At 43.9% G+C, this 72,089-nt stretch overlaps 1 protein-coding gene and 1 long non-coding RNA gene across 2 annotated transcripts; one reads left to right on the top strand and one right to left on the bottom strand.

The window, feature by feature from the left end:
- Nucleotides 1–17,435: 17,435 nt before the first annotated feature.
- On the top strand, nt 17,436–25,325 carry LOC123091948 (uncharacterized). Its single transcript, XR_006443904.1, has 4 exons — nt 17,436–17,579; nt 17,910–18,114; nt 19,162–19,221; nt 24,446–25,325. It is a non-coding gene; the product is annotated as an uncharacterized lncRNA (long non-coding RNA).
- Nucleotides 25,326–25,830: 505 nt separating this feature from the next.
- On the bottom strand, nt 25,831–29,201 carry LOC123091947 (zinc finger BED domain-containing protein RICESLEEPER 2). The gene is made up of 5 exons (XM_044513574.1): nt 29,041–29,201; nt 28,755–28,932; nt 26,395–28,479; nt 26,213–26,310; nt 25,831–26,124 (listed from the first exon to the last, which is right to left on the bottom strand). The coding sequence occupies exons 2-4, from the start codon at nt 28,911–28,913 to the stop codon at nt 26,251–26,253; spliced, it is 2,304 nt and encodes a 767-aa protein (XP_044369509.1). The 5' UTR covers nt 28,914–28,932; nt 29,041–29,201; the 3' UTR covers nt 25,831–26,124; nt 26,213–26,250.
- Nucleotides 29,202–72,089: the final 42,888 nt, after the last annotated feature.

Here is a 72,089-nt window from a genome sequence, read left to right on the forward strand (position 1 = left end):
CGAACATTTTTATTTAACTTTTGAAAACTTTTATTGTTGACATTAATTTGAATTTGAATTTTGAAATGGTTTCGAATCATCGCGAGGTTAACAACAGTGACCGTGGTGACATGGCATCATTAGCGTGGGATTACTGCAGCTTAATTATCCGGGCGTCACAGTTACGGTGGTGGAAATTGTGTTTTGTTGGCTCCCTGGATGTTTTCGGGGTACATAGGCTTATATAGGAGGAAGAAGTACGTCGGTGGACGCCCGAGGGGCCCACGAGACAGGGGGCACGCCCTATGGGGGGCTCCCTCCTATCTCGTGGAGGCCTCGGCTGCTTCTTGACTTGCACTCCAAGTCCTCTGGATCACATTCGTTCCAAAAATCACGCTCCCGAAGGTTTCATTCCGTTTGGACTCCGTTTGATATTCCTTTTCTTCGAAATACTGAAATAGGCAAAAAAACAACAATACGGGCTGGGCCTCCGGTTAGTAGGTTAGTCCCAAAAATGATATAAATGTGTAAAATAAAGCCCATAAACATCCAAAAGGGGTAATATAATAGCATGGAACAATCAAAAATTATAGATACGTTGGAGACGTATCACCTGGCCTCCTAGAAGAAATGGAACAGTTGGTGCCGAAGTTGATCTGCAAGTTTGAGATGATCTTTCCACCAAGCTTCTTTAATCCAATGCAACACTTGATTTTGCATCTCCCGACCGAGGCACGATTGGGGGGGGGGGCGTGCAAAATCGTTGGTGCTACTCAACGGAGAGGATGCAGAAGACGCTTCAAGCAAAATGTAAAAATAAACAAAGAATAGAAGCATCAATGGCCGAGGCATTCATCACTGAGGAGGCGTCAAACTTCGTGACAGCACACTACAAAGCCAAAAATCGTCATTTGCATAATCCAAAGCCTCGGTACAATGCTGACGACCCTAAAAAGGGTCAATCCAACCTCAGCCTATTCAAAGGGAATCTCGCACCATCCAGTGCTTGGAAACCAGTATCGTTGGATGTTGAAGATGGAGGGCCATTTTGTTGTATCTCTTTAACAACCTAACAGAAGTGCGGCCATACATCGAGTAAGATCTCAGTACATTGTTTCGCAACTTCTCATTTCTTTGAACTGCTCTTATTCCTGGATATTTGATGCAGTCGATACGTTGCCATATTCTCGTATGGAGCAGTGATCCAAAAGGATTCCATCGAAGAGTATGAGCTTCTGGCAAAGCAAGGAGGCGAATATCCCGGTTTCATCTCTTGGTTCAAAAAAATGGTAATTTCCATTAGACCTTTTCATTTCTTTGGCTAATTTGCGACTAATGCAACAATCCTTTCGTATTAAACTTGTAGGCTAATTCAGAGATTATGGATGCCGAATTGAGACAACTAGCTAACGGTTTTGACTATAAGGTCCGTTCATTTGACAATTATGACATCAACGGGTATCGCTTTCGTACCTATGGCAAAGAGCTATCTATGGCCGACCGAAAGTCTAAAAATTATTGTGTCTGCTATCGGTGAAGGAGGTATCGAGTATTATGGAAGAGTTGAAGCAATTTATGAACTTCAATTCTATGGTGAAAACCCACCAAACGTCATAGTCTTCAGATGTTATTGGTTCTAGCCCAGGGAGACTAGAAGGACTCATGAACATATAGGGCTAGTCAAAATCAAACAAAGCACCCATTTGGATGTTCCCGATGTCTATATTAAGGCTCAACAGGCCCAAGTTTTCTATCTACCATGGACTTGTCAAAGTGATCCAAATCTCAGTGGTTGGGATGTCGTTTATGAAGTGCCGCCACGTGTTAGACCACCTCCCCCCAATGAATAGGATTATGAATCTCACATTAACCAAGACATATATGACGAAGGAGAATTCTTCCAAGAAACACGTCTTGCCAAAAAACGTTTCAAGAACCGCTCTACTCCACCCTGAGAACATTGAAGTAGACAACAATAGTGAATCCGACATCACCCCTGAGCCGGGACAAGAAGAGCCGGAAGAAGAAGAAGCTACTGTTGTAGATGACCTATCAATGCTTGAACGATTACGTAAAGGTGGCCTTCCACATGATGATGCATTTATTAATGATGATGATGAGCATGTCATTACCGATAGTGATGATGATGATGCATTTATTAATGATGATGATGAGCACGTCATTACCAATAGTGATTATTATGTATTCAAATTTTTATGTTGTACTTGATTTATATAGTTATTTATATGATTGTATGATTTATATAGTTGGTATGTATAATTTTCTTACTTCGTATGATTGTTTCTTATACATAGTGCCATGGTCTTGATGTCCGTCCCCGTTGGCCCTCGCCCGCTTTATGATTCGGATGTGGTAAATTCTCTTTCATAACTATTTGTTTCATTTCACATTTATGACAATTATGGCCATCAAGTTGACATAGAGATATTTTAATCTGGGAGGTATGTGAACCGGAATTTGAAACCGACCCTCTTGTCGAGAAGTTAAATTTAGTTGAAAAATAAAATAAGTATTTGAAAGAAAAAATTAAAAGAATTGAAGAAGAGAAGATGACATTGGAGTTGTATGTTGTCGATGTCATCGATGATCACAAGATGAAGATGGATGAAATGCGCCTAAAGCTTAAGAAGATTAGAAAATATGCCATTGATAATGAGGCTTGGTATCATTATGCCGTTGGATCAATTGTTACCTTACTTCCGATCTTCATCATATTTGTTGTGATGAGGGTAATTTTTCTCTAATGTTTTTCTTTACAAATGGATATTTAGCTTATTTTCCTCCTAAATGGCATAATTACCTAAGTTAGATAAAAAATGAGCTATACTTAGCTTATTCAGTTCATTTATCACATACTTAGCATACTTAGGTCAAAAATGGCATGATAATCTTTGGTACCTCCAAAATGATATAGACTTAGCTTATTTTCCTCGAAAAGGACATAATAACCTTACTAAGCTCCAAAATGGCCTATTTACCTAACTTAGCTCTAAAATGACCTACACTTGGCATTTTTACCTAGCTTAGCAATAAAATGGCATTTTTACCCACCTTAGTTAGAAGAAGAAGAAGATAAAGAAGAGGAGAGGAGAAAAAAAAGAGAAGAAAAAAAAATCTCCTTCTTCCTCTTCTTCTTCTTCTTCTAACTAATCTTCTTCTTCTTCTTCTTCTAACTTTCATCTTTCCCAATTGTAGATTTGCTTTACATGAGGAAGCTTGGATTCATGGAGTGTACTATTCTTCTTGTGCTTCCTTGTTGTTTATGAAAACTTGTTTGTATATGTATGTCTATATGGATATGTTGTTGGAAACTTGTTTCTGGTTATGTATATATGGATACGTTGGACTTTGTTGAACTATGTTGTTGGATTTGATGAAATATGTTGTTGGACATGTTGTTGGATTTGTTGGATATGTATGCATGTATATCTATGTTTGAAACCATGTCTAATTAATTGGATTTAAATAAAAACAAGGGATGTATAGTGTAACGACCCATATTTTTCTTCACATAGTAATTCCACCCTTAACTAGATAATTAAGTAGAATCCATCAAGCAAATACATATCAGATTTATTCAACAAGCATCATAACCACTCAAGTATATATATTTATATTCATAAACCTCAGACAGTATAGCTGTAAAAGTGTATTACAAATCTTTGGAAAAAAATATAGGGAGACCATGCTATGCTAAGCTATATAGTTGGACCAACACAAAAATATCTCTGGGTCAACCAGAATAGCAAGACACATGGACCAGCACCCTCACGTGCACCACATTAATAGTCAATTGGTCAACAGTATAGTCTATGTATGGGCTTCAACCTTCAGCCAATTAGAATCTAGCACCTGTGAGAACAATGGAGAAGGGGATGGGCAGCCATACCAGCCAAGGGAGGTGGATATCAGATATTAGATGGCAAGGAGAGCAGAGTAAGCAACTGCCAAGTTTCACTCGTCTCAGCTCTACCCAAAATAGCCAGACCAAGCTCTCTTCTTCCCAGCAGCACTAGCATTCCCCTGTCCAAAACCAACAAATATCCAAGAACAATAAGTGAAGATGGTGACATGAGAAATCATCAGTGCACTGAAGGGGACAGGCTAGAGCAAGAAGCTAGCCTACTGGACTGGGGTCTGGAGCGCAGGAGCAGCAAGAGTAGGGCCAACAGAGAGAGCAGAAGAAGAAAGGTGAGTTCTTCCTCTTCTGCCAGTTCTTAGTACTCACATACACAAAGAGGCCTAACCCAGATGCACACACAATATTCCTCAATGGATTTTCACATATGCACATAAAAGATAAGCAATCACAGTAGCATCACATCTCAGTTTAGGAAAATAAAAGTATGAGGAAGAAAGGGGATACAGCCTCAAATAGCTCAAATAAAATGGATCGGGCTATTGTATAGTATCAGCACACCATAATCTTGAACAGGGAGTGATGAACTTGTTCAACACACATGTGAGCCAATTTAATTTACTAAATCTGAGAACTTGAGCATAAAAAGAAAAATAGGAGGGGGACAAGGCATCACTAACCTGCACATATGTTCGATCTGCTCCATGGCCACGCACTGGAGCTCTGACCTGCACCATCTAGCATCATGGCAGCGCCCAACGCCGACCACTTCAATCTGCAGCAGGGAAATCACATCCCCAATAGGGTTTGACCTGCAAGCCAAAAAGAACACACACACACAGGGGGATTAGAGAGTTCAGGCTGGAATTCATGGGGATATCATGGGGATTCACATCAGGGGAGAGAGATTGTGGAGGATCTAGCAGCGGCATCTTTCCCGCCGCTGGCGGCGGCGCCAATCTGGGCAAGGAGCAGAGGAGCATCAGTCCGTATTATTACTTGTGTTCTTGTTGGACTAGTAGTACTAGTGGGTGCTCTGTTCAGTTGAGGACTACTAGTACATAACTAGTACAGGGAAGAGAGAGATAGGCTTAGTTTAGAGAAAGGGAGAGGGCACGTGGAGGATAAATTAGCTTAGTAACTTACCCAGGTGCACACCTAGTACACGTACTAATGCAAGCTTAGTAAAAAAACATTAGAAAAAAGAGAGTAATATTTGACTGTAGGATGACCACACTGCACCGGCGTATTTTTTTATATCCCTAGTATTCACTCGACTTAGTCTCGAAATATATATTTGCCGAACTGCAGGAAGCGAGTACAGTCAGGAGAAGGAGGCGCTACAGAAGCAAACTGAGTCCGGGTCTGAGTACAAGAACTCAGGCAAGCTCTTCTTGATCATGCTGACTAGAACTATTTTCAAAAAAAACAATATTCTCTTTGTATCTTATCATCAACTTGCATAAAATGTTTTGGTAATAAATTGTGTGGAGTGACTATTGACAAGGAGTTGGGTTAGCTGATGGAACAGCTAATCCATTGATTTTTTTTATAATTACTTGGTGGGTAGAGGGTGTCCTGGCTGGACATACTGGAAGGTGGGGCCCTCTACATATGGCTAGTATATTAAGATTAAATAACTTTCACTCGTTTTATGCGTCGTACTACAACCGTATCAACCATGGTCTCGTCGAAGACGAGTTGAGCCCAATACCATCAAGTTATTATACTCTCCACATGGGTAAGTAGTAGTAGGATGGGCGATGAGTTCCCACGCTAATGCCGGATGGGTGCATTGGCAAGCGCTATATATTAAGCGTTGGTGGAGTGCGGGTTCCAAAACCCGACACAACGGCTAGTGACACTAGCCGGGTGGAGATATAATATACACAATGGGAAAAAGCTTTATGTTCTGAACCATGTCTCGCATCTAAGGAAATGCAGATGGCAATTATGGTTTCGAGCTCTATGGGTAAAGTGATACGAACTCTGCAGAGTTAAAGTAAAACATGAATTCATGCCAGTCTCTTGGATTGGGGACTACGGGGACCTATTGGTGGTCTATCTCGCAATACGAGTGTTTGATAGCTTTTATAAACTGAAATGAACTTCCACAACAAATGTTTATTTTGGAAGGTGTTGAGTTGAGGTAGGACTTGTTGATTTATATTGAGCTATCATGAGTGTTGCATTTTGCTATTTGAGCTTGCTGAGTACTTTGTACTCACTCTTGCTATTAATCATCTTTTTCTTAGAGCAAAGCTTGTATGAGAATCCTACTGGACCAAGTGAGGATAGCAATGGTCATGGCTACAACTACACAGGGGACCTAGATGTGGATCCATCTAGTGCTATGTACGATCTGGATGCCACATATGGGGGATGGGATGAATAAGTAACTTGTGAGCTAGCTATGTAATCTAGGAAGTATTTCAACACTATATATATCCAGTACTTCTAGTTGGAACTGAAGTGTTAGGAGATGTAATAATTTGGTGAACATGTGAGAAGCCTACCTAAGACTTTTAGCCCTGCGTGGCATGGTATTGTAATATAAATGACCATCTCTAGCTATTCCCTGTTGCAAATCTCTAACATGGATTATTATTTGACAAAACAAGATTTTGTCAAGAAATAATCCAAGGACTAGTGTCATTATCTATAATAATAATGACATGGGTCGTCACAGGTGGTATCAGAGGAATGGTTTCGAGGGCCACGCAGATAGTTAGAGACGGTAGGAATACTTTAATTGGAACCCATACTTGCTATATTGCACTACCAATAAATCCCACATCATAATTATTCTGTCCAGTAACTTTAGATGACTACCATGCTAATTAGAAGCCTGTTGCAGGATGGTTCGAATTAGAATTCCACCATCAAGGGTTCGTGGCCAGCATGTCCTACTACTTTGGCAAATGATGCAGGAGCTTGGGGCACCATGTCCTCAATTCTTTGAAGAGATGCCAGATGATGGAACACACTCCTACAGGCGTGTAGTTGTGGTGCTCAACGGTGTTCCATCAGACATGGACTTCTATGTGGAGCTCTCCACAATGCAGCGGTCATCCGATGACACTCTACCCATGCAGGAGGTTGCCAAGGAAGCTATGCTTGGACTACGAGCACGCTTTGGAGAGAAACTGCGCACCACCGGATACCGAGACTTGCCAGCACTTGATTCTGGGGTTTTTGGGCAGAACCATCAGCAAGGACCTAGAGGAGCAAGCCTGGGTGTTGGGTCTTCATCAGCTCAGCCTACACCTGTCGCTTCAACAGTTAGCACCACTTCTAGTATGACAATGATTGCTGATATGATGATGTGTCATACAATGAAGGAGGAGCTTATTAGACACCAGGAAGCAACCCAATTCTGGTATCAATGCTATCAGATGAGCGAACATGATAGGATTGTGCTTCAGGGAGCACTAAATGCTATGCCTGAAGGTCCTCTTAATCCTGTAATAGTACCAGGTGATGTTCAAGAGGAAGAAGAGGAGGATCCAGAGGAAGTAGAACTAGAGGAACAGGAAGAAGTTGAGGGAGTAGAGAACCCAAATGAGCCACTAGTTCCACCCTCACCAAACGTACCACCTGCACCACCCCAGATGCTACCTAAATGTATAGTTGAACCAGAACCAGCCCTACAGCCAGATATAGAGCAGCAGCAGCTACCCCACTTCCCTATTCCACGACCACACCAACCTGACTTTATCCACCCACACATGAGTGCCAGCTCGAGGGAGTACAGGGAGGCTGCTACGTATGAAAGGGTACTTGGGCTTGGCGCGAGTGGCAGCGGAGGAAGCAATGGAAGTGGCAGCGGTAGCAACAATGACGGTGGCAGCAGCATCATCTAATCAAGTTCCAATCTGCCAGACTCTTAGGCGTGGGACGCCTTGGCCATAGACTAGTCTTTTGGGATCGGCAGTAGTTAGTGTAGTGGCAGCCTGAATATGTGTGTTTATGTAAGATATGTGGCAAAGCAGAGTTTGTCCCCTATGTACTAGTAAGATCTGAACCCTATGTGGAGTGTGTTGTAGTTGTAATGCAGTTATGCCCTTAACTAAGACTTGTGTGATGTACTGGTTGTAATATAAGTGCTTGTTCTGTAGTATATAACTTGTGTGCATTAGGAGGCTCATAGTACCTTACTATTGTGTGCTTTAGTGAGTAATCAGAGTGGTATCATTCTGGTTAGTAAGAGGCATTTGCCACCATGATTGCACTTCATGTTTGGTTACTACAAATTTAAGGATAGCATGCTATTTATTGGTATCACTTGCACTTGTGCTTGCTGATTTGAATCAATAATCATGCAAAGAAGTAACCAACTAACTAGAATAAAAAAATGCAGGATGAATAACAATGGTTTGACTGAGCAAGACCTTGTTTTTTGTTTGGGATCAAGCGGCCATGATCAACATGGGGGTACTCCAGTTTCAGAAAATCAAAGTGCCCTACCTGGAGCGGCGCAACTTCCAAGCAATCCAGAAGTGGGCAATGCTGGAACTTCTGGACTTATGGGTGGAGAAGGCAATCTGGGAGATGTCCTTAAGTTCATGGAGAATTCTCGAAAGGAGTCCCAAGAGAACCAGAACCGCTTCCTCGAAGCAATACAGACCAGACTAGTTCCTGGAGGAGCAAACCTACCCGGTGCAGGAGTTAGTTTAGGAGAGTTTCTGAAAACTCAGACACCTACATTCTCCAAGGCGGTGGATCCACTAGAGGCAGATGACTGGCTGTTAGAAGTAGAACACAATCTGGAAACCGTGGGGTGCTCAGATGAAGAAAAGGTGAGATATGCATCGCACCAGCTAACCGGACCAGCAGCAGCTTGGTGGAGAAATTTCAGCCTTAACCGAGCAAATAATCAGCCTATCACTTGGGAGGAGTTCAAGGAGAATTTCCGTCAGACCCATATTCCAAAGGGAAAGATGGATATCAAAAAGAGGGGGTTTCGCAATCTGACTCAAGGTAGCAAGAGGATAAATGACTACCTAAACAAGTTTAATGATTTCGCAAGATATGCTCCGGATGATGTGAATACAGAAGCCAAGAAGGTGGAAAAGTTTATGGAGGGGCTACATCCATTCCTGAAAATGCACCTCTCAATTCACGGGATCACCCAGTTTCAAGACCTTGTCAACAGGGCCTTCATACTTGAGAATGAGCATGCCAACCTAAGTGAAGAAAGAAGGAAGAAAGCAAGGGTAGATCCACGCCCCATGATGCATCACCCACGTCCTATGATGCCTGGACCAGTGCGTCCTCATATGCCATCACCATGGCCTAGATTTCCTACTCAGCCAACCTTTGTTCCTAAATGTGGGAAGTGTGGAAAAGGTCATGCTACTCGAGATTGTATGACGGGTACAGGACTTTGCTTCAATTGTGGGAGACCAGGACACCACAAGCTCAATTGCACCTCTCCTCCCGCAAATCCTACAAGGCCACCTATGCAGCAGACTCAAGTGCATCGTCCACCAGCTGGGCGAGGACAAGGTGGACCTATGAACTATGCAGCAAGAGGAGTTGGGCGTGGAGGACAAGTAGGAGGACAGCCAAAGCTGAATTATGTGGCTGTAGAGCAACTAGGAGAAGCTAGAGATGTTGTCATTGGTAAACTACTCATTCCTCCTTTAGTTGGTATCGTTCTTTTTGATACCGGTGCCACACACTCATTTATTTCCCAAGATTTCGTGAATAAGAATGGATTAACATGCACACCATTGGAAAAAGCTTTAGGAGTTAACTCACCTGGAGGGAAGATTACAGTAGAGGCAATGCACAGAAATCAACCAATAATAATCCACAACACCAAATTTTCAGCAGACCTGCATGTTATAGAGATGTCAGGGTTAGAAATAATCCTTGGGATGGATTGGTTAGCTGCTAATGGAGTGAAAGTAGATTGTGAACTTAAAAGTGTATCCATAAGGAAGTCTGATGGCTCTAGGCTGATATATTTTGGAAGTAGAACCAGACCCAACAATCCCTTAGTAATGGCAGCAAGTGGACAAAAGAAAGAAATAAAGGATATACCTGTAGTTTGTGAGTTTCCTGATGTATTTCCAGATGAACTGCCGGTTATGCCGCCTGATAGGGAGTTAGAGTTCAGCATTGTTTTAATGCCTGGGGCATCACCTATCTCCAAAAGACCCTACAAAATGTCACAGCCAGAGTTAGTGGAGCTAAAGAAACAATTGGATGAGCTGAAGGAAAAAGGATTCATTAGGGAAAGCATGTCACCATGGGGAGCACCAGTATTATTTGTAGAGAAAAAGGATGGAGGGTTGAGGCTATGCACAGATTTTCGAGATCTCAACAAGGTAACTGTAAAGAATAAGTATCCGTTACCAAGAATAAATGATTTATTTGATCAACTCAAGGGTGCATGTGTCTTCTTGAAAATTGACTTGAGATCTGGATATCACCAAATGAAAGTGAAGGAAGAGGACATTGAGAAGACGACATTTGTGTCTCGGTATGGACACCATGAGTACACTGTGGTTCCATTCGGTCTAACTAATGCCCTAGCTATGTTCATGAACTTGATGAACAAAATTTTCATGCAATATCTGGACAAGTTTGTAGTGGTCTTTATTGATGACATATTAATATATTCAAGAAGCAAGGAAGAGCATGCTGAACACTTGAGGATAGCACTTCAAATCTTAAGAGAGAATCAATTGTATGCAAAATTTAGTAAGTGTGAGTTTTGGCTGGACCAAGTAGCTTTCTTGGGGCATGTAATTTCAGGAAGAGGAGTTGAGGTTGACCCATCCAAAATTGAGACAGTTGTGTCTTGGGCTCGTCCGACCAATCCAAGTGAGATAAGGAGTTTCTTGGGCTTTGCTGGATACTACCGCAGATTTATAAAAGGGTTTTCGCAGATTACAGCACCAATCACCAAATTGCTTAGGAAAGAAGCTAAATTTATTTGGACTGAAGAGTGTGAGAGAAGTTTTGAGGAACTAAGAAAAGGTTAACTACCGCACCAGTGTTGGCATTACCTGAAAGTGGACAAGATTATGTGGTGTATTGTGATGCTTCAAAATCTGGACTAGGATGTGTTCTGATGCAAAATGATAGAGTGATAGCCTATGCTTCTAGGCAATTAAAGACACATGAAGTAAATTACCCTACCCATGACTTGGAGTTGGGAGCTGTTGTGTTTGCACTGAAAATATGGAGGCACTACCTATATGGTTCTAAGTGCACACTGTACAGCGACCACAAGAGTCTCAAATACATATTTACACAAAAAGAGTTGAACATGAGGCAGAGGAGGTGGCTGGAACTAATCAAGGATTATGATCTGACAATTAACTACCACCCTGGTAAGGCAAATGTAGTGGCAGATGCACTTAGTAGAAAGAAGCAATGCAACCACATATCGATTGAAGGGTATGGCAAAGAGCTATTGCAGGATCTTGCAAAGATGGGAATAGAGATGAGAGAGGCCACATCTAGTGCTAATATAGCAATCATGACATTTCACCCCACATTGCTAGATCAGATTAAGGAAAAGCAAGCAATGGATGCCTTCATCAAGGAGGAAACGAGAAGAATTCGAGCGGGACAGCCTTCACAATTCAGGTTGGACCAGGAAGGAGTTCTTTGGAACCATAGTAGGATCTATGTGCCAAATGACCTACAGATCAAGGAAATTATTTTGCATGAAGCTCATGATACTTTGTACACTATCCATCCTGGGAGCACGAAGATGTATAAGGATGTGAAGGGAAATTTTTGGTGGCCTGGTATGAAAAGGGAAATCACAGAATATGTCAGCAAGTGTGACACTTGTCAGAGGGTAAAAGCAGAACATCAAAGGCCTGCCGGGTTATTAAAGCCACTAGAGACACCAGATTGGAAATGGGAAGATCTATGTATGGATTTTATTACTGGTTTTCCTATGACACCAAAAAAGAAGGATGCTATATGGGTTGTGGTCGACCGACTCACTAAGTCAGCACACTTCATTGCCACAAACCAGAAATATTCCTTTGATAAGTTGGCTGAACTGTACTTAGAGAGGATAGTTGCCCTCCATGGTGTGCCAAAGACCATAACATCTGACCGAGGTTCAGTATTTACATCAAGTTTTTGGAAGAGCCTACAAAAGTCTCTTGGAACTGAGCTCCACTTTAGCACGGCTTATCATCCCCAAACCTATGGCCAGACAGAGTGGGTAAATCAGATCCTTGAGGATATGTTGAGAGCATGTGTAATGAACTTTGGAGAATCATGGGATAAGCATCTACACCTAGCAGAATTTGCTTACAATAATAGTTATCAATCCAGCATACAAATGGCTCCATATGAGGCATTGTACGGGAGGAAATGCAGATCACCTATATGCTGGTATGAAGTTGGAGAGAGACCATTACTTGGTCCTGACATAGTGAGAGAGAATGATGAGAAGATCCAACTAATCAAAGAACGACTCCAGATTGCACAAAATAGGCAGAAGAGCTATGCTGACCGGAATAGGAGGGTTATGCAATTGGCAGTAGGAGACTTGGTTTATCTAAAAGTATCACCTATGAGAGGGGTTCGACGCTTTGGAATCAAAGGAAAGTTGAGTCCTAGATATGTTGGGCCATTTAAAATTTTGGAGGAGAAGGGAACATCTGCTTATAAGTTGGAGTTACCAGAACGTTTATCAAGAATTCACAATGTCTTCCACATATCTCAACTTAAGAAATGCAACAAGCCACCACCACAAGTATCAGACTTGGAGATTGAATTACAACCAGACCTGACGTATGAAGAACGACCATTGAAGATCTTAGAAGTTGAAGACCGCAAGCTCAGGACAAGGACCATTCGGTTCTGCAAAGTGCAATGGAAGAACCACTCAGTTCGTGAGGCGACGTGGGAGAAGGAGGAAGACCTACGAGTAACCTACCCCAACCTTTTTAAGTAAGTTTTCGATTTCGAGGACGAAATCTTTTTCTAAGGAGGGTAGGATGTAACGACCCGTATTTTTTTCACATAGTAATTCCACTCTTAACTAGATAATTAAGTAGAATCCATTAAGCAAATACATATCAGATTTCTTCAACAAGCATCATAACCACTCAAGTATATATATTTATATTCATAAACCTCAGACAGTATAGCTGTAAAAGTGTATTACAAATCTTTGGAAAAAAATTAGGGAGACCATGCTATGCTAAGCTATACAGTTGGACCAACACAAAATATCTCTGGGTCAACCAGAACAGCAAGACACATGGACCACCACCCTCACGTGCACCATATTAATAGTCAATTGGTCAACAGTATAGTCTATGTATGGGCTTCAACCTTCAGCCAATTAGAAGCTAGCACCTGTGAGAACAATGGAGAAGAGGATGGGCAGCCATACCAGCCAAGGGAGGTGGATATCAGATATTAGATGGCAAGGAGAGCAGAGTAAGCAACTGCCAAGTTTCACTCGTCTCAGCTCTACCCAAAATAGCCAGACCAAGCCCTCTTCTTCCCAGCAACACTAGCATTCCCCTGTCCAAAACCAACAAAGATCCAAGAACAATAAGTGAAGATGGTGACATGAGAAATCATCAGTAGACTGAAGGGGACAGGCTAGAGCAAGAAGCTAGCCTACTGGACTGGGGTCTGGAGCGTAGGAGCAGCAAGAGTAGGGCCAACAGAGAGAACAGAAGAAGAAAGGTGAGTTCTTCCTCTTCTGCCAGTTCTTAGTACTCACATACACAAAGAGGCCTAACCCAGATGCACACACAATATTCCTCAATGGATTTTCACATATGCACATAAAAGATAAGCCATCACAGTAGCATCACATCTCAGTTTAGGAAATAAAAGTATGAGGAAGAAAGGGGATACAGCCTCAAATAACTCAAATAAAAGGGATCAGGTTATTGTACAGTATCAGCACACCATAATCTTGAACAGGGAGTGATGAACTTGTTCAACACACATGTGAGCCAATTTAATTTACTAAATCTGAGAACTTGAACGTAAAAAAATAAAAATTGGGAAGGGGAACAAGGCATCACTAACCTGCACATATGTTCGATCTGCTCCATGGCCACGCACTGGAGCTCTAACCTGCACCATCCAGCATCACGGCGACGCCCAACACCGACCACTTCAATCTGGAGCAGGGAAATCACATCCCCAATAGGGTTTGACCTGCAAGCCAAAAAGAACACACACACAGAGGGGGATTAGAGAGTTGAGGCTGAAATTCATGGGGATAATATGGGGATCACATCAGGGGAGAGAGAGTGTGGAGGATCTAGCAGCGGCATCTTTCCCGTCGCTGGCGGCGGCGCCGATCTGGGCAAGGAGCAGAGGAGCATCAGTCTGTATTATTACTTGTGTTCTTGCTGGACTAGTAGTACTAGTGGGTGCTCTGTTCGGTTGAGGACTACTAGTACAGAACTAGTACAGGGAAGAGAGAGATAGGCTTAGTTTAGAGAAAGGGAGAGGGCACGTGGAGGATAAATTAGCTTAGTAACTTACCCAGGTGCACACCTAGTACACGTACTAATGCAAGCTTAGTAAAAAGACATTAGAAAAAAAGAGTAATATTTGACTGTAGGATGACCACACTGCACCGACGTATATTTTTTATTTCCTAGTATTCACTCGACTTAGTCTCGAAATATATATTTGCCGAACTGCAGGAAGCGAGTACAGTCAGGAGAAGGAGGCGCTACAGAAGCAAACTGAGTCCGGGTCTGAGTACGAGAACTCAGGCAAGCTCTCCTTGATCATGCTGAGTAGAACTATTTTGAAAAACACTATTCTCTGCTGCATCTTATCATCAACTTGCATAAAATGTTTTGGTAATAAATTGTGTGGAGTGACTGTTGACAAAAGTTGGGTTAGCTGATGGAGCAGCTAATCCATTGATTTATTTATTTTTATAATTATTTGGTGGGTAGAGGGTGCCCTGGATGGACATACTGGAAGGTGGGGCCCTCTACATATGGCTAGTATATTAAGATTAAATAACTTTCACTCGTTTTATGCGTCGTACTACAACCGTATCAACCATGGTCTCGTCTAAGACGAGTTGAGCCCAATACCATCAAGTTATTATACTCTCCACATGGGTAAGTAGTAGTAGGATGGGCGATGAGTTCCCACGCTAATGCCGGATGGGTGCATTAGCAAGCGCTATATATTAAGCGTTGGTGGAGTGCGGGTTCCGAAACCCGACACAACGGCTAGTGACCACTAGCCGGGTGGAGATATAATATACAAATGGGAAAAAGCTTAGGTTCTGAACCATGTCTCGCATCTAAGGAAATGCAGATGGCAATTATGGTTTCGAGCTCTATGGGTAAAGTGATACAAACTCTGCAGAGTTAAAGGAAAACATGAATTCATGCCAGTCTCTTGGATTGGGGACTACGGGGACCTATTGGTGGTCTATCTTGCAATACGAGTGTTTGATAGCTTTTATAAACTGAAATGAACTTCCGCAACAAATGTTTATTTTGGAAGGTGTTGAGTTGAGGTAGGACTTGTTGATTTATATTAAGCTATCATGAGTGTTGCATTTTGCTATTTGAGCTTTCTGAGTACTTTGTACTCACTCTTGCTATTAATCATCTTTTTCTTAGAGCAAAGCTTGTATGAGAATCCTACTGGACCAAGTGAGGAGAGCAATGGTCATGGCTACAACTACACAGGGGACCTAGATGTGGATCCATCTAATGCTATGTACGATCTGGATGCCACATATGGGGGCTGGGATGAATAAGTAACTTGTGAGCTAGCTATGTAATCCAATAACTATTTCAATACTATATATATCCAGTACTGCTAGTTGGAACTCAAGTGTTAGGACATGTAATAATTTGGTGAACATGTGAGAAGCCTACCTAGGACTTTTAGTCCTGCGTGGCATGGTATTGTAATATAAATGACCATCTCTAGCTATTCCTTGTTGCAAATCTCTGACATGGATTATTATTTGACAAAACAAGATTTTGTCAAGAAATGATCCAAGGACTAGCGTCATTATCTATAATAATAATGATACGGGTCGTCACATATAGCCTCTTTGTCGTCTTCTAGCGGACGACAAAGAGCTTTGCCATCCGCTTGCAGACGGCAAAAAGTACACGTGTCAGTCACTTGTGCAAACTGGAAACACTGGCTACCTATTTGGTCATTTTGCCTCTGCAAGCGGACGACAAAGTGACCAAATAGGCCTGGCAAACAGGGCCATCTATGCCGTCTGTTGGCAGACGACATAGCTGGCCGCGTGATAGCTTCCCAGTGTTGCCCTGGCTAAGCTCTTTGCCGTCTGTCAGGGGACGGCAAAGAGTTTTGCCTCTTTGCCGTCGTTAATCCCCTAACGGCTCTCACCCCAAACCACTGTCGTCCGTTGTCTTTGCCGTCTGCTGGTCTCGGATGGCAGACGGCGCAATCCTTTGTCGTCCGTTACTTGAAAGCGGACGGCAAAGAAGGCCTTTGCTGGCACATGTTCAGCCGGACAGTTTGTCGTCCGCCATGACGGATGGCAAAGAAGCTGATTCCACTGCTGACTAGCTATCTTACGTTCATGCAAAGCAATATGACAATGAATGCTCAAGTCATCAAAACGGAAGAGGTGGAAGTTGCATGACAATATATCTCGGAATGGCTATGGAAGGGCCGTAATAGGTAGGGATGGTGGCTGTCTTGAGGAAGATACAATAAGGATTATGTGTGATAGAGCATATCATATCATGGGGTTTGGATGCACCTGTGAAGTTTGCACCACATCTCGAGGTGAGAAAGGGCAATGAACGGTACCGTAGAGGCTAGCAAATTGCGAAAAGGTAAGAGTGCGTATAATCCATGGACTCACATTAGTCATAAAAAACTCATATACTTATTGCAAAAGTTTAGTATCCCTCGAAGCAAAGTACTACTACGCATGCGCCTAGGGGGATAGATTGGTAGGAAAATATAATTGCTCGTCCCCAGCCGCCACTCATAAGGAAGACAATCAATAATAGATCATGCTCCAACTTCATGGCATAACAAGAGACTATACGTGCATACTTCGGGAACCACAAACCTTAACACCAATATTCTTACTAACCACAACCATTTACTAGTACCTCCCACATATTCCATCTCTATAGCGCAAAACTATTGCAAGGAATCAAACATATCATATTCAGTGATCCACAAGTTTTATGTAGGATTTTGTGACTAACCATGCAATTGACCAATTCATGTTGACTCTCTAAATAGATATAAGTGAAGCATGAGAATTTAATTCTTTCTACAAAATACCATGCTCTAACAAATATAAGTGAAGCAAAAGAGCATCTATTATATATAAAAAGCGCTTAATGACTCATCAAAAAAAGATAAATAGGCTAAAAATTACCACAATAATTAGAAACATCCAACCGTTTATTTAGCTAACTAAAATTATATAACCATTAGATTAGACTTAAAGTGAAAAAATTACCCCCATTGCCATTATAATAAAGCAAAAAACGTTTCAGCATATTCTAAGCTAATTACAAAAAAATACCATGGGATTAATAGGTAACTAATCATTTTGTCTTCTAAAAAATCGTTTTGTCAGAATCATATTGCAAAGAGAGGCACCGCTCACGACCTGGCGCTATGGTTTCTCTGGCGGCTCAGGTTCTCACATCAATGGGGTTGCGCCCAAAGGTGCTGAGGCTGGATCCATTCTATGATGACTTATGTGCTGATAAGAGAGGTGCGTACATGTATTTCAACTTTCCTTGATCCACCGATTGTAATTATTGGTGCCATTATTTTCTAGATCCCCACGATGTTATTGACGATGTGGTAAATGGCGATGATCCAGTCCAGCCTCTGCTTAATCCTTTTATATCTACTTTTCATGTCATCCTAGATCGATCCAACTCTGTAACTGATCTTAAAAAAGGGCCGCCAACCCAATCCAGTTTCTCTCCTAATCTCTTTCTCTTTTAATCTTTTAATCGCCTCATATTTTAGGTTCTGGCCATGCATCAATCGAGCTTCTATTTTTTGGTCAATTATTGAATCATTCTCATGATGGTAGATGTAGCGGTAGATGGGGTGTATTTGCTGGACTCAAGCCGATCTCACAGCCACGAGGAGGTGCAGGTTGCTGCGGATTGGTGGTACAATGATTTGTTGGAAGGACTCAACTGTTAAATTCATCACTGAACCTCGACGATTGGAGTGGTCTTTTCGGTTGCTTGGAAGGAAGCTCAGTCATCTAACCACAAGATTTGAAATTTCAGGTGCGTGTATGTATTTAGTCAAACATGTTATTGGGCATTAATATTGTTAGCTAAACTCCCGGAACCAAAGTTGAAGATCAGATAACAGCTATGTGTGTGGGCTGCTATAATCGAAGTCTCGAATAGAGGAAGATAAAACAAGTTGCAGCATATACATGCAGTGCAATCTACAAACACACGCACATACATTAGCACTAGAGTAGCTCACGTACACTACAAGTTTGAAGTTGATTTCTTGGAGTTACAAAGAAAGAGTGCATGCACATACAACTAACTATATGGGGCTGCACAAAAACGTGCACAACTAGCTTCACTCCTAGCCTAAAAGCTATCCATAGTAACTACAGCAGATTGTTCCTCTCAACTTCTTGCCTTACTAAGGAACTTGCTGCCACTTACTTCTGTACATAAACCATGCCTACGTACTAGATATTTTTCGGCATTCAGTTCACTGGTACTGGTAAGTTGCACTTGCCAACATATAGTAGTCAAAACATTTTCTTCAGATAAGTAAAATTGATTGGCATATGAGATTTGTAGTTCATGATACTCATGATTTTTCCCTTGCACTTAGAGTTTTTTCATAAATGCAGGAGGTTGAAAGAGTAAACACACCTGTAGTATAAGAAAATTTGTGCAATAAAGATCAGTGTAATTCTCCATAAAAAAGATAGTCTTCAAATTACAAAGCTTGATATGTACATTTTGCTGGATAGGATCCTACCAGGACAACTTTCAAGCACCATCATTTGCACTATGTTTTGTTTTCAGAAATTTCTTGCTGATTCCGAATATTTTATTCAGAAAATTGGGTTGTACATGCTTTACACATTAAGGGTGAATAAATTTGTCCATAAGGTACATTACAGACTCCTGTTTTTATAAGTGGGACCCCCGACTATCATAGTTAATGTAATCATAGTTTTTGTGTTGTTTAATGATGGGTCCGTAGGAAAGATCCTTCTCTAGGCATGAAATACGTTAATGCACCACTTATTTTACGGTTTACACCTTCAAGGCTTCAACTGACCAGTTATTTCCACCTAGCCAACACTGTTACTTGGCTTAGCATGCAAGAACTGAAGATGAGATATTAATTTCTTAAAGGTAAATGCTAACATATATATAATTATTGCTTACATATTGCTATTTGATTTTATTGGGAGTTATTGGTTATGAAGCAAGCCGTTCAACTATAATAATGATCAGTTCTCATATACGTTTCCCATTTTAGTCTTTGTTTTTCCTTCAGAGTACATCTGTCCAGAAGAATGATGCTTACGAGTTTAGCTTTCAGTGTTTCCGAAATGCCGTTCTATTTCTGTAAGATATAATACCAGGAAACATGGTGAAATATCATCATCATGTCCACCAAAATTAGAAATGCCGTTCTATTTCTGTAAGATATAATACCAGGAAACATGGTGAAATATCATCATCATGTCCACCAAAATTAGTCCTTTCTCTTACTAATTTATCTGCCATGACAACCTGCGCTCAAATTGTAATCACACAGTAATAGGAGATAGTAATGCAGAAAAAGGAGTACTACGATGATTACTGTTGTTGTATTTCTGCTATATAATATACTACGCCACAGGAAGTTTTTGTAGTAAAGGGAAATAAAGATTAATTAATCAGATTCAATGGTCATGTTTTTGGCAACTTGGAATCAAACACAGGGCATAAGTCGCTATAATCTCGGTTTCGTGAGGTCCTTTTCGCCTCTCTGTTTTGAGGACCTAATCCCCCGACCTAACCCTCCTCTGGCGCTCCCGCAGGCGACAGAGGAGGCTTCTCACCGCCGCCGCCCCCCGTCCCCTCTCCTCCTCCTCTTCCCTCGCCGCCGCCCGGGCGCGCCGGCGGGCGAAGCTTGCCTGGCGTGGGCGGCGGCGGGGAGCCTTCTCCTCCTCGCCTGGTGAGGTCAACGCCGGTCGATCTGGCTCGGCCAGGGCGCGGCGCTGTGCGGGGCGTGGCGGCGGCAGGCGGCGGCGCTGAATGTCGTGGCGGTGGCGTGGAGGGCTGCGTGCGGGCAGACTCGAGCGGCTGCGCGGTGTGGTGGTCGGCGCCGGGTGGATGCTTGTCGGCCAGATCTGCCGCTGGGATCCCGGCCGGCGGCGCGGGACGGGGTCAGCGGCCCGCGAGCGGCCACCCTGCCGTGGTTGTTGTTGTTGGTGGTGGTGGTTCGTGCTGGTGGTGGCGTTGGCGGCGGTGTGGGCTTCGGCCGACCTTGCGTGCGGCGGCCGTTGGTGGCGAGGGTGGTGGCACTGGCTCGGGACTGTCCCTCGGGGTCCCAACATGAATGTGGGCTGCCACGACGTGGTGGTGGCCCATGGCGGTGGTCTGCGTCGCTTCACGGCGACGGCTGGACCTCTTCAGCGTCTGTCTGTCGGTGAGCGCCCTTGTTGACCTTTGATTCCTCTCCCCGTCGTTCGAGCGCTACCTTCATCGGAGGGTTGGCCCTCTCCCAATGGCGTCCATCGCCCGTCTCGCGTCCGGCTGCGGGTCAGAGCTCGTCCCGTGCCCGGCAGCAGGACCGGTTTCATCTCGCGCCCGGCAGCAGGACCAAGCTCGTCTCACGCCCGACAGCAAGACCTGACTTGTCTCGCGCCCGGCGGCAGGACCGAGCTCGTCTCGCGCCCGGCGGCAAGACGGGTCGATGGTAGCCAGTTTTGGCCGGCCTATTGGGTCTCGATGTTGGGGACAGCTCAGGGGTGCAAAAGGCGGTTCCTTTTCACTCGTCTCTTTGGTTGAGGTAGCGGTGGATGGCGGGTGAGGTGGCCTCAAGGTCCTCGATGCCGGGGCGGCGGCTCTGGTGGCGGTTCGCGGTGCTCCTGGGCAAAGCCCGTGGCTTGGTGCTGCCTGGTGGCCATGGCCGTGTGGGCGGCGTGGTAGCCAGGGTGTGGCGTTTGGTGGCGGTGAATATCGGCCGGGGTGAAAACCTGCTCTATCTTCGGACGGACCGGCGGCGGCGAAGCTCGTTCCCTTCTTGAAGGTGTCGCCGCGGCTCTCACTGCCCATCGTGTTGCTCCGGGGGAAACTCTGATCCTTGGGTCGGGCGGTGGCGGCGCTTCGGTGTCGTAACCTTCCTGAAGGCACCGCCTTGGAGCCCACGGTGCGTTGTATGTAGCTTCTTCTCTTCGCGGTGGCGTGTTCATGGTTGAGACCCTCGGTGGCTCTTGTAGTGCTATGGGTGATGTTGCTGTGCTCAGCGCCAATGTATTCTGCCTTGGATGTGTGCGTGTGTTCTGGTGACGTGCGTTGTACCAGGTTATTGATGATCTTTGCTTTATATATAAAGCGGAACGAAAGCCTTTTTGGGTAATTTCCAAATGATTTTGGGATGATGCAGCACATCAAGCTGTTTGAGCGTACTGTAAACATGGACATCACCGTCCAATCCTCCATCATGCAAAGTTCTCTTGGCAACTGTCGTATGCGTAATAGTTTCGTAGATAGAACATTGCACTTTCTTTTGGTGGTCGTACATCCTGCATATTGGCCATGGACTAGCTTGCGACCTGAATTCTGGCTATGTGCGTTAACTAATCATGCACATGAGCAGAACACATTTTTAGTTCTAGGCATGAATCACTAAATTATGACTTATTAAAATTTATGTGTACTGATTTACAACCAGGCAACAGCCAACCATTTAATTATCACCTGTGTTAAGTATCATGATTATTAGGAAAGACGAGGTAGATTAAAATTTGTTCTGACTTCTGTTGTACTCCAAGTAGATCATTGTACTCCTATATATATGCCCATGAGGGTCAAACAATACAACAACCATTACATCAAACCTCTCTCTCCATTCTAACATGGTATCAGTTTCCGGGTTCTAAACCCTAACCGCCGCCGCTTCCGCACCCGCACGCCGCCCTTGGGGTGGTCTGCCTCCATAACCGCCGCCGGGGCCGCGCCGCCCGTACCTAGGGTTCGTCCGCCATCGTGTTGACCGGCTGCCCTAGAGAGTCTTTTTCCCGAGCCCTTGCTCCGGATTTTTTCTCTCCCGCCGGTCATCTTGATCGGTGGTTTCTTTTTGGTTTTCCGACCTAATCTTGATCGGTTTGCGTCGCCCACCGTCGCCTTAGAACCCGTGCGCCTCTACTCCAACCCCGGCGCGATCCGCCGACTTCTTCACCGACCCGGCGGCCTCGCGCGTCGTCCGCGCATCTGCCCGCCGGTCGCCCCGACCCGGCGGCCTCGCGCGTCGTCCGCGCGTCTACCTGCCGGTTGCCCTGACCCGGCGGCTTCGCGTCATGCGGCGGCCCTTCGCCGCCGCCGTTCGCGCGCCGGCCCGCCCGTTGATCTACGTCGGCTGTCACGGCCCTGCTCCGATCGGGATTCCAGCATCACCCGACCTGGCGGCCTCGCGCCATGCGGCGGCCAATCATAGCCGCCCTGCCGCCCGCCGTCGCCGGCTTCATCCCGGACTTCGCCGCCACCCTGTCTCCATCGAGCGGCATCCCCGACCTCGCGCGCGATCGGATTGATCACCCGCCCGCCGTCGTGATCCGCCTCATCTATGTCGTGCGACCGACCTGGCCCGTCGGTTGCGCGCGCCTCCGCAGGTCCTGTGAAGATCGTCCCCTAGTTCAGCGTCCCTCCATCGATCGAGCAACGGGCTGTCGCTGCGTCACCCCGTCGGGCTCCAGCGCCGCCGCCCCGTGGTTCTTCTCCCGGCTGCACCGACCCGCGTCACCGCTGCGTCACCCCTTCGGGATGTAGTGCCACGGCCCGCGGTCCACCGCCACCCGAGGTCGTCCGCTCCTGGTTGTCCCCGTGGCCGCACCGATCCTCACGCCGCCACTGCGTCGCCCCGTCGGGCCGTAGCGAGCGTGGCACGCGGTCCACGCAGCCATCCCGAGGCCGTCCCCGCGGTTGCACCAAGCCGCACTCCTCCGCCGCGCCGCCCCTTCGGGCTGTCGCGCCGCGGCCCGCGGTCTTCGCCACCGCCCCGAGGTCTTCCCTCCATCGCCCTGATCTGCCCGCCGCCGCTGCGTCGCCCCTTCGGGCCGCAGCGCACGGCCCGCGGTCCACTCCGCCGTCACCCCAAGTCGACCTCCCGTGGTATGCGATGTGTCGTCTCCCTTGGCGCGGGAATGCCACCGTCCGCGCCGGTCTTCGTCATGTTGTCAGGGTTTTCCGCCTACTTCGAGCATCGCCGCCGCGCTCCTAATCAAGCCGCCGCCACCGCCGTAAGGCCGCCGTCACCGCTTTTCTTTGGCCGCCGCGACTGCTACCCCGTAGTCGCCGCAGCCACCCGTCCACCTCCTTCGTCTTCATCCAGCACCAGCCCGTCGTCAGCGTCGCCGTCATCTACGCCGACTACTTCGTCTACTCCGACCACCGTTGGTGATATTGGCCCCACGCCGATGGACGCCGCAATCGTCGTCGAGTTCTTCTCTGCTGGCCCTCTGACTTCTTTGACATGGCGTACAGCTCGTGCAGGTCCCTCGTCTACGCATGCTCGGTGCTGGCAACACTGATGCGTGCCTTCATCCACGTCGCGTCCCCGGGCCTGGCAAGCCTGGTGCGACGCTTCGTCAACTTCGTCTTCGTCCGTCTACGCATGCCCGATGCTGGCAACACCGGTGCGTGCCTTCATCCTCGATGTGTCCCTGGGCTTGGCAAACCCGCCGCGATGCGTCGTCAACAACATCTTCTTCTTGGCGCACCCCTACTTCGACACCACTGCGCCCATGCTAACTCGGCGCCCCCTTGCGCCTGTGGCTCCACGGCGACTTCCTCGACACCGGCCACCCTGACTCGACATCGACCACGACATCTTCGCACGGCTACCTTGACCATGACTCCACCACCCACGCTCTCGGCTACATCGACAAACGGCACAAAGGGCTACCGCCTTGCTTGAGCAACCTCGTCGGTTCTCACTTCAGCCACGACTCTGCAATGCATCGACTGTTACGACTGTGGGGGGGTGTTCGTCTGCTTGCCTTCGGATTCTTCTCCAGTCTCACCGTCTGTGTCGCTACCGTTGTGACTGCGGGGGGATGTTGAGTATCATGATTATTAGGAAAGACGAGATAGACTAGGATTTGTTCTGGCTTGTCTTGTACTCCAAGTAGATCATTGTACTCCTATATATATGCCCATGAGGCTCAAGCAATACAACAACCATTACATCAAACCTCTCTCTCCATTCTAACAACCTGAACTCATATTCCTCATATTATGACATAGGCAACGGTCAGTCTAGAACATATGATGTGTCATAAAGAATAATCTATTCTAGCATGATAAGTGGAATACATATGCTCTTAAGCTACAATACCCTGACCTATTCTCTTTTTTGCCTTAACAGTTTGTCCTCAGTTCAACAAGTTTCTAAGACCGATAATATCCAAGAGATCTTTCATAGGCCCCTCTCTACCCAAGCTTTTGGCCAGTTCCGACAAGTTCAATTAACATTAGCTCACACCACTCTCACACCTGGCTAGTTAGGATATATGGAGCTACTGTTGAAATTCTGCAACCTTTTCTGCTGCCAAACTTTGCAGAGTTCTAATTGAAGGACGGATGGCACACCTTGCATTTAAGAAGATTTGGAAATCGGTAGGGAGTTAGAGATACCAAATTTTTTGTTGGTTTCTCATCGAAGATAGGCTAAACACAAGAAGTCTGCTTCTCAGGAAATCATTTCACCTCCCCTCCTACCAATGTGCGCTATGTAATGAGAAAATTGAAGAGACCACATTGTACCGCTTTTTGGACTGCTCATTTGCTCTGCAATGCTGGGACTTGATCGCCCCTAATAAGAAAAGGGACACATATGTTATTCAAGAAATCATGCTGGCTAAGAATGAATTACCAAATGGAGTGGCCATGATAGTGTCATTATGGGTTGTTGGCATATTTGGATGCAAAGGAACAAAAAGATATTTAAGCATATTGATCCGATCACCACATCATGGAAGCTGCTACACAAGAAAGATTTACAGTTGCTACAGCATAGAACTAAGCACTAGCTCCTTCAAGTTTTTTAAGACCGGATTGCCACACTTTCGTAGTCTGAAAGATCCTTGAGTTAGACATGTTTCCAAGAGTAGGCATTGGTTAGATGGGCTTGGCCATCTCCTTTTCTTTTTGACCCCTTTTGTACATACATCTTTAATTGCTTTTAGTGCAAATTAGTATATAACAATTGTTATAAGGTCTCTAGCTAAAAAAACATGTCTGAAGAACTGAGAAGTCGAGAAGACTAGATAATGCGGAAAGTAAAGAATCAGCTTGGTGGGACCGATAAACAAATGATGTTTTGGACATGTAGTAGTGTGGACAATGTTTTTTTTCTCCAAAGAAAGTAGGCACTATTTCTTACTAGAAAGTGGACAGTGTGAAAGCAAACAATGTAATGTGAAAGTACAAGCTACCATTGGTACTAGGGCTGGAATTCGAGCCGAGTCGAGCCAGCTCGACTCGACTCGCTAAAGCTCGTTTTGTTAACGAGCTAGCTCGACTCGATTCGTTACTATAACGAGTTCAAATTCAAGATTGGCTCGACTCGTATAACTCGCGAGCTGGCTCGTTTAGCTTGTTAAGCTCGTTAAATAAATGTCCATAAAACCTACATTATGATAAAAATTAGTATGTATATATTAAACATATACATCACCAAACAGATGCAATTTCCTTGTCACAACAGCAAGGCAGCATGACCACAATATTCACACTTGTGACAAAAACGTGTACAGAAACCAGAAGTACTTAAAAATCCACATAAAAGTCCACTATCACATTGTAGGTAGCTTAACAGTCGAAAATTCATGCAGCATAATATTCCAAGGTTCGCATTACATTAAAGGGCACAGACCACAATTCATAGAGAGATAGGAAATTAAGCATAAGTTGCAGCTGCGGCATCAATGTTCAATTGTTGATGATCAATCATCCATCCATCACATGCTGCTAGCATCTACCAAAACTCCAAAAGGTCTTCCACTCCCACATGTCCAGCATCCCATATACATTTATTTTGAGTACCTGTGCAAATTGAAATGCCAAACTAGATAAGATTTCGATAATTAATAGCTATTACCAATCAAACATATAAGAATTTGATAATTACAACCTACTAGCAAGAAATAGATTAGGCAGCAAACTTGTCATTCAAGAGCTTGCCACCTCACTCTTAGGAAATGGTATGAATTCAACATCCTCCTTCTCATCCTGTACATGGAAACAACGAATGTCATGCAGGTTAGACACAATATTTGTATGGAAAGTAACAGAAAGATTGATAACAAGACTTACCACTATTATTGGTGGTTGATTGTCCTGGTGTGAACCTCGTATGAAGCTAGAGGCACATACTAATGCCTCGACCATTGCTGGACGTAGAGAACTCCGGTAATCATCAAGGATTCTACCTCCTGTAGAGAAAGTTGACTCGGAAGAAACACTAGTAGCGGGTATAGTCAAGAATCTACGTGCCATCTTGGATATAACGGGGAACCTATGAGCATTCACCTTCCACCAATCAAGTAACACAAATGTTGTGTCTTCGGGATCTACATTTGCTTTATCCAAATAGAGGAGCAATTCTGATTTAGATGCTTCTGTAGCTGTTGCTTGTAGATAGTTCCGAAAACCACTTGGTCGTACTGTGCTTGTTGATGCCCTTGATTGCATACTCAAAGACGTACCTCCAGTATTTTGAGTAGCAGAATTCTTTTGGCGATACTCAGCCTCATAAGTGTCATATAGGTCGTACAACTCCTTTCTAACCTCAGCTTCCTCCTCACAGCCCTTGGTTTCACCATAAATCTTTCTAAAACAGTAACCAACAAATCTCATCTTCCACCTAGGATCTAAAACAGTAGCAAGAACCATAACATTGTTTTTCTCCGCCCAATACTTATCAAATTTATCTATCATTGCGTACGCCATAGCTGATAGATGCTTATCTTTAGAATGACATGCAACCACTATCTCCATTTTGACAGTCACTATATAAGGGTAAAAGATACTTGCAGTAGGGTATACAGATCCTGATAACACCTTAGTTATCTCAGCAAATTGCGTCAAGATTGGTTGCACCTTGGAATACATATTCCAATCTGCATGAGAAGGCTCCCACGTGTAATTCATATCAGAGTCTGCATATTCATGAAAAACAGGCCTATAGGGAGTACAAGAATCAAACATCTTGTATGTTGAATTCCACCTTGTTGACACATCTAGACATAATCCAGCCCCAGGTTCTATATTCAGTGTTTTACAAACTTCAAGGAATTTATACATGCGACTAGGAGACTTCTTCAAATACTTCACAGTTTCCCTTAGCGAGCTAATAAAAGCTTGCAATGGTTCCAAACCATCATTCACTACCAAGTTGACTATGTGAGCACAACAACGAACATGAAAATGTGTGGAAATGAAGCCAGGTACTTTCCTTGCAACAAACTTGTTAATCAAATTCCTCACAGCCCCATCATTATTTCTAGCATTGTCAACTGTGATTGAGATGACCTTGTCCTCTATTTTCCATTCACATAAACATTCAAATATTGCTTGAGCTATGATGCTTCCTGAATGTGGTGGATCTAACTCAATAAAGTTCAGGACATGACATTGCATAACCCAATCGACATCTATGTAGTGAGCGACCAAAGCCATGTAGGAGAGATTTTGATTTGATGTCCACAAGTCACTTGTTAAACAAATATGTTCGACATCCCTGAAACTCTTCTTAAGAAGTTCCTTCTCAGATTCATAAACCTTGATACACTCTTTTCTTATGGTCTTTCTACCAATGAACTTATATGCTGGATTCATATGTCTCATCAAGATATTAAACCATTTGTGTTCTACCATTCTAAAAGGATAATCATGTGCAATTACCATCTTAGCAATGATCTTACGAGTTTCTTCAGGATTATATTCAGTGCAAACAGATGTAAGTGATGAACCCGGCTCGAAGTTGAGTGTACCCTGACCTTGTGATTTTCCCCTCATGAATGCTCGATATGCTGGACATAAGTCATTGTGCCTATTAAGACTAGTAGTCTGCCCCCCTTGTTTGTAAATAAATAAATCTCCACAATAGTTGCACTTGGCCTTTTCTTTCTCTTCCCCTTCAACTGGAACCATGGTAAAATGCTGCCAACATTTTGAACGCTTTCCTCTCACCCTCTTTTTTTTCACCTTGGGGGACACTGCAATACCCTTTTTCCTTCTACGGCTCTTCTTCGGCTCGGAGGATACACCATCAACTGGCCCATGTTCTTGCTGGCCCTCACTTCCATAATCAATCATCACATGTGGAGGTAAGCTTTCCTCAGACATTTCATCATCCATATCAGACTCATCCTCTTCATACTCATAATCACGATTATCCTACACATAAAGAAGGAAATAGAAATCAAAACAAAACATATAAGAAACATAGCAGCAATCCTAATGGCTAATGGTTTTTCTTTGGAGATGTACTGTACGTGTGACATGTGCATCAGTACATGCCCAACTGCAGTGGGCAAACGAATCAGAAACATAGCAGCAATCAAGTACTTCAAATTCTTCAAGAGATTTTGGCCACTAATTAACAAGTATATACGAGAGCACATGTACTGTATATAGTCAAGACAAAGGAAATAATGCAGGAATTTGATTACTGCTTCTACAGGCGTTGGCACTACAGCAACTTCTCTGGAGCGTGGTGGCTCTGTGCACTTGTGTGCCCGTGTCCGGGCAGTAGCAGATGCCGGCGAAGCAATGGGACCAGATCGCCTCCTCTTTGCGGCCTTCGACTCCGAGCTTGGTGGCTTCCGCATGGTCACCGGCGGCTCGCCGCTGGGTCGGACAGAAGAATGCGAGCATATAGATCAGTAGTAGAGAAGTAACTAAAGGAAGAGAAGGATGAGATGAGCAGTGCTGGAAGGAAGGGTCCTACGCACGCACCTAAGAAGCGCAGGCCGCTCGCCGGAGAGGTGGGGTTGCAGCGTAGGCGCGGCACCGCCGCCGTCGAGATTCAGAGGAGAAAGAAACAGAGAAGGCAGGAGCGGAAACGACCATCTATAACATCGCCAGGGATGGAAAGAAGCGAAATCGTCGGGCGACGTATGAGTATCCTAGATTCCTCGGCGGATGGGCCTTGGGCGGCTGGGCCTTGAACGGATGGGCTGAGTGGATAACCTTTTTTTTACCAAGCTTAACGAGTTATACGAGTACTCGTGAGATTGGCTCGTTTAACTCGGTCTATAAACGATCTTAAAATGAAGCTCGGCTTGACTCGTTATTCTTCGAATTCGAGTCAATTCGAGCCGAGTCACGAGCTACTCGTTTAGCTCGCGAGCTTTGAGCTTTTTTTCCAGCCCTAATTGGTACTACAGAGTGCACGTGTCTTATCGAGAAAGTTTTCCTGGATATGTATAGTACGTAAATAAACTAAATCACTAAAATAAATATATGAATTTTGCATGGTGTTAGAAGATTTACCTATAACTACACTAACACTATGACAACTATTAAATTTATGTTTACAGAAAATATATAGATAAGCAACATGATAAACAAGATAGAAAATAATACAAACATAATTTAAACATCGCGAGTGATCATAAAGAAATTAGTATGGCATGCATAATTAGGAAGTAAATGATGAAGGGGTAACATATATATTTATATATCAATAAGGACCCAAACATGTCGAAGATAAAACTATGTTCGAAGTAGTTTTATATTTGAAAATGCATCACATTTGGTTTCAATTCTTTCTTCAAAAAAATCAAATAATATGCTTTCACCATTTAACTTTGTAAAACGCTAGTCCGCGCATCAAGCGGGCCACTTTGCTAGTTCTACAAACAACGGTTTTCTATGTGAAGAGAAACAGGCAATCCAAACTTCAAATGATATAAGTGAATCACATGAAGCATTCTATAAATCCATACTCAAAAGATAAAAGTGAAGTGCAATGAGCATTTTATAAATCAAACATGGACTATCTCATACCAGCATGGTGCATAAAAGAAAAGTGAAAAATAAACACAAAAGACACTCCAAGATTTACATATATCATGAACGAAACGAGAACGAAAACATACCAATACTTGTTGAAGAAAGATGGGATGCCTTCCGGGGCATCCCCAAGCTTAGATGCTTGAGTCTCCTTGAATATTTACTTGGGATGCCTTGGGCATCCCCAAGCTTGATGTGACACCCCCGATTCAATCATCATTAATCATGCACGCAAATGTGTACGATCAAGATCAGGGACTTACGGAAAGATATCACAACACAAGTCTAAAAGTAAAATAAGTCATACAAGCATCATATTACAAGCCAGGGGGCCTCAAGGGCTTGAATACAAGTTCTCAAACATAAACGAGTCAGCGGAAGCAACAATATCTGAGTACAGACATAAGTTAAATAAGTTGCCATAAGATGATTAGCACAAATTGGGATACAGATCGAAAGAGGCGCAAGCCTCCTGCCTGAGATCCTCCTAAACTACTCCTGGTCGTCGTCAGCAGCCTGCACGTAGTAGTATGCACCTCCAGTGTAGTAGGAGTCGTCATCGACGGTGGCGTCTGGCTCCTGGACTCCAACGTCTGGTTGCGGCATCCTAAAAGAAGAGGAAAACTGGGGGAAAGATGGAGCAAAGCAACCGTGAGTACACATCTAAAGTACTCGCAAGCAAGGATCTACATTACATATGCATGGGTATATGTGTAAAGAGGCAATATCACTGGACTGAACTGCAGAATGCCAGAATAAGAGGGGGATAGCTAGTCCTATCAAAGACTACGCTTCTGGCAGCCTCCGTCTTGCAGCATGTAGAAGAGACTAGATTGAAGTTCTCCAAGTAGCAACGCATAGCATAATCCTACCCGGCGATCCTCCCCTCGTCGCCCTACGGAAAAGTGATCACCAGGTTGTCTCTGGAACTTGTCTGGGTGTGTTTTATTAAGTATCCGGTTCTAGTTGTCATAAGGTCAAGGTACAACTCTGGGTCGTCCTTTTACCGAGGGACACGGCTATTCGAATAGATCAACTTCCCTGCAGGGGTGCACCGCATAACCCAACACGCTCGATCCCCTTTGGTCGGACACACTTTCTTGGGTCATGCCCGGCCTCGGAAGATCAACACGTCGCAGCCCCAACTAGGCACAATAGAGAGGTCAGCACATGGGTCTAAATCCTATGCGCGCAGGGGTCTGGGCCCATCGCTCATTGCACACCTGCACGTTGCAAATGCGGCTGGTGAGCAAACCTAGCAACCTCCATTACAAAGGAAGTTGCGTTACGCGGTCCAACCCGGCGCGCGCCGCTGAGTCGCTGACGTCAAAAAGGTTTCGGCTGATACCATGACGTCGAGTGCCCATAACTGTTCCCGCGTAGTTGGTTAGTGCATATAGGCCAGTGGCCAGACTCAGATCAAACACCAAGATCTCGTCAAGTGTGTTATTTTGAAGTAACCGCAGACACCGACCAGGGCCAGGCCCATCTCTTGCCTAGGTGGTCTCAACCTGCCCTGTTCCTCCGCTACAAAGTAACAGTCGGGGGCCGTCGGGAACCCAGACCCACCTCTACCGGGATGAAACCACCTGTCCTTTCAGCCCCCATATCCGAATCACTTGCGGGTACTCAACGAGCCGACTTGACTTTAGTCACCATCTGTATAGTATGTATATATGTATAGTATATACCCGTGATCACCTCCCGAGTGATCACTGCTACGTCTTGAGCTTGCGTTGGTTTTTCTTGAAGAGGATAGGGTGATGCAGCAATAGTAGCGTAAGTATTTCCCTCAGTTTTTGAGAACCAAGGTATCAATCCAGTAGGAGCTCCTCAAAAGTCCCACGCACCTACACAAACAAACAAAGAACTCGCAACCAACGCAATAAAGAGGTTGCCAATCCCTTCACGGCCACTTGCGAAAGTGAGATCTGATAGAGATAGTATGATAAGATAAATGTATTTTTGGTATTTTATAAGATAGATGCAAAAAGTAAAGATGCAAATAAAAATAGATTGAAAGCTTATATGATAAAAGATAGACCCGGGGGCCATAGGTTTCGCTAGTGGCTTCTCTCAAGATAGCATAAGTATTACAGTGGGTGAACAAATTACTGTCGAGCAATTGATAGAAAGCGAATAATTATGAGATTATCTAGGCATGATCATGTATATAGGCATCACGTCCGCGACAATTAGACCGACTCCTGCCTGCATCTACTACTATTACTCCACACATCGACCGACTCATGCCTGCATCTAGAGTATTAAATTCATAAAGAACAGAGTAACGCATTAAGAAAGATGACATGATGTAGATGGATAAACTCATGCAATATGGTATAAACCCCATATTTTTATCCTCGATGGCAACAATACAATACGTGCCTTGCTGCCCCTGCAGTCACTGGAAAAGGACACCGCAAGATTGAACCCAAAGCTAAGCACTTCTCCCATGGCAAGAAAGATCAATCTAGTAGGCCAAACCAAACTGATAATTCGAAGAGACTTGCAAAGACAACTCAATCATACATAAAAGAATTCAGAGGAGATTCAAATATTTCTCATAGATAAACTTGATCATAAACCCACAATTCATCGGATCTCGACAAACACACCGCAAAAAAGAGTTTACATCGAATAGATCTCCACAAGAGAGGGTGAGAACATTGTATTGAGATCCAAAAAGAGAGAAGAAGCCATCTAGCTAATAACTATGGACCCGAAGGTCTGTGGTAAACTACTCACAACTCATCGGAGGGGCTATGGTGTTGATGTAGAAGCCCTCCGTGGTCGATTCCCCCTTCAGTGGAGCGCCGGCGAAGGCTCCAAGATGGGATCTCGCGGATACAGAAGGTTACGGTGGTGGAAATTGTATTTCGTTGGCTCCCTGGATGTTTTCGGGGTACGTAGGTATATATAGGAGGAAGAAGTACGTCGGTGGCCACCTATGGGGCCCAGGAGATAGGGGCGTGCCCAGAGGGGGTGGGCGCGCCCTCCTGTCTCCTGGCCGCCTCGCAAGCTTCTTGACTTGCACTCCAAGTTCTCCGGATCACGTTCGTTCCAAAAATCACGCTCCCGAAGGATTCATTCCGTTTGGACTCCGTTTGATATTCCTTTTCTTCGAAATACTGAAATAGGCAAAAAAAAAACAGAAATACGGGCTGGGCCTTCGGTTAGTAGTTAGTCTCAAAAATGATATAAATGTGTAAAATAAAGCCCATAAACATCCAAAAGGGGTAATATAATAGCATGGAACAATCAAAAATTATAGATACGTTGGAGACGTAGCAAGCATCCCTAAGCTTAATTCCTGCTCGTCCTTGAGTAGGTAAATGATAAAAACAGAATTTTTGATGTGGAATACTACCTAGCATAATTCTCAATGTAATTTTCTTTATTGTGGCATGAATGTTCAGATCCAAATAATTCAAAATAAAAGCTTATAAAACATAAAAATAATAATGCTTCGAAGCATACTAACAAATAATCATGTCCTATCAAAATAGCTTAGTCAAGGAAAGCTTATCCCTACAAAATCATATAGTTAGGCCATGCTTCATTTTCATTACACAGAATACTCCATCATGCACAACCCCGGTTTCAGCCAAGCAATTGGTTCATACTTTTTAACGCGCTTCAGCTTTTTCAACTCTTACGTAATACATGAGCGCAAGCCATGGACATAGCACTATGATGGTATAAGATAGTGGTTGTGAGGACAAAAAGAGGAAGAAGATAGTCTCACATCAACTAAGCATATCAACGGGCTATGGAGATGCCCATGAATAGATATCAATGTGAGTGAGTAGGGATTGCCATGCAACAGATGGACTATAGCTATAAATATATGAAAGCTCAACAAAAGAAACTAAGTGGGTGTGCATCCAACTCGCTTGCTCACGAAGACCTAGGGCATTTTAAGGAAGCCCATCATTGGAATATACAAGCCAAGTTCTATAATGGAAAATTCCCACTTAGTATATGAAAGTGACAACATAGGAGACTCTCTATCATGAAGATCATGGTGCTACTTTGAAGTACAAGTGTGGAAAAAGAGATAGTAGCATTGTCCCTTCTCTCTTTTTCTCTAATTTTATTTTTTTATTTTTTATTTTTTTTCTTTTTCTTTTTTTTCTTTTTGGCCTTTCTTTATTTTTTCTATTTTTTTCTTTTTGTAAAGTTCGAAGTCTCGTCCCAACTTGTGAGGGAATCATAGTCTTCATCATCCTTTCCTCACTGAGACAATGCTCTAATAATGAAGATCATCACACTTTTATTGATTTACAACTCAAGAATTACAACTCAAAGCTAGAACAAGATATGACTCTATATGAATGCCTCCGGCGGTGTACCGGGATATGCAATGAATCAAGAGCGACATGTATGAAAATTATGAAGGTGGTCTTGCCACAAATACAATGTCAACTACATGATCATGCAAAGAGCAATATGACAATGATGAGTGTGTCTTAATAAACGGAACGGTGGAAAGTTGCATGGCAATATATCTCGGAATGGCTATGGAAATGCCATAATAGGTAGGTATGGTGGCTGTTTTGAGGAAGGTAAATAATGGGTGCATGATACCGGCGAAAGTTGTGTGGTATAATAGAGGCTAGCAAAGTGGAAGGATGAGTGTGTGTGTATATCCATGGACTCACATTAGTCATAAAAAACTCATATACTTATTGCAAAAGTCTACTTGCCCTCGAAGCAAAATACTACTACACATGCTCCTACAGGAAGGGTTGGTAGGAGTTAACCATCGCGCGATCTCGACCTCCACTCATAGGGAAGACAATCAAAAGAGCACCTAATGCAACAAATTTGCCACTCAACTTTTACCATACGTGCATGCTACGGGACTTGCCAACTTCAACACAAGTATTTCTCAATTTCATAATTACCCACTAGCATGACCCTAACATTACCACATTTATATCTCAAAACAATTATGAAGCATCAAATTCATTATAGCATCCAATTCACTTTCTATGATAGTTTTTATTATACCCAACTTGGATGCTCATCATTCTAGGACCAATTTTATAACCATAGCAAATACCATGTTGTTCTAAAAGACTCTCAAAATAATATAAGTGAAGCATGAGAGACTAGCAATTTCTTAAAAATTAAGCCACCGCCGTGCTCTAAAAGATATAAGTGAAGCACTAGAGCAAAAACTATCAAGCTCAAAAGATATAAGTGAAGCACATAGAGTATTCTAGCAAATTCTAATGAAGTGGGCTTCTCCCAAAAGGTGTGTACAGGAAGGATGATTGTGGTAAACTAAAAAGCAAAGACTAATATAATACACGATGCTCCAAGCAAAACACATATCATGTGGCGAATAAAAATATAGCTCCAAGTAAAGTTACCAATGAACGAAGACGAAAGAGGGGATGCCTTCCCGGGGCATCCCCAAGCTTAGGCTTTTGGCTATTTTTTAGTATCTTGGGGTGCCATGGGCATCCTCAAACTTAGGCTCTTGCCACTCCTTATTCCATAGTCTATCAAAGCTTTACCCAAAACTTGAAAACTTCACAACACAAAACTCAACAGGAAATCTTATAAGCTCCGTTAGTGAAAGAAAACAAAACCACCACATAAGGTACTGTAATGAACTCATTCTTTATTTATTTTGGTGTTAAACCTATTGTATTCCAACTTCTCTATGGTTTATAAACTATTTTACTAGCCATAGATGCATCAAAATAAGCAAACAACATACGAAAAACAAAATCTATCAAAAATAGAACAGTCTGTAGCAATTTGTAACTAACGCAAACTTCTGGAACTCGAAAAATCCTACCAAAATAGGAAGTCCTGGACAATTTATCTATTAATCAGTAGCAAAAAGAATCAGCACAAAATCACGTTTCTGTGATTTAACAAAACTAAATTCATGCGTGCAAAATTTCTGTTTTTCAGCAGAATCAAATCAACTATCATCATAGGTTATCCTATAGGTTCTACTTGACACAAACACTAATTAAAAGATAAAAACACATCTAAACAGAAGGTCGATGCAAAATTTATTACTAAACAGGAACAAAAACAAAAACCAAATAAAATTGGTTGCGTCCCAACTAGCGCTATCGTTTAACGCCCCTAGCTAGGCATAAAAGCGAAGATAGATCTAAATAGTGCCATCTTTGACACTCAATTCATAAGTAGCTCGCATGATAGATTCATAAGGTAGTTTGACTTTCTTTCTTGAAAAGTGCTCCATGCCTTTCCTTAATGGAAATTGGAATCTAATATTCCCTTCCTTCATATCAATAATCGCACCAATCGTTCTAAGAAAAAGTCTACCAAGAATAATAGGGCAAGAAAAATTGCAATCTATATCAAGAAAGATAAAATCTACGGGCACCAAATTTCTATTTGCAACAATAAGAACATAATTGATCCTCCCCATTGGCTTTTTAATGGTGGAATCCGCAAGGTGCAAATTTAAAAAGCAATCATCAAGATCATGGAAACCTAGAATATCACATAAAGTTTTCGGAATAGTGGAAACACTAGCACCCAAATCACACAAAGCAAAACACTCATGATCTTTAATTCCAATCTTTATAGTAGGTTCCACTCATATTAAGTTTTCTAGGTATAGAAACTTCTAAATTAAGTTTTTCATCATAAGATTGCATCAAGGCATCAACGATATGTTTGGTAAAAGCTTTATTTTAACTATAAGCATGAGGAGAATTAACAACGGATTGCAACAAGGAAATACAACCTTCTAAAGAACAATTATCATAATCAAATTCCTTGAAATCCGAGATAATTGGCTCAATACTATTTAAAGTCATGACCTCTCTAATCCCACATTTACCAAATTTAGCATCAAGATCTAAAAACTCCGAATTCTTGGGACGCCTTCTAACTAAAGTTGACTCATCTTCAGTCCCATTATTATCAAGATTCATATTGCAAAACAAAGATCTAATAGGAGACGCATCAATAACTTTAAAATCTCCATCATTATTTTCATTGAAACTAGAAGAGCACGCCTTTACAAAGCAATCTTTCTTAGCATGCAATCTAGCGGTTCTTTCCTTGCACTCATCAATGGAAATTCTCATTGCTTTGAGAGACTCATTGATATCATGCTTAGGAGAAGAAGATGTAAGTTTAAGAGAATCAACATCAAGTGAAAGTCTATCAACGTTCCTAGCCAAATCATCAACTTTGAGCAATTTTTCTTCAAGCAAGGCATTAAAATTCTTTTGAGAGATCATAAATTCTTTCACACTATTCTCAAAATCAGAGGGAAACTTATTAAAATTACCATAAGAATTATTGTAGGAATTTCCATAATTATTAGAGGAATTACTAGGGAACGGTCTAGGATTAAAGTTTCCTCTATAAGCATTGTTTCCAAAACTATTCCTACCAACAAAATTCACATCCATAGATTCATTATTATTCTCAATCAAAGTAGACAAAGGCATATCATTGGGATCAAAAGGAGCACTCTTAGTAGCAAATAATTTCATAAGTTCATCTATCTTTCCACTCAAAACATTGATTTCTTCTATAGCATGCACTTTATTACTAGTAGATCTTTCGGTGTGCCATTGAATAATTAGCCATAATATTATCAAGAAGTTTGGTAGCATCTCCGAAAGTGATCTCCATAAACGTGGCTCCCGCGGCCGAATCTAAAAGATTTCTAGAAGCAAAGTTCAAACCGGCATAAATTTTTTGTATGATCATCCATAAATTGATACCATGAGTAGGGCAATTGCGAATCATCAATTTCATTCTTTCCCAAGATTGGGCAATATGCTCATGATCAAGTTGTTTAAAATTCATAATATCGTTCCTAAGAGAGATGATCTTAGTGGGAGGAAAATATTTAGAGATAAGATCATCTTTGCACTTGTTTTAAGAATCTATACTATTTTTAGGCAAAGACGAAAACCAAACTTTAGCACGATCTTTAAGTGAAAACAGAAATAACTTCAATTTAACAATATCATTATCCGTATCTTTCTTCTTTTGCATATCACACAAATCAACAAAGTTGTTTAGATGGGTAGCGGCATCTTCACTAGGAAGGCCGGCGAATTGATCTTTCATAATAAGATTCAGCAAAGCAGTATTGATTTCACAAGACTCAACATCATTAAGAGGAGCAATCGGAGTACTAAGGAAATAATTATTATTGGTATTGGAGAAATCACACAATTTGGTATTATCTTGCGCCATGGCAACAAGTAATCCAACACACAAGGAAACAGAAAAAAGGCAAGCGAAAGAGAGAGAGGTTGGGAAAGAGATGGAAAATAAAATGGCAAGGGTGAAGTGGGGGACAGGAAAACGAGAGGCAAATGGCAAATAATGTAAATGCGAGGGAGATGAGTTTGTGATGGGTAATTGGTATGTCTTGACTTGAGCAAAGACCTCCCCGGCAACGGCGCCACAAATCCTTCTTGCTATGTCTTGAGCTTGAGTTGTTTTTTCTTGAAAAGAAAAGGATGATGCAGCAATAGTAGCATAAGTATTTCCCTCAGTTTTTGAGAACCAAGGTATCAATCCAGTAGGAGGCTCCTCAAAAATCGCACGCACCTACACAAACAAACAAAGAACTCGCAACCAACGCAATAAAGGGGTTGTCAATCCCTTCACGGCCACTTGCGAAAGTGAGATCTGATAGAGATAGTATGATAAGATAAAGATATTTTTGGTATTTTATAAGCTAGATGCAAAAAGTAAAGATGCAAATAAAAGTGGATTCAAAGCTTATATGATAAAAGATAGACCCGGGGGCCATATGTTTCACTAGTGGCTTCTCTCAAGATAGCATAAGTATTACGGTTTGTGAACAAATTACTGTCGAGCAATTGATAGAAAAGCAAGTAATTATGAGATTATCTAGGCATGATCATGTATATAGGCATCACATCCGCGACAGGTAGACCGACTCCTGCCTGCATCTACTACTATTACTCCACACATCGACCGACTCTTGCTTGCATCTAGAGTATTAAGTTCATAAAGAATAGAGTAACACATTAAGAAAGATGACATGATGTACATGGATAAACTCAAGCAATATGATATAAACCCCATCTTTTTATCCTCGATGGCAACAATACAATACGTGCCTTGCTGCCTCTGCTGTCACTGGGAAAGGACACCGCAAGATTGAACCCAAAGCTAAGCACTTTTTCCATGGCAAGAAAGATCAATCTAGTAGGCCAAACCAAACTGATAATTCAAAGAGACTTGCAAAAATAACTCAATCATACATAAAAGAATTTAGAGAAGATTCAAATATTTCTCATAGATAAACTTGATCATAAACCCACAATTCATCAGATCTCGACAAACACACCGCAAAAAAGAGTTTACATCGAATAGATCTCCACAAGAGAGGGGGAGAACATTGTATTGAGATCCAAAAAGAGAGAAGAAGCCATCTAGCTAATAACTATGGACCCGAAGGTCTGTGGTAAACTACTTACAACTCATCGGAGGGGCTATGATGTTGATGTAGATGCCCTCCGTGGTTGATTCCCCCTCCGATGGAGCGCTGGCGAAGGCTCCAAGATGAGATCTCGCGGATACAGAAGGTTACGGTGGTGGAAATTGTGTTTCGTTGGCTCCTTGGATGTTTTCGGGGGTACGTAGGTATATATAGGAGGAATTAGTACGTCGGTGGCTGCCTGTGGGGCCCAGGAGATAGGGGCGCGCCTAGAGGGGGTGGGCGCGCCCTCTTGTATCCTGGCCGCCTCGCAAGCTTCTTGACTTGCACTCCAAGTTCTCCGGATCACGTTCGGTATAAAAATCAAGCTTTCGAAGGATTCATTACGTTTGGACTCCGTTTGATATTCGTTTTCTTCGAAATACTGAAATAGGCAAAAAAAACAGCAATACGGGCTGGGCCTCCGGCTAGTAGGTTAGTGCCAAAAATGATATAATGTGTAAAATAAAGCCCATAAACATCCAAAAGGGGTAATATAATAGCATGGAACAATAAAAAATTATAGATACGTTGGAGACGTATCAATCATGGCCAGTATAGCAAGGCAGATTGACAAGAATGTAGGGCCACTAATGATAAACTAGCGTCCTATACTAAGCATTTAGGATTGCGGGTAAGTTATCAACAACTGTAGCAACAATGACAGACAATGCAATAGAATAGGATTAACCGAACAATAACATGCTACACTACTCTAATACAAGCAGTAGGGAGAAGAATAGGCGATATCTGGTGATCAAGGGGGGGCTTGCCTGGTTGCTATTGCAAGAAGGAGGGATCGTCAACTCCGTAGTCGAACGAGGCAGCAGCAACGTCGCTCTCGTAGTTTATCGGAGAGAAGTGGGGGAAGAAAAACTAAATATAATGTAAACATAAGCATGATGATGCATGACATGACAATGAGTGGTGCTAGGTGTGCCCTAACGCGGCAGTAGGTGGTACCAGTGAAGGGGGGAAATATCCGAGAAAGTATCCCCGGTGTTTCACGTTTTCGGACAAATGAACCGGAGGTGAAATGTTGCAGTTCGCTACGCTAGGGACGCGTGGCTGACGAACATGATACATATTCAGATACGTCTCATCGTTCTGAGCAACTTTAATGTGCAAAGTTTTTTCATCCGAGCTACGAATTATTTCATATTAATGTTTAAAGTTTTTAATTCATTTTCTAAATTGACAGAATTCTTTTAATTCGAATATAAAACATCATAATACTTTTGTCACTTAGTGCTAGTCTAGCCGTAGTGTATGACAGTGGGGCCGGTGGGGTTTGGTTGACCCAGACAAATGTAGACTAGTCAAAATATGAATAGTGTAGGAGGCCACATGTCATTGACTTAGGTGTTTTTTTTAAATTTTATTTTTCTTTGAACTACAGTGGGTCCACATGTCATCTACTATTGGACTAATTAACTAGTAATACTAATTAGACTAACTAACTAAATTAGTCCCTAAACTAGTATGCCGGCCATACACACCCAAAACACACACGCACACACAGGGCTAGCCATGGTTAGCACTTAGCACGCACGGGCACAAGGCCACGACGGCCATGGCCAGCAGCTGAAGTAGGCAGCAGCCGCAGCTAAGGAACGAGCAGCCGTAGCGCATCGCTTCAGCTAGCGAGCAGCAGAAGTTGTAGTAATCAGCTACACGCAGGAGCAGCAACGCGGCAGCAGGGACGAAGCAGCGGGCGAGGCCACGCGCAGCCGGGCGCGCGCGGAGGCACGGCTGGGCGCGGGCGTGGGCGTGCGCGGGGGCCAACGACGGCACTAGCGGCGGGGCGCGTAACAAGGAAACGGGAACAGCAGAAGCAGGGGGCGTGGGCACGTACTGAACTGAGCTTACAGGAAGAATCGGCCATGGCGGGACAACCCAATCGACGGCGGAATCGAACGGAAAAGTGGGGGAATGAGGGGAGGCGCTCACAGCGGAGGTCGTAGGCGAGCTCGACGAGGCCAGAGTGGACCGGAGTGACGGATCTACGGCGAGGTCGTGGCGGCCGAGCACGGAGAAGACGACGATGGCGTCGGCAATCCAGTGCCACGGCTTGAGGCGACGCCCGAGACCGATTAAGTCGAGCTTGGTGGAGCTCCTAGACGCCCTCCCGCACGACGGAGACGCCGGTGGCCGTGACAACGACGACGAGGCAGCGATCACCGTGGGATCTCACGAGATTGATTCGGTCCAGAGAGGAAGGGGAACGATGGGGATCGAGGGGGGAATAGTCGAGACGGGGGCTAGGGTTCTGGAGGGGCGAGGGGTGACTTGTAGGCGCCGAGGGGGTGCGGGATGGCCGCCATGCACGACCACGGCCAGCGGATGGCCGCCACGGCCCCCCTGTCTCCTGTAGCGAGAGGAACATGACAAGTATAGCTGGCCAAACGGGCCGGGATAGTTGGACCAGCCCGGTAGCACGGCCGGCACGGCACGGGCCTGGCACGGCACGACACGTGCTAAACGGGCCGGGCCCGGCACGCGGCACGCCATGGGCCGTGCCTGGGCCTGAAGGGCGAGCACGCGGGCCGGCACAGCACGGCCCGATTAACTTTTTTATATTTTTTTATGTATCCTAATATGGGCCAATAGGTAAAAATAGGCTAAAAAACGCTCAGTGCGCAAAATAAGAGGTAGATTAGTAGGCCTGGCGTGCCGGTGGGCCGGCCCGATTAGCATACGGGCCGTGCCTGGGCTACAGGCTGCAGCACGCGGGCTGGCACGGCCCGGCCCGTATAATAATCGTGCCTAGACAGGCTGGGCCGTGCCAGGCACGATTAGGATGGGCCGTGCCGGGCCGGGCCGGCCCGGCCCGTTTGGCCAGCTATAATGACAAGTGGGGAAGGGCTGTGCCTATTTTGCTAAATCTGCCAGGGGTCCGGTAGTTTAGGTCCTTTTTTCTTTTTACTACTATTTTCAATTTCTATTATGTTTAATTATTTAGCTACTGTTTTTTTTACTTTATTTTGCATCAAAATACTTTTGTAAAATGTAAAACCTTGCCATATAATTACTATGCATTATTTTACACTGCCACAAAAAAAAACTTTGGGTTCAAAATAATTTATTAAGTTTGAGTTTATATTTAAATGGGATAAAAAGGTGTTGTTGATCTACTATTCTAATATCCAGGGGGAATTTTATATATTGAAAAATGTTAATTCTTTCATGAAAAATTGTTAGTGAATATTTGCAAGTCCGAACATTTTTGTTTTATCGTTTGAAGAAATAACAATTTGACTTTATTTTAAATTTGAATTTGAATCGGGTTTGAATCAACGCGAGATTAATGGCAGTAATCGTGGGGATGTGGCATCATTAGTAGAGGGTTACTGTAACTTAATTATCCGGACGTCACAATTCTCCTCCACTACAAGAAATCTCATCCCAATATTTAAGAGGCGTAAGGGGGGAGGTTCTGGTTACGAAATTCTAGCGAGTGTTCTCGGTCTTGGTTGCTCTTCTCGAAGAATTTGATCCATTATGTTGATGTCTTCATTTCTCTACTTCAAGTCATCATGATGAAGTCAACATCCTTTCTTCGAGAACTCCATCGTACTTACGAAAGAATAAAGGGGGTATTCCGGGAAAACGGACCTCTACAAGGTTGACTATCTGGTCGATAACATCGGGGAAGGTGGCGGAAAGTAACTCTCGAATTGAAGCTGAAGAAATATCGAGAGCAAAGTAAGGAGGTACCATGAGAAGTTTCAAATGGATAGGCAATCGTTCGATGTCTGAAACAACGTGCGAAAGGGGTCCAGAGCAACGAGATTGAGTATTGCGTCTGTTACCAGAATAGATCACTAGGAAGGTGGCGCGTGAATTACATATGAGGCCACGCGCGAGGAATAACTTTGGAAACCGGTGGTGTACAGGAGAGCTAGGTTTTGATCCTGTGGAGTTGTGGGTTATTGGCCCACCATGTGGATTGAAGGTAGAAAGGGCGCTGACATATTGCACGATCATGATGGCAAGACATGTTAGAAGGTAGCCTATCAGTTATGTCGGCAACAATGTTGATACCAAGGGCGAGGGACGAAGGGAACCATTTTCTTGCTTGTTGTACGAGGCGGACCATTTAGGCAAAGTTCTCGTCCATCGGTGGCTACCGAAATGTCATCAACAATAGTAACAGGGTCTTATTGACATAGTTTAGACATCAAGGTGCTTACATAAGCAGGGAATTGTCACTGCTCAGTTAAGTCAGATTACTAGAAAAGTTAAACAAAACAGTGGAAAGGAAAATGTGTTTAAACACGTATTTCAGGGGTATATCCTCCCCAAGGACAAGCAGAGCATGATATCCATCGCAAGACATAAATAGAAAACCCTTTAGATGATGGGAGAGAAAATTCCATAACATTATCCATACAACGGTGTTTGGATAATTGATAAGGGAATTTTTGCATTACTTCAAATGTTCTTATTGAAGATCGGAGTACCACAGACATGCTTCGAGATAGCATTGACATGGTTATCATGTAAAGATTGACTTTGAATTACACAATGGATCCATCAGGAACAACTTACAGAATAAGTCTTACAATTTTCTCATGGACGAATGGATAACCTTGCTCAAAGGGAAATTATAACATTAGGTCCTCCGGCCAGGTGTGCTAGGTATGACATCACCTTACCGGTGCATATAAAGACCAATGCTATAACTCTTGGAAATATGTTCCAACCATCATATCTGACCGAGATTCAGAGTTGATTGGTGTTAGGATACCTCAGACTCATGTTGCCTGAGAAGGAAGGGGTGCAACACAATTTGACGAGATGGCGTTGCAAGACTCTCAGGAAATGAACTATGGAAGCAAGTTCTAAATCATGAGTTCATTATTTAACCAAGGAGAGGATGAGGAGGTGGCTGATGGACTCAGCAACAATTCATTGAGATTTCCAAAAAGATGGATTTCCACAATTATGTGAACAAGGAAATAACATTTGTCAGATCAAATAATATAATGATGTATGCTCAAGGAAACCATACACCATTAAACATTGGTTGAAAGGTGCACCCGGGATATGGGCTTAGGTAGCACGATCAATGTTCAAATGATGATTCAATAAGCAATAGACTTAGAATGAAGCTATCGACCATTAACTTCAAAGCAATAGGGTTGCTAGACGGGCAGAATTCCAAACAGTACCGTTCACTTGTTGGTGTCCCGGTTAGAATCGACACGGGGACTAAGAATTAATAGTGATGGTGAGAAGTATCACTATACCAGGAACTCTTAAGAGGTGGAGCAATCCTTGCAACATCCTTGACATAAGGGGCAGTAATACTTCAAGGTAGAACATAACACAAACTGAATAGCAAGTTGCATCCTTAACAAGAACAAGTTTGTGTTGAAAGGAAGGTAAAGATGTTGTCAATGGTAACTCAAATTACCAAGGAACGAGGATGGCACTTACCATCATGAATTCAATTGATGCCTGGGAAGGATTCAAAATGTTGATGATGATCACGGCCAATTTGTCGAGAGGTTTCAAGAAGATGTAACCGATCGATGATGACATCAAGTCAAAAGGAATGCCGAAGCGAAAGGTTATTGGAACCACGAATACGACACCAACTCGGAATCAAGCTTGCTGTTCGAGGTGAAATGATAAGACAAGGAAGATCGATGTAAGCTTAGCTCATCGCCGAAAGTGGTGCTCCGGGAATAAGAACCAGGTAGCACAGTTAAAATCAGCACGATATTGATATAGCCGATCAGGTTAGAAATAACGTGATGGAGTACAAACTCGTAAGTAAAGAAGATTAGTAATAGTTGTTTAATCGCGATGCGGACTCGATTTAGTTATCGATGTCTTTGAGTGTTTAATAACTCAAAGCTTGTGAAAAGATTGGAATCAGTGAGAATGTAGTGCTTGATGAAGAACTCATAAGAAGTTATGCAGTTCCGTGATAATCTCGAGATACAAAGGGGGTAATACTCGACTACAAATCAAAGTAGAGGTTGGACTGGGGTATTGCTCTGCGGAAGACAAGTGCTTAAACTTGCCCGGGAAATGGGATCAAAGAAGAACATATGGTCGGAACCACGATTGCAAAGGATCAATTCACCGATACCAAAGGATATTATTTGAAGGAAATAGTTATTATTACAAGAAGCTTCCATGATAGGATCTACATCGTGTCCATGGGCATGAACACAAAGGTTCAAGGTCCACTCCCACTTCCTCAATGCATAACCTTCCATTCACCTCTCGTATTTCTAAAATGACATTAGTTGTTGAAAGTTTTACCTGGTGTAATACCAGATAAGTATGACCCATGAAATCTTTCGGGTTTGCTCAGATTAGGGAAGGCATTGGTCCAACCCATCGGATATCTTAGGAACATATACTACAAAGTACAGAAGTAAATAACTCAAGCTCGAAAGCAGAGCATCGTTGGCCATATGAGAGAATAGTATTTTGCAATGGCATTACGTATCAGGGAAAGAACTCCCAAAGTGATTGAACATGAAGGACGATGTCAAATAAAATCTAACAAAGGATTCGATGGTCCTCAAGAGATCTGATGTGAGTATCGGTACTCATCCAGAGGAAGAAAGAATGCAAGGAGATCAGATTATAGAAACAACTGACTAATTCAAGGCTCAACTGTAAAGGAATTTATGATTTCCAAATTAAGGGATCAAAAGCAAACGTTCTGATCGAAAATAAATAAGTTGAATAGACTTAGAAGCACAACCGATCAAGGCATTGATTGGTCAAGAACCAGCTCATATCCAAATGATGTCTGAGTCGGAAGGATAATTCCTGAGGATTGCGAGCATCCGCAGCATATTGAATCGACGAACTCAAGATGATAGTGACAAAGGATGCCAATAAGATTACTAGACATATGGGATTAACCTTAATGTAATCAAGCAAGAATTTCAAGAGCAATAGGCTGCTGAGGATTTTCGAAAGATCGAATGGTATTACGAAGATTGGCGACATACATGAATCAAGTGGGGATGAGTGGATACTCGGTAAGTGCGAGAAATTATCCGTAGGGGTATTCATGTGGCAAAGAACTGCAAGGCAGTAGGCACAAAGTATTCTCGGAACAATAGAGAGAATTTCGAGGTATCTTATAATAACAAGATCAACGGGGGATAATTGTATGAATGGCAAGTGTATGTGGTTATCCATAAAGGTTTATCGATGGATGGGAATTGCAAAAGAGATGGCACAAAGTCTCGAGAGAACATCATAGAGTATCCTCGAAATCTTCTGGTGCAGCAGACGATCATCGGTAATAAGGTGCTCTCCGATTGAAAGTGATCACGAAATCCTAATGTTAGATTTAGTAAAATTCATTTAACCCGAATAGAAGAGAGGTCGGAGTCCCAGAGTATAGACAAGGAATAAAAGATCCTAATACCACCCAAGGGCGACGTGGGCCCATGGGCCGCACAACCATGTTAGTAAAACAGTTTTCATCGACTAGATCCAACTTCAGCCAAGGAGTGTGGAAGGGGGATTCCTACAGGCAGTCGGCTCTGATACCAACTTGTGACGCCCCCGATTCAATCGTATACTAATCATGCACGCAAACGTGTACGATCAAGATCAGGGACTCACGGGAAGATATCACAACACAACTCAAAAATTAAAATAAGTCATACAAGCATCATATTACAAGCCAGGGGGCCTCGAGGGCTCGAATACAAGTGCTCGAACATAAACGAGTCAGCGGAAGCAACAATATCTGAGTACAGACATAAGTTAAACAAGTTGCCATAAGATGGCTTGCACAAACTAGGATACAGATCGAAAGAGGCGCAAGCCTCCTGCCTGGGATCCTCCTAAACTACTCCTGGTCGTCGTCAGCGGCCTGCATGTAGTAGTAGGCACCTCCAGTGTAGTAGGAGTCGTCGTCGACGGTGGCGTCTGGCTCCTGGGCTCCAACGTCTGGTTGCGGCATCCGGAAAAAAGAGGAAAAAGGGGGAAAAGATTGAGCAAAGCAACTGTGAGTACTCATCCAAAGTACTCGCAAGCAAGGATCTACACTACATATGCATGGGTATATGGGTAAAGAGGCAATATCGATGGACTGAACTGCAGGATGCCAGAATAAGAGGGGGATAGCTAGTCCTATCGAAGACTACGCTTCTGGCAGCCTCCATCTTGCAGCATGTAGAAGAGAGTAGATCGAAGTTCTCCAAGTAGCAGCGCATAGCATAATCCTACCCGGCGATCCTTCCCTCGTCGCCCTGTGGAAAAGCGATCACCGGGTTGTCTCTGGAACTTGTCTGGGTGTGTTTTATTAAGTATCCGATTCTAGTTGTCATAAGGTCAAGGTACAACTCCGGGTCGTCCTTTTACCGAAGGACACGACTATTCAAATAGATCAACTTCCCTGCAGGGGTGCACCACATAACCCAACATGCTCGATCCCCTTTGGCCGAACACACTTTCCTGGGTCATGCCCGGCCTCGGAAGATCAACACGTCGCAGCCCTACCTAGGCACAACAGAGAGGTCAACACGCCGGTCTAAATCCTATGCGCGCAGGGGTCTGGGCCCATCGTCCATTGCACACCTGCACGTTGCGAACGCGGCTAGTGAGCAGACCTAGCAACCTCCATTACAAAGGAAGTTGCGTTACATGGTCCAACCCGGTGCGCGCTGCTCAGTCGCTGACGTCAAAAAGGCTTCGGCTGATACCACGACGTCGAGTGCCCATAACTGTTCCCGCGTAGTTGGTTAGTGCGTATAGGCTAGTGGCCAAACTCAGATCAAATACCAAGATCTCGTTAAGCGTGTTATTTTGAAGTAACCGCAGACGCCGACCAGGGCCAGGCCCACCTCTTGCCTAGGTGGTCTCAACCTGCCCTGTCGCTCCGCCACAAAGTAACAGTCGGGGGCCGTCTGGAACCCAGACCCACCTCTACCGGGATGGAGCCACCTGTCCTTTCAGCCCCCATATCCGAATCACTTGCGGATACTCAACAAGCTGACCCGACTTTAGTCACCATCTGTATAGTATGTATATATGTATAGTATATACCCATGATCACCTCCCAAGTGATCACGACCCGATAGTATAGCAAGGCAGACTGACAAGAATGTAGGTGTGACGCCCGGATAATCAAGCTACAGTAACCTCTGCTAATGAGGCCACGTCACCACTCTTACTGTTGTAAATATCACGATGATTCAATCCCGTTCGAATTCAAAATTTAAAATCAAGTCAAACGGTAAAGTTTTCAAACATTAAAATTAAAATGTTCTAGAGGTGGCAGATAATGCTAAGGTAATTATGGTGGAGGATCACATTTTTAAAAAAATAATTAAAAGCACTAAACTAAATAATACAGTGGCTTAAACAAATAATTAAATGCATTTTATAAAACATTAAACTATTTTTTTAGGTATGAGAAATTCATGTGGCAATAGAGTATTTATAAATACTAATTTAGGGGCTAGTGGTATACTTAATAAAACTAAAATAAATAGAAACTAAGTTAGAAAGGAAAAATAAATAAAAGGAAAAAGCTCAAAACAAAAAGAACACAAAAAACAGACACCCCCCAACTGGGCCAGACGGCCCAGCTGGCCGACCCACTTGGCCCAGCCGGCCCCTCCCTCTGGCCTATAGGGCAAACCCTAGGCCGCCCCGATTCCCCACGCCCCACTCACCCACTCCCCCCCCCGCACGACGCCACTCGCCCCGATCCCCTCCTCCCGCTCCCTCGCTTGATCTGACGCGCGCCCGCGGCCAAGGTGCCCGACCCCGCTGCCTCTCCCCGGCGACCGCGCCTTCCCACCCCACGACACCGGCGCCCACCCCGGCGACGCCGGACTCCGTCAACGCCGACGCCTCGTCGCCCTCGCGCCGAACTGCCTCGACGTCGCGTCGTTGCCGCTCGCCGTCACCTTGTCGGCGTCGCCTTCCTGCCTCTCCCCCGACCGGCTGCCCCGAGCACGCCTTTGCACATCTACAGGGCCCTGTGAGCCCTCACCCCCTTCCTCTCCCCCTCCCGTCGCCGTAGGACGCCACCACCTATGCGCCTGAGACTCTCCGTCCGCTTCCGCGCATGTGGCCTCGCCTGTCGTCCTCACCCCGCTCGCGCTGTTCGCCACCGCGGCCCGCGCCTGCGCCCCAGGCCTCGTCTTCGGCCACCTCCCCGCCCGCGCTACCCAACGCGCCCCGCCGCGCCGGCTTTCATCACCGGAAACGGCCGGCCGGCGAGCCCCGCCGTGGCCACTGCCTCGCCCCCTGCGTGATGTGCGCCTGGGTGCGCCCCGCCCCAGCGCCCGTTAGCGCACCCGCTCCAGTGGCTAGATGGGCCACTAACAGCGGGCCCCACAGCCCCTTCCTTTTTACAAAAAAATAGGTGTTAAAAAAGATGAATACAAATAATAGTAAAAATAATAATTAATTAATTAAGATAATTAATTAACTTAGTTAATCCTATTAGTTAATCTAATTAACACTGTTAATTAGCCTTAATTACTTGATTAGGTAGACAGTCAATGACAGTTGGGCCCACTGCCTTGTTTGACCGGTCAACGGTCAACGCTGACCGCTGATGTAATGATGACGCAATAAACGTTTTCAAATTAAATTAATTTCTGATAAATCTAAAAATGATTAAATCTTTTAAAATTAATATAAAATAAACCGTAGCTCAGATGGAAAAACTTTGTACATGAAAGTTGCTCAGAACGACGAGACGAACCCGGATACGCAGTCCGTTCGTCCGCCGCACACCCCTAACCTATCGAACCCGCAACTTTCCCCCTCCGGCTCCTCTGCCCGAAAACACGAAACACCGGGGATATTTTCCCGGATGTTTCCCCCCTTAACCGGCATCACCTCATACCACGTTAGGGCCCGCCTAGCATCGTTACTTGTCTTGTCATGCATTGATATGCATCTGTTTACATGGTATTCATTGTTTCTTCCCTCCCTTTTCTCTCCGGTAGACTACGAGACCGACGCTGCTGCTGACCAGTTCGACTACGGAGTTGACGACCCCTCTCTCTTGCCAGAGCAACCAGGCAAGCCCCCCCTTTGATCACCAGATATCGCCTACTTTTCTCTATACTGCTTGCATTAGAGTAGTGTAGCATGTTACTGCTTTCCGTTAATCCTATTCTGATGCATAGCCTGTCATTGCTGCTACAGTCATTGATACCTTACCCGCAATCCTAAATGCTTAGTATAGGATGCTAGTTTTCCATCAGTGACCCTACACTCTTGTCCGTCTGCCATGCTATACTACTGGGCTGTGATCACTTCGGGAGGTGATCACGGGCATATACTATATATTTTACACTGTTACATTACTGGTGATACTGTTTGGAGATGGGGGCTGAAGGGGCAGGTGGCTCCATCCAGGTAGTGGTGGGCCTGAGTTCCCGACGGCCCCCGACTGTTACTTTGTGGCGGAGCGACAGGGCAGGTTGAGACCACCTAGGAGACAGGTGGGCCTGGCCTTGTTCGGCATTCGCGGATACTTAACACGCTTAACGAGATCTTGGTATTTGATCTGAGTTGGCTACGAGCCTATACGCACTAACCATCTACGCGGGAGTAGTTATGGGTATCCCGACGTCGTGGTATCAGCCGAAGCACTTCAGACGTCAGCGATGGAGCGGCGCGCGCCGAATTGGACTGGAACGCCACTAGGCTAGGTCTGCTTTCGGCCGCCCACGCAACGTGCAGGTGTGCTCAGGGCGATGGGCCCAGACCCCTGCGCGCTTAGGTTTAGACCGGCGTGCTGGCCTCTCTGTTTTGCCTAGGTGGGGCTGCGACGTGTTGATCTTTCGCGGCTGGGCATGACCCAGGAAAGTGTGTCCGGCCAAATGGGATCAAGCGTGTTGGGTTATGTGGTGCACCCCTGCAGGGAAGTTAATCTATTCGAATAGCCGTGATCTTCGGTAACAGGACGACTTGGAGTTGTACCTTGACCTTATGACAACTAGAACCGGATACTTAATAAAACACACCCTTCCAAGTTCCACAGACAACCCGGTGATCGCTTTTCCGCAGGGCGACGAGGAGAGGATTGCCGGGTAGGATTATGCTATGCGATGCTACTGGAGATGCTGCTTGGAGATGCTACTTGGAGGACTACAATCTACTCTCTTCTATATGCTGCAAGACGGAGGCTACCAGAAGCGTAGTCTTCGACAGGATTAGCTATCCCCCTCTTATTCTGGCATTCTGCAGTTCAGTCCACCGATATGGCCTCCCTACACATATACCCATGCATATGTAGTGTAGTTCCTTGCTTGCGAGTACTTTGGATGAGTACTCACAGTTGCTTTTCTCCCTCTTTTCCCCTTTCCCTTCTACCTGGTTGTCGCAACCAGATGCTGGAGGCCTGGAGCCAGACGCCACCGTCGACGACGTCTACTACCCTGGAGGTGCCTACTACTACGTGCGGGCCGCTGACGACGTCCAGGAGTAGTTAGGAGGATCCCAGGCAGGAGGCCTGCGCCTCTTTCGATCTGTATCCCAGTTTGTGCTAGCCTTCTTAAGGCAAACTTGTTTAACTTATGTCTGTACTCAGATATTGTTGCTTCCGCTGACTCGTCTATGATCGAGCACTTGTATTCGAGCCCTCGAGGCCCCTGGCTTGTATTATGATGCTTGTATGACTTATTTATGTTTTAGAGTTGTGTTGTGATATCTTCCCGTGAGTCCCTGATCTTGATCGTACACATTTGCGTGCATGATTAGTGTATGATTAAATCGGGGGCGTCACAAGTTGGTATCAGAGCCGACTGCCTGTAGGAATCCCCCTTCCACACTCCTTGGCCGAAGTCGAGTCTAGACATTGCAAAACTTTTACTAACTTGGCTGTGTGCCTTACGGGCCCACGTCGCCATCGGGTGGTACTAGGATCTTTTACTCCTCGACCTTTACTCTGGGACTCTGAACTCTCTTCTACTCGGGTTAAACGATTTTTACTAAAATCTGACTTTAGGTTCTCGAAAATACTTTCTCTCGGAGAGCCCCTTCAGTCCAGGTGATCGCCGACTGCACCAGAAGATTTCGAAGTTACTCGCCGAAACTCTTTTGAGACTTTGTGCCCGTCGCTTTTGCAATTCCTTACCATTGAAATATCCCTATGGATAAATACATACACTTGACGTTCTTACTTTTATTCCCAGTTGATCTTGTTATTACAAGATACCCCGAAATTCTCTCTATTGATCCGAGAATATCTTGTGCCTACTGTCTTGCAATTCCTTGTCACATGAATACCCCTATGGATAATTCTCGCACTTGTCGAGTATCCGCTTATCCCCAGTTGTTCATGTGTTACACAAAAGTCTTCGAAATACCACCCGATATTCCGAAAATCCTCAGCAACCTATTGCTCCTGAAATTCTTGCTTGCTTGCATTATGGTTAATCCCATAAGTATAGTAATCTTATTGGCAACCTTTGTCAATATCATTTTGAGTCCGTTGATTCAATAGGTTGCGAATGCTCACAATCCTCACTCAGATCATAGAATTCATCCTGCCGGCTCAGATGTCATTTAAAACGTGAGCTGGTCCTCGGCCAATCAGATTGCCATCGATGGTACCCCTAAGTCTATCCAACTTGTCCGTCCTTGATCGGAGCGTTTGCTCCTGATCCCTTCCAATGGAAATCATAATTCCTTTGTTATTTAAACGTTGAATTATTCAGATGTTCTGTAAAACGATGCATTTGCATTCTTTCTTCCTCTGATTGGGTATCGATACTCACATCAGCTCCATTGTGGATCACCATATCCACTGTTGGATTATTATCCGACGATGTCCTTCATAATTAATCACCTTGTGAGTTCTATCTCCGATACATAATGCCTTTGGTAATTTGTATCCTCTCCTTTTGCCAACCATGCTCTGCTTTCGAGCTGGTAATATTTACTCTCAAAGCTTGTGGTATATGTTTCCACGATACCCTGACGGGTTGAACCTATGCCTTCCTTAATTTGTGTGACCTCGAAATTTATGCGGGTTATACCCTGCTGACGCTTTGTCAGATAACTTTTCATCACTACAACTTCGAAAAGGGGAGGTAAATGTAAGGTTATACATTGAAGAATGGGAGTCGACCTTGAACTTTGTGTTCATGCCCATGGACACGATGTAGAACTTATCATTAAAGCTTCTCTTAAATTAATTTTTCCCTTGGTATAAGTTCTTATATCTGGGATCCCGCCTTTTGCAATCGGGGTTTCGGCCATATGTTCTTCTTTGACCCCATTTCACGAGCAAGTTTAAGCACTTGTCTTCTGCAGAGCATTACCCTAGTCCAACCACTACTATGATCTGTCATCGAGTATTACCCCCTCTGGTATCTCGAGATTATCACGGAACTACATAATTTCTTATGAGTTCTTCTTCAAGTATTATTTGACTTTCGCTGCATCATCATTTGACTTGATGTCATCGCCGACCGATTACATCTTCATGAAATCTCTCGACAAATGTGTCGTGGTCATCAGCAACATCCTGAGCTCTTCCAAGATATATATCGAATTCTTGATGAGAAATAGCATCCTCGCCCCTCAATGGTTTGTGTTAACACTGACCACTTTATTGCCTTCCGTTCAACACAAACTTATTCGTGTTTTGTGTTATACCTTGAGATCCTTGCTATCCAGCATTTTTTCATCTTTACCTTGGAATTTTACCACCTTTTATGTCAAGAATGTCGTGGTAATTTTACCACCTCTTGAGAGTTCTTGATATAGTAATATCTTCCGCTTTTTGCGTTCTTTTCTTGGTCTCCGTGTTGTTTCTAACCAGAATACCGACAAATGGTCTGTGATGTGTAAATTCTAAACTTCTAGCAACCCTATTGCTTTGAATTTATTGGTTACAGTTTCGTTCTAAATCTATTGCTTATTGAATCATCATTCGAACATTGATCGTGCTACCTAGTCCAGATTCCTGGGTGCACCCTTCCATCATTGTTCAGTTGTGTATGTTTCCCTCGAGCATACACCATTATATCTTTTGATCCGACAAATGATATTCCTTGTTCACATAATTGTGGAAATCAATCCTTTGGAAATCTCGATGATTTGTTGCTGAGCCTATCAGCCACCTCCTCATCCTCTCCTTGGTTTACTGATGAACTCTTGTTTCAGAGCTCACTTCCATAGATCATTTCTGAGAACCTCACAATGTCATCTCATCAAATTGTGTTGCACCTTTTCTTCTCAGGCATCCTGAGTCTGAGGTATCCTGACACCAATCAAATCTGAATCTCGGTCAGATATGATGGTTGGGACATATTTCCAAGAGTTATAACGTTGGTCTTTATATGACCCGGTGAGGCGGTGTCATACCTAGCCCACCTAGCCGGAGGCCCTATTGTTATAGTTCCCTTTTAGCAATGTTATCCATTCTTCCATGAGGAAACTGTAAGACTTATTCCATAAGTTGTTCCTGATGGGTCCTTTGTGTATCCAAGGTCTGACCTTGCTTGAAGGCCATGTCAATGCTATCTCGAAGCATGTCACTGGTACTTCAATTTTCAACAAGAACATTTGAAGCCCAATGCTAAATGTTTTCTGCTCAATTATCCAAACACCGTTGTATGGGTAATGTCATGAAATTCCTCTCCCCTTACCTAAAAGGGTTTTCTACGTTATATCCCGTCGTGGATATCATGCTCTGCTTATCCTTGGGAAGGATATACCCCTGGAATATGTGTTTCAACACATTTTCCTTTCCATTGTTCTGTTTAATCTGATAATCATATTTTCCTTTCCATTGGTTTGTTTGACTTTTCTTGTGATCTATATAAACTAAGCAGTAATAATTCACTGCTTATGTAAACACCTCGTTGTACAATTCTGTCAGTAAGACCCTGTTACTTTTGTTGATGACATTCCGGTAACCACCGATGGACGAGAACTTCGCCTACTGGTCCGCCTCGTTCAACGAGCAGGAAATGGTTCTCTTCGTCCCTCGCCCTTGGTATCGATGTTGTTGCCGACATATCTGACAGGCTACCCTTTGACACGCCTTACTATCATGACCGTGCAAAATGTCGCCCCCCTTCCTACTTTCAACCACATGGTGGGCCCATAACCCACAGTTCCACAAAATCGAAATCTGACTCTCCTGTACACCCCCTGTTTCCAAAGTTATTCCTCCCGCGTGGACTTGTATGTAATTCATGAGCCACCTTCCGATGAGATCATCAATTCTGGCATCAGACACAATAATTATCCGTGGCTTTGAAACCATTTTCACCTTCTGTCTAGGCATTGAACGATTGCTTGGCTGCTTGAAACTTCTTATTGTACCTTCCAACTTCACTCCTGATGTGTTTTATTTGTTCAACTCGAGAGGTACTCATATGCTCCTTCATGGATTAATCCCAGATCATTAACCTTATAACATTCTGTCGTTGCTGACCTGCCTCGTTACCTATTCGTAAATACGATGAAGATCCCGAAGAAAGGATGCCGACTTCATCATGATGTCCTAAAGCGGAGAAATGAAGACATCAATGTATTGGACCGATCTCTTCGAGAAGAGCAAGCCAGAATGAGAAGACCCGCTAGATTCGTTACCAAACCTTCCCCCCTTTCACTACCTCTTAAATCTCGGGACGAGATTTCTTGTAGTGGAGGAGAATTGTGACGCCCGGATAATCAAGCTACAGTAACCTCTGCTAATGAGGCCACGTCACCACTCTTAGTGTTGTAAATATCACGATGATTCAATCCCGTTCGAATTCAAAATTTAAAATCAAGTCAAACGGTAAAGTTTTCAAACATTAAAATTAAAATGTTCTAGAGGTGGCAAATAATGCTTAGGTAATTATGGTGGAGGATCACATTTTTAAAAAAATAATTAAAAGCACTAAACTAAATAATACAGTGGCTTAAACAAATAATTAAATGCATTTTATAAAACATTAAACTATTTTTTAGGTATGAGAAATTCATGTGGCAATAGAGTATTTATAAATACTAATTTAGGGGCTAGTGGTATACTTAATAAAACTAAAATAAATAGAAACTAAGTTAGAAAGGAAAAATAGATAAAAGGAAAAAGCTCAAAACAAAAAGAACACAAAAAACAGACACCCCCCAACTGGGCCAGACGGCCCAGCTGGCCGACCCACTTGGCCCAGCCGGCCCCTCCCTCTGGCCTATAGGGCAAACCCTAGGCCGCCCCGATTCCCCACGCCCCACTCACCCACTCCCCCCCCCCGCACGACGCCACTCACCCCGATCCCCTCCTCCCGCTCCCTCGCTTGATCTGACGCGCGCCCGCGGCCAAGGTGCCCGACCCCGCTGCCTCTCCCCGGCGACCGCGCCTTCCCACCCCACGACACCGGCGCCCACCCCGGCGACGCCGGACTCCGTCAACGCCGACGCCTCGTCGCCCTCGCGCCGAACTGCCTCGACGTCGCGCCGTTGCCGCTCGCCGTCACCTTGTCGGCGTCGCCTTCCTGCCTCTCCCCCGACCGGCTGCCCCGAGCACGCCTTTGCACATCTACAGGGCCCTGTGAGCCCTCACCCCCTTCCTCTCCCCCTCCCGTCGCCGTAGGACGCCACCACCTATGCGCCTGAGACTCTCTGTCCGCTTCCGCGCATGTGGCCTCGCCTGTCGTCCTCACCCCGCTCGCGCTGTTCGCCACCGCGGCCCGCGCCTGCGCCCCAGGCCTCGTCTTCGGCCACCTCCCCGCCCGCGCTACCCAACGCGCCCCGCCGTGCCGGCTTTCATCACCGGAAACGGCCTGCCAGCGAGCCCCGCCGTGGCCACTGCCTCGCCCCCTGCGTGATGTGCGCCTGGGTGCGCCCCGCCCCAGCGCCCGTTAGCGCACCCGCTCCAGTGGCTAGATGGGCCACTAACAGCGGGCCCCACAGCCCCTTCCTTTTTACAAAAAATAGGTGTTAAAAAAAGATGAATACAAATAATAGTAAAAATAATAATTAATTAATTAAGATAATTAATTAACTTAGTTAATCCTATTAGTTAATCTAATTAACACTGTTAATTAGCCTTAATTACTTGATTAGGTAGACAGTCAATGACAGTTGGGCCCACTGCCTTGTTTGACCGGTCAACGGTCAACGCTGACCGCTAATGTAATGATGACGCAATAAACGTTTTCAAATTAAATTAATTTCTGATAAATCTAAAAATGATTAAATCTTTTAAAATTAATATAAAATAAACCGTAGCTCAGATGGAAAAACTTTGTACATGAAAGTTGCTCAGAAGGACGAGACGAACCCGGATACGCAGTCCGTTCGTCCGCCGCACACCCCTAACCTATCGAACCCGCAACTTTCCCCCTCCGGCTCCTCTGCCCGAAAACACGAAACACCGGGGATATTTTCCCGGATGTTTCCCCCCTTAACCGGCATCACCTCATACCACGTTAGGGCCCGCCTAGCATCGTTACTTGTCTTGTCATGCATCGATATGCATCTGTTTACATGGTATTCATTGTTTCTTCCCTCCCTTTTCTCTCCGGTAGACTACGAGACTGACGCTGCTGCTGACCAGTTCGACTACGGAGTTGACGACCCCTCTCTCTTGCCAGAGAAACCAGGCAAGCCCCCCCTTTGATCACCAGATATCGCCTACTTTTCTCTATACTGCTTGCATTAGAGTAGTGTAGCATGTTACTGCTTTCCGTTAATCCTATTCTGATGCATAGCCTGTCATTGCTGCTACAGTCATTGATACCTTACCCGCAATCCTAAATGCTTAGTATAGGATGCTAGTGTTCCATCAGTGACCCTACACTCTTGTCCGTCTGCCATGCTATACTACTGGGCTGTGATCACTTCGGGAGGTGATCACGGGCATATACTATATATTTTACACTGTTACATTACTGGTGATACTGTTTGGAGATGGGGGCTGAAGGGGCAGGTGGCTCCATCCAGGTAGTGGTGGGCCTGAGTTCCCGACGGCCCCCGACTGTTACTTTGTGGCGGAGCGACAGGGCAGGTTGAGACCACCTAGGAGACAGGTGGGCCTGGCCTTGTTCGGCATTCGCGGATACTTAACACGCTTAACGAGATCTTGGTATTTAATCTGAGTTGGCTACGAGCCTATACGCACTAACCATCTACGCGGGAGTAGTTATGGGTATCCCGACGTCGTGGTATCAGCCGAAGCACTTCAGACGTCAGCGACGGAGCGGCGCGCGCCGAATTGGACTGGAACGCCACTAGGCTAGGTCTGCTTTCGGCCGCCCACGCAACATGCAGGTGTGCTCAGGGCGATGGGCCCAGACCCCTGCGCGCTTAGGTTTAGACCGGCGTGCTGGCCTCTCTGTTTTGCCTAGGTGGGGCTGCGACGTGTTGATCTTCCGCGGCCGGGCATGACCCAGGAAAGTGTGTCCGGCCAAATGGGATCAAGCGTGTTGGGTTATGTGGTGCACCCCTGCAGGGAAGTTAATCTATTCGAATAGCCGTGATCTTCGGTAACAGGACGACTTGGAGTTGTACCTTGACCTTATGACAACTAGAACCGGATACTTAATAAAACACACCCTTCCAAGTTCCACAGACAACCCGGTGATCGCTTTTCCGCAGGGCGACGAGGAGAGGATTGCTGGGTAGGATTATGCTATGCGATGCTACTGGAGATGCTGCTTGGAGATGCTACTTGGAGGACTACAATCTACTATCTTCTATATGCTGCAAGACGGAGGCTACCAGAAGCGTAGTCTTCGACAGGATTAGCTATCCCCCTCTTATTCTGGCATTCTGCAGTTCAGTCCACCGATATGGCCTCCCTACACATATACCCATGCATATGTAGTGTAGTTCCTTGCTTGCGAGTATTTTGGATGAGTACTCACAGTTGCTTTTCTCCCTCTTTTCCCCTTTCCCTTCTACCTGGTTGTCACAACCAGATGCTGGAGGCCTGGAGCCAGACGCCACCGTCGACGACGTCTACTACCCCGGAGGTGCCTACTACTACGTGCGGGCCGCTGACGACGTCCAGGAGTAGTTAGGAGGATCCCAGGCAGGAGGCCTGCGCCTCTTTCGATCTGTATCCCAGTTTGTGCTAGCCTTCTTAAGGCAAACTTGTTTAACTTATGTCTGTACTCAGATATTGTTGCTTCCGCTGACTCGTCTATGATCGAGCACTTGTATTCGAGCCCTCGAGGCCCCTGGCTTGTATTATGATGCTTGTATGACTTATTTATGTTTTAGAGTTGTGTTGTGATATCTTCCCGTGAGTCCCTGATCTTGATCGTACACATTTGCGTGCATGATTAGTGTACGATTAAATCGGGGGCGTCACAGTAGGGCCACTGATGATAAACTAGCATCCTATACTAAGCGTTTAGGATTGCGGGTAAGGTATCAACAACTGTAGCAACAATGACAGGCTATGCAACATAATAGGATTAACCAAACAGTAACATGCTACACTACTCTAATGCAAGCAGTAGGGAGAAGAATAGGCGATATCTGGTGATCAAGGGGGGGGAGGGGGCTTGCTGGTTGCTCTGGCAAGAAGGAGGGTTCGTTAACTCCGTAGTCGAACGGGGCAGCAGCATCGTCGGTCTCGTAGTATATCAGAGAGAAGAGGGGGAAGAAATAATAAATATAATGCAAACATAAGCATGACGATGCATGACATGGCAATGAGTGATGCTAGGTGTGCCCTAACGCGGCAGTAGGTGGTACCGGCGAAGGGGGGGAATATCCGGGAAAGTATCCCTGGTGTTTCACGTTTTCAGACAGATGAATCGGAGGTGAAATGTTGCAGGTTCGCTATGCTAGGGACGCGTGGCTGACGAACAGGCTGCGTATTCGTATTCGTCTCGTCGTTCTGAGCAACTTTCTTGTGCAAAGTTTTTCATCCGAGCTACAACTTATTTTATTTTAATGTTTAAAGTTTTTAATTCATTTTTAAATTTGCAAAATTCTTTTAATTCGAATATGAAACAACAAAATACTTTCGTCACTTAGTGCTAGTCTAGCCATAGTGTATGACAGTGGGGCCGGTGGGGTTCGGTTGACCTAGTCAAATGCGGACTAGTCAACATATGAATAGTGTAGGAGGCCACATGTCATTGTCTTAGGTGTTTTTTTAAAATTTTGTTTTTCTTTAAACTACAGTGGGTCCACATGTCATCTACTATTGGACTAATTAACTAGTACTCCCTCCATTCCTTTATCTAAGGTGTATTATTTTCAGCACAGTGACCAAGGCACATAATTATGCACTAGTAAGGACAAAATTACCCTTTTTTAATTTGTAGATTAGCGGCAAGTAAATCATTTAGGCTAGGAAAGAAAGAGATACACACAATTGGGAGAGAGATAGTTTCTTTGTCTTTCTCTACAGGAAAAGATACATGCAATTAGGGGAGATATTTTCTTTTTCTGGAGGGTCAAAATCGAAATTACGAGAAATTAGAACAAATGCACCTTACAATGTAGAATTTTATAAAAAAACAAATACACCTTATATAAAGGAATGTAGGGAGTAATACTAATTATATAGACTAACTAACTAAATTAGTTCCTAAACTAGTATTTGGGCCGGCCATATACACACCCAAAACACACACACTCACAGGGCTAGCCATGGTTAGCACTTAGCACGCACCGACACAGGGCCACGGCGGCCATGGCCAGCAGCTGCAGTAGGCAGCAGCCGCAGCTAAGCAACAAGCAGCCGTAGCGCATCGCCTCAGCTAGCGAGCAGCAGAAGTAGCAGTAAGCAGCGGCACACAGGAGCAGCAACGCGGCAGGAGCAGCACAGCGGCAAGAGCAGCAGCAACGCATCAGCGAAGCAGTAGGAGCAGTAGGGACGAGCAGCGGGCGAGGCCACGCGCAGCCTGACGCGTGCGGAGGCACGACCGGGCGCGGGCGTGGGCATGCGCGGGGGCCAGCGGCGGCACTAGCGGCGGGGCGCGCAACAAGGAAACGGGAACAACAGAAGCAGGGGGGCATGTGCACGTACTGAACTGACCTTACAGAAAGAATCGGCCATGGCGGACGAGCACGGGACAACCCAATCGACGGCGGAATCAAACGGAAAGGTGGGGGGGACGAGGGGAGGCGCTCACAGCGGAGGTCGTAGGCGAGCTCGACGAGGCCGGAATGGACCAGAGTGACGGATCTACGGCGAGGTCGTGGCGACCGAGCACGGAGAAGACGACGATGGCGTCGGCAACCCAGTGCCACGGCTTGAGGCGATGCTCGGGACCGATTAAGTCAAGCTTGGTGGAGCTCCTAGACGCCCTCCGGCACGACGGAGACGCCGGTGGCCGTGACAACGACGACGGGGCAGCGATCACCGTGGGATCTCACGAGATTGATTCGGTCCAGAGAGGAAGGGGAACGATGGGGATCGAGGGGGGGGGGAATGGTCGAGACGGGGGCTAGGGTTCCGGAGGGGCGAGGGGTGACTTGTAGGCGCCGGGGAGGTGCGGGATGGCCCCCACGCACGACCACGGCCGGCTGATGGCCGCCACGGCCCCCCTGTCTCCTGTAGCGAGAGGAACAGGACAAGTGTGGGTGGGCTGGGCCTATTTTGCTAAATCTGCCAGGGGGTCCAGTAGTTTACGTCCTTTTTTTCTTTTTACTACTATTTTCAATTTCTATTCTGTTTAATTATTTAGCTACTGTTTTGTACTTTCTTTTGCATCAGAATACTTTTGTAAAATGTAAAACCTTGCCATATAATTACTATGCATTATTTTACACTGTCACAAAAAATATTTTGGGTTCAAAATAATTTATTAAGTTTGAGTTTATATTTAAATGGGATAAAAAGGTGTTGTTGATCTACTGTTCTAGTATCCAGGGGGAATTTGATATATTGAAAAATGTTAATTCCTTCATGAAAAATTGTTAGTGAATATTTGCAAACCACCAAACATTTTTGTTTTACTGTTTGAATAAATAATAATTTGACTTTATTTTAAATTTGAATTTGAATCGGGTTTGAATCAACGCGAGATTAATGACAGTAATCGTGGGGATGTGACATCATTAGTAGAGGGTTATTTTAGCTTAATTATCCGGATGTCACACTTGAGCTCTTACCTCTCCTCCTTCTTCTCATATCGAGACCTCCTTGATCTTTGATCACTTCATCCACACAAAACTCAACAGAAAGCTTGGTAAGATCCGTTATCACTACTCTAAGTACTGTTGAAAACGAATTCTTTTTTTTGCATTGCAGCTACTATAATATAAGCTTTCCATGGCTTATACCACCGATAAAAATTTATAGTTTCATCAAAACAAGCAAAACAATGCATCAAAAATAGAATCTATCTTAAACAGGACAGTCTGTAGCAATCTGAACATCTACCATACTTATGGTACTCCAAAAATTATGAAAAGATAGGAAAAGATAAACAATTTGTATAGCAATACTATGGAAAATGTTTCAAAACCTTTTGACGTTCCAGTAAAAAATGAAAATTCATGCGCTACAACCAAAGTTTTTGTTTCTGCACCGCACATACCAACATGCAATTTAATCATCCTAATGGCAAATCATGGCACAATAATTTTACAATACAAAGGATTTGTACAATGGGGTGATTATTTTTGTTGAAAAGGTTCTGTAATTGAGATTCACAAAGTTTCCATGGGCATGAACAAAGTTCGAGGACGTCCCCCACTTCAACGGTGTTCGTCTTTCTCACTTTCACTTTTCCTTTTGTGAAGTTTTGAGTTCGCCTCTATATTTTTTTTGTTTTTAAACTTCATAAAAGCACTAAACAGAATAAAATGACTCTCTAAAACTTCTGGGTTGTCTCCCTGGCAGAGCTTTATTTAAAGCCATTAAGCTAGGCATAAAGTGCTCAAGTAATGGATCCACCTGGATCCCAAGGTATATCAAAGACAATTTTAATTAGCAATGATTTGGCATTTAGTAGTGAGCACAAAGAAACATATATCAAGCAATGAAGAAGGCTTACTCTCTTCCTATGCATCGGCATGTCATACAAGAACAATCCATGCACATCAAGTAAAGGCCAATACATAACATTATCAGTTTCTTGCAATTTTATCGTGTTGGAAGCATAAAGAGGTGGAGATGTAGTTCCTCTCCCATAATAATTGCAAGTAGGAAAAGCAAGCACATCCATATTACATTCATCAAAATTATCACGTGCAACGATAAAAGGCAGCCCATCAATATAATCCTTAATAAGAACAAACTTCTCCGATATAATATAGTTTGGAGAATTCAAAAATATAATAGGACTATCATGTGTGGGTGCAATAGCAACAATTTCATTCTTAACATAAGGAACTATAGCAAGTTCATCTCCATAAGTATAATTCATATTGGCATCTTGGCCACAAGCATAGCAAACATCAATTTCATCAAAAAGGGATATTTCAAATGAATCAATGGGATCATAGCAATTATCATAGCATTCATCCTTCGGTAAGAACGAAGGGCATTAAATAATGTAAGAGTTGAAGATTTACTCTCATTAGAAGGCGGGCACATGTAGCTAATCCGCTCTACCTCCTTCTGTTCTTCACTCTCCTCATCATCTCTTTCATCCAATGAGCTCACAGTTTCATCAATTCTTCTTCATATATGGTTCAATTTCTTCCACCATCATCTCCTGCAAAATGTTAGTCCCTTCTTGGACAATGAAGAAGTCCTCAATATATGGTTTAATATAAGCATCATAAGAAGAATTTCATAGCAATATTTAAGTATGCCAAAAAAATTCAGATTTGTAAAGAGTAGCATCATACTTTTCAATCAAAGAAGCAACTTCATAGGCACCCTTAAAAGCAACAAATTCTTCAATTTGTTCAATATCAAAGTAATTATAAACACCCTTGGCATAAGAAGATGAGATTCCATTATCCTTAAACTCACATTGGAAGAAAATGTTTTTCTTAGGGTCTTCGGAATAATAAGTAAAATCATGTATTTCACATAAATACAAAGCATAGCAATACAAACTGTTAATATGATGCCACAAAAGTTTCCTTTTTTAGATAAACAATGTCGCACAAAATAAGCATGCTCATTTAATTATTCTCCCTCAACTAAGCTAGTTGGATTTTCAGCACGAGCACAAATGGATCGAAGATGATCCAAATAGAAAGCTTCAGTAGTATGATAGATTTTAGGTGGTTCTTCAACCATTGGTTTAGCAGGTACAACTATTTTTTGCTATTTTGCGTTTCCTACCCATAGCTAGAGATAGAAAACAAGAGCACAAAATAAAAAATACTTAGTGATAAAGCAAACAAGCACACACGAGAATATTCACCCCACGCTATTGCTCCCCGGCAACGGCGCCAGAAAAAGGTCTTGATAACCCACAAGTGTAGGGGATCGTTTGTAGCCTTCTTCGATAAATAAGAGTGTCGAACCCCACGAGGAGCTAAAGGTAGAACAAATGTTCCCTAAAGTTCTATCGACCACCGATACATCTCTATGCACACTTTGGCGTTTGCTTTACCTAAAACAAGTTTGAAACTATTTTGCAAGAATAAAACTACGAGTACTTTGCGAGAATAAAACTAAGAATAAATTGCAAGGTAATAAAAATGGATAGCTTTTGTCAATAAGAAAGTCATTTGTCCCTAGGCAATCGATAACAAGTACCGGTGATCATTCTTGCAATTTTATATGAGGGAGAGACATGAGCTAACATACTTTCTCTACTTGGATCATATGCACTTATGATTGGACCCCTAGTAAGCATCTGAAACTACTAGAGATCATTAAGGTCGTGAAACCCAACAATAGCATTAAGTATCAAGTCCTCTTTATCCCATACGCAACAACCCACCTACTCGGGTTTAAGCTTCTATCACTCTTGCAACCCACCATAAGTGAATCATGAACGTATTACAAGACCCTATAGTGGGGATCCCTCACGTTTGCGCGAGACAGAGGGCACCATAGGACAACACCATAAATAAAATATACAATCATACCAACCAAGATCATGATTAACCCATAGGACAAAACAGATCTACTCTAACATCATAGGATATCCAAATATCATTGGGAAATAATATATGGAGTTGAGCACCATGTTTAAGTAGAGATTACAGCGGGGAGAAGGGGTGTTACACCGCTGCATAGATGGGGAGAAAGTTGGTGATGACGGTAGGAAGGTTGTTGATGTACATCACCGTCACGATCCTAGCCCCGGCGGCTTTCCAGCGCCACTGGGAGGGAGGGGGAAAGAGCCCCCTCCTTCTTCTTCTTCCTTGGCCTCCCCCTAGATGGGAGGAGAGTTCCCCCTCTGGTCCATGGCCTCCATGGCGGCAGAGGGCGGGAGCCCCTCCGAGATTGGATCTGTCTCTCTATTCCCTTCTGTTTCGTGTTCCCCAGATCAGGCTCTTCATGATTTCTTAAATTCCCGGAGATCCATAACTCCGATTACGCTGAAATTTTTACACGATTTTTTCCATAAATTATCTTTCTTGCACCAGAAGAAGGGCCCCAAACACCTTACGAGGAGGGCATAATACATCTGGGCGCGCCTCACACTTCCTAGAGCGCCCTGGTGTATCTTGGGGGCCATGGGCCCCCGTATGCATTCATTCCACCTCCCAAAAATCACATATATTCCAAAATAATTCTCCGTAAATTTTTCTCGCATTTAGACTTCGTTTGATATGGATTTTCTATGAAACAAAAAACATGCAACAAACAGGAACTGGCACCGGGCACTGGATCAATAGGTTAGTCCAATAAGTCATATAAATTTTTCCCAAAAATATGTAAAACTTGTATAATATTGGCATGAAACAATCAAAAAATATAGATACGGCGGAGATGTATCACATCCCGATATGCATCTAATCTATGTGGATGAAGTTTGTGGATTATTTAAGCTTGCAGGACTGCCTGAGGATGAAGTCAAGAAGAAGGTCTTTCCTTTATCTTTGAAGGAGAAGGCACCGACATGGTATAGGCTATGCGATGATATTGAGACTTGGAACTACAACCGCTTGAAATTGGAATTTCATCAGAAGTTTTGTCCTATGCATCTGGTTCATCGTGATCGGACTTATATTTACATTTTTTGGCCTCGTGAAGGAGAAATTATCGCTCAAGCTTGGGGAGGATTAAGTCAATGTTATATTCATGCCCCAATCATGAGCTCTCAAGAGATATTATTATTCAGAATTTTTATTTTCGGCTTTCTCGTAATGATCAATCCAGGCTCGATACTTCTTGTATTGGTTCTTTTATGAAGAAGACTATTGATTTAAAATGGGATTTATTGGAAAGAATTAAATGCAACTCTGAAGATTGGGAGCTTGACGAAGGTAAGGAGTCAGGTATAAATCTTAAGTTTGATTTGTGCTAAAACTTTATGGATACTGATGCTTTTCATGAATTTAGCACTAAATATGGCCTTGACTCTGAGATAGTAGCTTCTTTTTGTGCATCATTTGCTACTTATGTTGATCTCCCCAAGGAGAAGTGTTTTAAATATCATCCTCCCATTAAAGTGAAAGTAGTTGAACCTATTAAAGTCGAAGAAGAAACTATTACTTATAATGTTGATCCAGTCGTTCCTACTGCTTATATTGAAAAACCACCTTTCCCTGTTAAAATAAAGGATCATGCTAAAGCTTCAACTGTGGTTCGTAAGAGTTATACTAGAACACCTACACCCCCTCAACAAATTAAAGCTGAACCTAGTATTGTTATGGTTAAAGATCTCTTGGTCAATAATATTGATGTGCATGTTATTTATTTCTATGATGAAACTGCTAGAATTGCCAAACCTGGTGATAAAGATAAGCATAGACCTGTTGTTGGCATGCCTGTTGTTTCTGTTAAGATAGGAGATCATTGTTATCATGGCTTATGTGATTTTCGTGCTAGTGTGAGTGCAATTCCCTTTACATTATATCAAGAAATTATGAATGATATTGCACCTGCTGAAATAGAAGATATTGATGTTACTATTAAGCTTGCCATTGGAGATACTATTTCACCAATTGGGATTGTTAGAGATGTTGAAGTCTTGTGTGGGAAAATAAAATACCCTACTGAATTTCTAGTTTTTGGTTCCCCACAAGATGATTTTTGTCCCATTATATTTGGTAGACCTTTCTTGAACATTGTTAATGTTAAGATAGATTGCGAGAAAGAAACTGTTAGTGTAAGTTTTGGGGATGTGTCTCATGAGTTTAATTTCTCCAAATTTCATAGACAAACCCATGATAAAGAATTGCCTAATACAGATGAAATTATTGGTTTTGCTTCTATTGTTGTGCCTCCTACTGATCCTTTAGAACAATATTTGCTAGACCATGAAAATGATATGTTTATGAATGAAAGAAGGGAACTAGATGAGATTTTTCTTTAAAAAGATGCCCATTTTGAAACACAATTTGCCTGTTGAAACTCTTGGAGATCCTCTACCACTCAAGAGTGATCATGTGTTCGATCTTAAACAATTACCTGATACTTTGAAATATGTTTATCTTGATGAGAAAAAAAAATCCCGTTATTATTAGTGCTAACCTTTCAGAGCATGAAGAAAGGAAATTATTGAAAACTCTGAAGAAGCATCGTGCCGCTATTGGATATACTCTCGATGATCTTAAGGGCATTAGTCCCACTCTATGTCAGCACAAAATTAATATGGAGCATGATGCTAAACTAGTTGTTGATCACCAACGACGGTTAAATCCTAAGAAGGAAGTGGTAAGAAATGAAATACTAAAGCTTCTGGAAGGAGGTATAATTCATCCTATTGCTGATAGTAGATGGGTAAGTCTTGTTCATTGTGTCCCTAAGAAGGGAGGTATTACTGTTGTTCCCAATGGTAAAAATGAATTGACCCCACAAAGAATTATTACAGGTTATAGAGTGGTAATTGATTTTAGAAAATAAAACAAAGCTACTAGGAAAGATCATTACCCTCTACCTTTTATTGATCAAATGCTAGAAAGACTATCCAAACATACACATTTTTGCTTTCTACATGGTTATTCTGTTTTTTCTCAAATACCTATGTCACAAGAGGATCAAGAAAAAACTACGTTTACATGCCCTTTTGGTCCTTTGCTTATAGGCGTAAGCCTTTTGGTTTATGTAATGCACCTGCTACTTTTCAAAGATATATGACTGTTATATTCTCTGACTTCTGCGAAAAGATTATTGAGGTTTTCATGGACGATTTCTCTGTTTATGGAACTTCTTTTGATGATTGCTTGAGCAACCTTGATCGAGTTTTGCAGAGATGTGAAGAACCTAATCTTGTCTTGAATTGGGAGAAGTGCCACTTTATGGTTAATGAAGGTATTGTCTTGGGGCATAAAGTCTTTGAAAGATGTATTTAAGTCGATAAAAGTAAAGTTGATGCTATTGAAAAAATGTCGTGTCCTAAAGATATCAAAGGTATAAGAAGTTTCCTTGGTCATGTTGGTTTATGTTGGAGATTTATTAAAGACTTCTCTAAAATTTCTAGGCCTCTCACTAATCTCTTCGAAAAAGATGTTCCATTTGTTCTTGATGATGATTGTGTAGAAGCATTTGGAATACTTAAGAAAGCCTTGATTTCTGCACCTATTGTTCAACCACCTGATTGGAACCCCTTTGAAATTATGTGTGATGCTAGTGATTAGGCTATTGGTGCTGTTTTAGGACAAAGAGTTGATAAGAACTTAAATGTTATCCATTATGTTTCTAAAACTCTAGACAGTGCTCAAAGAAATTATGCTACTACTGAAAAGGAATTTTTAGCAGTTGTCTTTGCTTGTGATAAGTTCATATCTTATATTGTTGATTCCAAATTTACTGTTCACACCGACCATGCTGCTATTACATTTCTGATGGAAAAGAAAGATGCTAAACCTAGACTTATTAGACGGGTTCTCTTGCTACAAGAATTTAATTTGCATATTATTGATAGCAAGGGAGGTAAGAACCCTGTGTCGGTGTTGTGTCGGTTCAACAAACCCTGGGTCTGTTGCCCAGACTATGCACATGCCTAAAGGAGCAAAGTTGCAACATCTAAGCCAAGGTCAAGCTAAAGGGATTAGCTCTTTGAGAAATCAGAGGGTAGATCAAGAGGACCAAGGCAAGACAAAGGAATAAGACACCACTAAGGGAAAACCTCCCTTGCCGGGCAGGCGAGCCTAGCGAGGTTGAGGTGGCCCCAAGAGTAAGCATCAAGACTGTCCCGGCAGGCCTGCCGAGCACAACAAAGGCAAACCACCCTGCCAAGGCTCCATCGCTCCACCTCACAGTGACATAAGTCATCAAGAGGTGCGGTGTCAAGCCCCCAAGTGACCAAGTCGTTGTTTCTTGCCACATGGCAACCACTTCCTACGGAAAACAACTCCAAATGACACCATCCAGCAACGTGTCAAGCAGACAGGCAAGAAGGTGGCAGAACAGCCCGACAAGGCTTGCCGGGCATTCCACGATGTGACACTAAGCGGCGCATTTAACGCGCTCTTCCCTGTCTGCGGAGTTAGGTATGTTACCGCTGTTCGCTATCTAATCAGTGCATAATGACTGATTTTCCACTATGGTGACCCCTTGATCTATAAAAGCAGGCCCATGGCAACCATAGAGAGGATTCGGACCCCTGTACACTCATACGCGGGTAGCTGCTCTCGCCCTGAGGCAACCCTGCTGGGCAAGAGCATTGCGTTTTCAACCACAATCCACCAAAGCTGGAGTGGGGTTGTACGCCTCACGGTGGCCGAACCTGGGTAAAATTGCCTGTGTGATCTCTGTCGTGCTGCGCAACGTTCTCCGCTCTTTGTGCAATGTGCTCATCTCCCCCCGCCTAACCAAAAAGGGGCTCAAGGCCCCATAGGTGGTCATAGTTCCCCACGATATCTTTGGCGCGCCAGGTAGGGGGTAGCGTTTGCGCGAACCCGAGAAGCGTACGTAGCGCGTCATTTTCAATATCATTCTCTTAATCGACGTCTCCATCGACCATGGCGCCCAAGAAGAAGCCCAGTGACGCAGCTCACCTGTCCACCTTAAAGGCCTAGTCACATGTGGCTTCCAACGCCATGGGGGATACGGGGACGCAAGCGGGTGTGGACGCTGCAGGGAACGTGGTCTGTGCAGGCAGCGGCGTCACCACCTTCCTGATACGTCCATTTTGCATCATGTTTTCCTACTGTTATTTATGTTGTTTTGTTGTATAATAATGCTTTTTGGAGTAATTCTAATGCCTTTTTCCTCGTAATATGCAAGGTATGCACCAAGGGGGAGAATTCCGGCAGCTGGAAATCCGGACCTGAAAAAGCTACGTCAAGTTACCTATTCTACACAACTCCAAATGAGCTAAAAATTCCCGAGGAATTTTTATGGAATATTTAATAAATATTGGAGCAAAAAAGTACCAGAGGAGGTCCACCAGGTGGGCACAACCCACCTGGGCATGCCAGGAGGCCCAGGCGCGCCCTGGTGGGTGCTGCCCTCCTCGGCCCATCTCTGGTGCCCATCTTCTGGTATATAAGTCATTGTGACCTAGAAACAATAAGAGGAGGAAATTCGAGATGAAGAACCACCGCCTCGAGGCGGAACTTGGGTAGGAGCACTTTTGCCCTCCGGCGGAGCGATTTTGCCGGGGGAACTTCCGACCCGGAGGGGGGAATCATCATCATCATCACCACCAACAACTCTCCCATCTTGGGGAGGGCTATCTTCATCAACATCTTCACATCACCAACTCCTCTCAAACCCTAGTTCATCTATTGTGTTTGATCTTTGTATCAAAAGTATAGATTGGTGCTTGTGGGTGACTAGTAGTGTTTATTACATCTTGTAGTTGATTACTATATGGTTTATTTGGTGGAGGATTATATGTTCAGATCTATTATGCTATTTAATACCCCTATGATCTCGAGCATGATTATCATTAGTGAGTAGTTACTTTCATTCTTGAGGTCACGGGAGAAATCATGTTGCAAGTAATCATGTGAACTTGATATGTGTTTGATATTTTGGTGATATGTATGTTGCCATTCTCTTAGTGGTGTCATGTGAACATCGACTACATGACACTTCACCATATTTGGGCCTAAGGGAATGCATTGTGGAGTAGTTATTAGATGGTGGGTTGTGAGAGTGACAGAAGCTTAAACCCCAGTTTATGCGCTATTCCGTAAGGGACCGGTTGGATCCAAAAGTTAAATGCTATGGTTAGAATTTATTCTTAATACTTTTCTTGTAGTTGTGGATGCTTGCGAGAGGGTTAATCATAAGTAGGAGGTTTGTTCAAGTAAGAACAACACCTAAGCACCGGTCCACCCACATATCAACTTATCAAAGTACCGAACACGAATTAAGCCAACATGATGAAAGTGACTAGATGAAATTCCCGTGTACCCTCAAGAACACTGTGCTTATCATAAGAAACCATTTTGTCCTGTCCTTTGCCTCAAAAGGATTAGGCTACCTTGCTACACTTTTGCTACTACTATTGTTACTTGCTTGTTACAAATTATCTTGCTATCAAACTATCCGCCACTTACAATTTTAGCACTTGCGGACATTACCTTGCTGAAAACCACTTGTCATTTC

The sequence above is a fragment of the Triticum aestivum genome, chromosome 4B (assembly GCF_018294505.1).
Source record: "Triticum aestivum cultivar Chinese Spring chromosome 4B, IWGSC CS RefSeq v2.1, whole genome shotgun sequence".
Lineage (NCBI taxonomy): Eukaryota > Viridiplantae > Streptophyta > Magnoliopsida > Poales > Poaceae > Triticum > Triticum aestivum.

Coding starts and splice junctions, on each gene's coding strand:
- LOC123091947 (XM_044513574.1), bottom strand. CDS start 28,913: ATGCGGAAGCCACCAAGCTCGGAGTCGAAGGCCGCAAAGAGGAGGCGA. Junction 28,480..28,754: donor TGCCAACGCCTGTAGAAGCA/GTAATCAAATTC, acceptor CTTTATGTGTAG/GATAATCGTGATTATGAGTA. Junction 26,311..26,394: donor ATCAACCACCAATAATAGTG/GTAAGTCTTGTT, acceptor TTCCATGTACAG/GATGAGAAGGAGGATGTTGA.